General features: G+C 49.5%; 1 protein-coding gene across 1 annotated transcript; it reads right to left on the reverse strand.

Annotated features, from left to right (window-relative positions):
• Positions 1–15845: 15845 nt before the first annotated feature.
• On the reverse strand, positions 15846–29612 carry CCR7 (C-C motif chemokine receptor 7). The gene is made up of 3 exons (XM_037022694.2): positions 29541–29612; positions 23068–23117; positions 15846–20133 (listed from the first exon to the last, which is right to left on the reverse strand). Exons 1-3 carry the CDS (start codon positions 29548–29550, stop codon positions 19054–19056), a joined length of 1140 nt encoding a protein of 379 aa, XP_036878589.1. The 5' UTR covers positions 29551–29612; the 3' UTR covers positions 15846–19053.
• Positions 29613–53810: the final 24198 nt, after the last annotated feature.

Genomic DNA, 53810 nt, shown 5'->3' on the forward strand with positions numbered 1-53810 from the left:
ATATATATTCACATAAGTTGAAATCATGGTGTGCACACTCATTCTAAAGTCTTCTTTTTTTACTATATTACTTACTAATATGGGAGAGGTGTAATACATCAGGGTCCATGGTCTAGGTTTGTGTCCATCAGAATCCAGTCAGAAAACAGAAACCACACCAGTTCTCTTCCCAGGATTTTATATGAAGAATTTTATCAGTACAGTGTGAAAGGTGAAAATTGCCAATAACCAATAATCAAAATCACTCTCAGAAAATCCTGTAGATCACCAGGATCTGGTGCCTTGGAAACTCAAAAGCAAAGAATTATTTAGTTTGATATTGTTGCATTTCAGCCTCTTTTCTATTTCTTTGGTGGCAGTGGAAGCTAAGAATCTATTTTAAACACGAACAGAAGTTTTTCTCTCTCCCTCTGATAAGCATGGTTAGTTGAGTTAGCTAGTTGGGGGAGTATGATGGTGACACATTGTAGAGTAAAAGCTTTTCCCAATTCCCATCACAGTCGTACAGCTGTGGTTTTCCAAGCCTGTTTGCCCATTGTGTTGATGTCACAGTTTACTAACCCACTTCCTTAGTCTGGTTCCCAGTTTTTGACCTTTAAAGAAAGACTTCAGTGTATGCATTTATGCAAATAACTCTTGGCTTCCGTTTGAATTATTTCCTTGGAATAAATTCCCAGGAATGAGATTATTGGGTCAAAGGGAGAGAAACAGCTTTATGGGTGTTGCTAGAATTGCTTTATTGCTTTCAAAGGAGCTCTGCCAACTCAACATCAACAGTTTAGAGCATATGAGGGGGTAGCTTCAGGGCAACCAGTTATGCATTCCTAGGAAATCAGCTTCCAGATCCTTCCAAAACTACCCAAAAGGGGTGGGAGATGAGGCAAGTGCAGTCCAGTGTGGAGTCCTCGGATGAGAAGGAGGAGTCTGAAGGTCTAATGCCAAGGGGCAGAGTGAGCAGTTAACAGCTTCAATTGTGGATAACAAGTCCTGAGTTCAAATTTTGACTTTGTTACTTAATCTCTTTGAGACATTTGTTTTGTTATCTGTAAAATAAGAACTGTAGTCTAACTGAACATCACAGAAGTGAGAAGAGGATTAAATGAGTTACTACGTGTTAAGTGATGAGATCAACACGTGGGAGAGCATGTGGTAAAAGCTGAATCAGTATTGTGAGCCATCATTATCACCATGTCTATTATTTAGTGCCTGAGCCTCGGTTTCCATCTCTTGGTCCTGTTTCTCCAGTGGTTAAGCATCTCTTCCTTTGGGCTTCTGCCGGAGAATCCCACTAAGGCTCGGTGTTTCCTGTGGTTCTTCTTGTCTCTCTGAGGCCAAGTAGTACGTAGACACCGAGTCGGATGGTCTCTGGACGCCCCCTTGCGGACAGCTGGCTTCCTTTTGTTCTCCCCCTCTGCAGTTGTGAGGGACAAGAGAGTGTGTGTGTGTGTGTGTGTGTGTGTGTGTGTCAGGGTTGGGGAGGCCTCCAGTTTCTGCAGAAAAAACAGGAAATAGCACGTTATAGCATCCTCCTCTCTGACTAGGAAGGGGCTGGGTCTCCATGTCTCTACACACTTACACATGCACAGATGGGAGATGCATGTGCTGGTTTGCATGTGTGTACTTGTGCACGTGTGTCCGTGTGTGTATACTTATTATATGGGTCCCATGGGGTTCCACTGAGATTACATGAAATGGAAGTACTTTGCAGACAGGAGACCATTATTATGTATAATAGTATGTGTAACCACACAGTTTATCCATTTACTCATTTGGACATTCAGTTCTATGGATATTTATAAAGTGTCAGGTCGGTCTCCTGAAGTCTGGGGCGGGAACAGTGACAAAGGCAAACTCTTTTCCTGCCTTTTCCCAGTCTAGTGGGTGAGCAGACAAGTGAATAAAACATTGCAGTCCCAAGGAGTGGCACAGATGCAGAGGGAGGCTGCCTGGAGGAGGTGACACTTGAGCTGCACCATCAAACTGTGGGTGCCCTAGTTCCTGCACAGCTTTGGGGCAGGGGGCTTGGTACAAAGAGCATGGGTAGGGTTTTAGAAGTATATTTTTACCAAAACTCACTGCGCAAGTCCCTTTCTTTGGGCCTATTGCCTCCTAGGTTAAGCCAATGGGTTGGCCACGATACCTACAGTTCCTATTGACTTCAATGGTTTCTGATCTTTTATTCCCTTAGCTTGAGGAATTGTCTTTTCTTTTACCCTTCTATCATACCCCACCTCCCTCCCAAAAGAAATGAAAACCAGACCAAGTAATGGAAAGCAGTAAAACACTGATAAACTCATGTAGGCCACGTGTGCACACACACATGCATGTGCCCCTCCATTCTCACCAGCCCTGATGGAAACCCATGTGGCCTCCTGGGTCAGAAGTGACCTGACAAAGGAGGGATGGAATGAAGGTGAGGGTTCAACAGACCCAGTTGCTACCTCTGCCCCTTGGGTCACTTAGCTTTCCAGAGCCGGATTCTGGATCAGCCAAGTAAGTACCCACCTGGCAAGGTTTCTCTGGTGGTCAGACTTGGCATATGTGAAATGTCTCTGACTTTGTGGGGGACCTAGCAGGCTTTTGGAAAATGGGAGCTAAAAAGCAATTACATTAAAAAATATCTAGTGTGGGTCAGACACTTGTCTCTGCAGAAGGGAGGGGCATGACTCGAACACCACTCTGACCTTCCCAGTGACAATTCTCTAGGGGAGGATGCTCAGCAAATTCCCACGAGGTGGCTCTGCACTCTGGCCCCAGTTAGAATGCAGCTTATCAGCTGGGTAATTATGGCCAAGTCACTTCACTTTTCTAAGCCTCAGTTTTTTCATCTATAAAATGAGTATTCCACAGTACCTCCCTCATAGACATGCTGTGAGGATTAACTGAGATAATGAATGTAAAAGCACTTAATATAGTTCCTGGCATATAGTAAGTGCACAATAAAGTGTTAGCTACTTGTATTGGTCAGGATAGACTAACTAGTATAACAAATAGACCCAAGAATGTGTAGTGGATTGGATTAGAGATTATAGAAATTTGTCTTTTGCTCCTATTTGGTCTCAGGAGATACCAGGTTGGCCATGGGGCTCATTCAGACACCGGGTTGCTGACACTTCTGCCATCTTCCACAGGGTTTTCCAAGATCATCAGCCATTAGCATCCAGGCAATGGACAGGGAAGAGCGTGTAGAGAAGGCACATCAACTTCTCAACTGCCTCAGTCCAAGAGGGCCACACCTGCTCATATTCTATAGTTGAGAACATTCTATTGCTGAGAGGTCACAGGGCCCTGTCTTAATGCCATGGGGGCTGGGAAATAGAGTGCTCCTCTGGGCAGTCACTTCCCAATGCCCACTCTATACACTATGGAAGGAGAAGCAGGACTCTTGTAAAAGAAGATCTCTATTACTGTTTTTGTTGCTATTTCCGTCCAGGGCAGAGTGTGGTAAGCACCGGATGGAAGGTGAGAGCACGGTGGGAGTCCAGAAAAGGGCACCATGTATCCTGAGGAAGGTGGTCAGGGACTGCAATCAGAGGGGGCTTTGCGGGAGAGGCAGGATTTCTACAGGTGAGGTGGAGAGGGCAGGATGGGAAGGCCATGTGGGTGGAGGGCATCACATGAACAGTCATGAGGTGGGAAAACTCAGGGAGGGGGAGAGCTGGAGGCGGGAAGGGGTGGAGAGGTGTGTTGGCAGCCCACTAGGAAGGCCTGGAATGTCAAGATAAGGAGGTGGAAATTTGGAGTCACATGTGGTCTTACTGCGTGTAGTCCTGGGGAGTAGGTGGTCATGGAGGTGAAGGAGTGAGATATGGGGGAGAACAAGGGAAGGAAAGAGAAAGAGAAGGGGCCAGGGAGGAGAGTGGGATTCACAGAGGAGCGGCTGGAAGGAGCAGAGCAGAGGGGAAAGGGAAGGGGTCTTTGACTGGCACCAACCCGCTCTTTCTCCTGGGCCCCCTAGGTCCCCCGGGGCCCCAGATGTCACCCGGCAGCCTCCTTTCCAGGAGGTCTGCCCACTTGGGGCCCCGCCCTCCACACCCTCCACACAGGGGGAGGTTTTATCTCCGCTTTCTCCTTTGTTCTCCTTCCAGGAAGGAAATGGCTCCAGATGCCGTGGGTGGGACATTCCTTGGCTCTCCTCACTGTTCCCAGATTTCTCATAATTCCTGGTGAAAGAGCTGGCACCTTTAAGCAGCCTTGGAGACGGGTAGAGCTTTGCTCACGAACACCCTGCACCCCAGGAAATCCAAATCTCGTTCTGAGCCGCCCCAGCCCTCTAGGGGCAAGACCTGCCTCCAGAGAGAAGCTGTGGCAGCTCCATTCCTCCTAGGCAGCCAGGCGCCGCCACATGTGTGGCCCATGCAGGCACCAGGCAAGACACATGGAGAAACGAGACAGACCCCTGCATCAGGAGGTCACAAAAGACTGGAGGGATGAGATATTCTTTAGAGTGAAAACCCCTGTGACCTGGGTGTATGGGAAACTAAGAGGCCACATTAAAACGTGACTCGGAGGAAGTGGCCTCCGTTAGTAGTGGGTCATGAGGGAGACCTGGGACCCTGCAGGTGAAGCCGGCTGGGAGGGGATTTCAGGGGAAGAAAGAGCAGAGGTGGAGAGGAAGGGGAATGCAGGCCTCACTGGTGGAACACAGGCCAGTCCAGTTTAGCTGCAAATAAAGGAATGAGAGGAAGTCATGGGGGCGCCAGGGCTGGAGGTGTGGGGTGCAGCTGGGGTTAGACGGAGACCTTCTACGGGGCTTCTGGTGTGGGAAGTTTGTGTTTCATGGAGCTTCGGGAGGCTTTTGAGCAGAAGGGTAATGAGGTAACTGGTGGCTGATCTGTCTGTGGGACATTCCTCCCCACCTGTCCTCACTCTGTAGTGAGATCCCCGGCCTTCAGGGCCGGGCAGAGTCAGGCCCAGAGGGGCACGGACCACATCAAGAGGCCAGAGGACTTGGGAGTAGGAGATTCTGCCTCTGGTCTCAAGAATCAAGTCAAGCTCACTTTTAGAGGACTGAGGTCCTCGAGGAAGTATCAGGCCAGAGTGGAGAGGCCTGGGCTTCCTCTCAGCTTCAGCAGCCACCAGCTGTGGGTCTTTGGGCACATTGGCAAACCCCTCCGGCCCTGTTTCCTGAAAGTGACATGGGATAACAGCTCATGGTAAAATGAGATAACAACCCTGGCTTACTTCACTAGGTATTAGGTTCTGAAATACTGGGATTGGCATGAGTATAGGAGGGGGAAAGGATCAGATACCTAGTGCTTCTGACTGCTCAGAGGCTGTTCCTGTTCCTTTCCACCCTGTGCTGCCTAGGCTGGGGGAAAAAGCAGGCAGCTGAAATCCCACCCCTTTCCTGGCCTAGCTGGCACTTACAACTGCCCTCTTCCCTACCTGGTAGGATGGTTAGGGCCCTGGTGTATGTGGCATTCTGGCCGTTACTACATCAGGCCAGCAGGAGCTCTGTAGTGCCAGGGCCTGTAGTCTCCTGGGAATAGAAATTCCCAGGGGGCTCTGGGGGTCAGGGTCTTTGGGCCCTATGCCCAAGCTGGCACAGCCTCTGGGTCCAGGAAAGGGACAGGAAACCAGGTCACCAGCAGATGCTACCCAGGCTGGCTCCGCCATCTCCCTTACCTATTGTTAGCTTTCTCCAGGAGGAGAGAGAGTGGGGAAGAACTTTCAGGATGGAGGTTCATTTTGCCTGTTTTTGTCACAAGTCCATGAGGAGAGACATGTTGGAGCTGCCTGCCTCCCTTAGCAGGTTTCAGAGGGAGAGGTGGACTCATGGCCTCACCTCTCTGGGCCTGGCAAGTACTGGGAGACTCGGACAGATCTTGGCCCCAATCCTGGCTATGCCACTCATTAGCTGGGTGACTTTGTGCACATTATTGATCTCTTCCAGTCTCAGTTTCTTTGCCTGTAAAATGGGAATAATGACAATACCAACTCACAGTCTTGTGGGAACATAGCATAGTGGACAACACATATCAGGGGATGTTAAATATCAGTTTTTCCCCTTACTTCTTCCCTTCTCCCCTCCTCTCATTTCTCCTCCCTGCCTCCCTCCCTCCCAATCTTCCATTCTGAGGAATATTATGGCGGCTACGAAGACAGAGCTCTGGAATGGAGACCCGTGAGTAGGTGGAGGTAGCCCCCTCCTCCCAGAACCCCTCAAAATCCCAGACCAGAAGACCAGGGAAAACAGAAAACTGGTGATTCCACCCCCAGGTGCAGACCTCTTGGGTGAAGGCTCCTCCGGCATCCCTTGACATTGACCCTAAGCAGGAGTGGCTAGCTGGAGCAGGATAGGTGGGGTGGACACAGCTGGACCCAAGCGTTCTCCTTTCTGAGACCAATATCTCCCCCCAAACCCAACAGTCCAGACATCCCATCCCACTCTTTGCCAGCCAATTGAAAAACACCCGGTAGCTAATTCACATTACGATGTTAATAGCAATAAATGAATCAATGATAGTCACACCCTAGGGGTGTTGATAGCTGTTCAGGGCTTTTGGGTTCAGCCCAACTGCCTTCTTACCAGCCGGGGTTCAGCTTGGGTGCTGATTGTCTGTATTGAGTGGAGGCTCAAGTTTTGCCTCTAGTCTTCGGTTGGGCAACTGACCAAGGGGGGCCTGACCAGGGCTAACCGGGGGCACAAGCACCTGGAGCACGGGTCACGTTTGTGGCTATCAGCTATTAGAGAGTGGGTGAGCCTGAAGGCCTTAAAAGTTTAGGTCAGACCAGATGAGACCTTGTGTGGGGCTCCTCTCACCACTGCCCCTTGCCTCGAGAAGGGCAGAGTCTGGAAGGTGGAGAGGAGGTGGGGTGAGAGGCATGGAGCTCCTCCACACCCAGGAGGGAGCTGATGGATCCTGCCCGTCGCCAGCACACAGGCAGCTAGAATCCTCTGAGGTCATGACCATGTCAACCTCACCTGACTCTTCGGGGAAAGGAGACAGTTGTGACTGATGTGGGCTGGCTGTGGCCTCTCTTAGGCGTGGCTGAGCAACTCTTTGGGCAGAACATAGTTTCTAGAGGCCTAGGCCTGGGCTGAGAAATTGACCAGAGAGCTTGTCAACATGTAGATTCTGATTCTGAAGGTCTGGGTCCAAGCACCTGCATTTCTTAAAGCTCCCAGGTGCTGCTGGTGCTGGGGGCTCAGGACCATGCTTCAGGAGCGAGGGTGGGTAGCTGGGGGTGGGGGCTGAGGACACGCCAGGCCTCAGGCACGTCCCTAAGGGGCTTGCCTGTGACCTCTGGTGTCCTGCTCTGACCCTCTGCATCTCTAAGATCGCCACCTGTCGGGGTGGCCAGAGTGCTCAGTGCATCCCCCAGCTGCTCCAGTGGGTGCTGCCCAGGTGGGAAGAGGACGGCTGCTGCCCTTTGATGATGGTTAATGATAAGAACACTTACCCACCACTGAGGACTTCCTGGGAAGAGGCCTCGTCACTCATATGTGGCAAAATCTGGCCCCAAGATATTTTTGATGCCTGTGGGACCCTGGGTTTGGAGAAAGTGTGGGAGAGACAGGAGACTCTTACTTGGCAAACATTTCCACCCAGCACCGCTCAGACCCTGTTAGGGTCGAGAGCCTTAGTAATCAGTCCCTTTGTCAGGGCCCAGCACAGGGCCAGAGCTGGGGGGTCTTTGGAGACATGGGACACAACCCCACCCACCTGAGCTTATTGCCCCCATGGGAAAGCAGACACGTCACAGAGATTCAGGTGCCATTAGAGCCGCTGTCCCCCTGCAGGGGAGGCACGTGGGACTGGCCACACCTCTGCAAGAAGGCTCAGGTACTCAGGCCTCACACTGCACATAAACACTGCGTTGTACCCCAGGAAGCTCCTGGCATAGACTGCAGCCTCTCCCTCTTCTCTTAGGGCTGGGTTCCTGTCAAAGAGACAGAGAAAGTTTCCATTGTGCGGGTGCACGCGTCTGTGTGTGAGTGTGTATGTGTGTGCCACCGCCCACATGGAAGTGCCCTATTATCTTTTCCTTTTTTTGCAGAAATCAGGTCATGGTTTGACTGCTGTTGTTAACCGCAAGGTGCTGGTGCTGTGGGGAGGTGGCCTGAACTGCAATTGCCTCCAGGTGCTGATGGCTACGGGCAGGAGGGCGAGGGCTGGGGTCTGGGGCCCTCAGGCCTCCACCGCTTGGCCCTCTGGGCGCCAGGGTCCCCAGAAAGCAGTGGCAGCACTGTCAATCTGGGGAGAGGACCTCGCTGGCCACATCCCTTTTCCTTTCAGCATTCCTCTCCCTTTCCCTAGGGCCTGAGGCCTGCCTGCTGGGCGCTGTTGAGTGATGGGGGATTGGGGTGACTGGCCCCGAGGAAAGGAAGGCAGGGAGTGGCCGACTGGAGATGGAAAGGGCTCTGGGGCTAAACCAGGGTGGAGCGGGACTGTCCCCCAGGTAACAGTAACAACAGCGAGGCTCCAGCTGCCGAGTGCTTTCACACCAGCTCCCTCACCTCGCCCACGGTACCCTTGGAAGGGGCAAGAGTGGGCGTTATTATTATGCCCCAGGCTGCTGACAAGGGTGTTCAGAGAGAAAGTGAGGTCGGGGACCTAGTTCAAAGGCATCCAAACCCCAGCCCTGGCCTCGCACTCCTCGTCTGGGGCCCCTGAGGACCTGGGCCATGCCACTCCAGGGGCCACAGGGAGAACAGCCCTCTTGCCCTTGTGGGCAGAGAGACGCGGAGCCCATGGCTGCCATGGGCCAGGAAGCCACGGGGACTCAGCTGGGTCCTTCGGCTCTGGGTCTCTTGAGGGCTGCTGTCACTTCAGGCCTCGACTGGGGAAGGGCCTGCCTCCGCTGGCCCACGCTTAATGGGCTGCCGGCCAGAGCAGAGCACCTGCCAGGCCAGGCAGCCCCTCGGTCCTCTCCTCCCACCCTTGCAGCTCACCGTCGCCTTGTCCACCAGTCACCCCTTCCCCAGCGCCCCATGGCCTTCACTCAGCTTTTGCTTCCGTGGCTGTTTCTTCAGAGGCTCAGACAACAGAGGCTGAAGATCTGACTGCTGAGGGCACAGTCTCCGCCACAATGCAGCCAGAAATCACCTGTTGCCCATCACTGGGCCCAGGCTACCAGATGAAGGCCTTTTTCCTCCCTCTCACTTCTTGTGGGAAATGAGCCCCCTCCCCCTGCTCCACCACCCAGGCCCCCCTGTGGAGGTCTGAGGACTTGTCTCTGGCTTCACCCCTTTGCCAGGCACCCTGCTGCAGCAGGGAGACAGACAGAGCTGGCGGCCATGGCCCCAGGAGGCCCTTGAAGGACAGGAGGCTTGTCGTGACCCTGGGTCAGCTCAGCTGCCCTGCACAGGGTGCAGACTCCGAGGAGCAGCGTGCTGTGAGGTCACGGTGCTGACGTTGCACTGTGCTGGAAATTACAGAACGCCTTGGAGGGAAAAACAAACTGGGGTTTCAGTTCCCATGGAAACAGCATCTATTTGCAGAGGAGCCTGAGTCAAAGCCTGGACCTGTGCTTGGGGGTGCTGGGGGTGGGCATCAGAGGGCAAGGTCAGCTGTTACTGTCTGGGACTCTCCCAGAACAGTATATCAGAAAGGACACCCTTGCCATTAGCCTAGACTTACAGCCCTTGGCATAGAGGGACCTGTCTGCCTTGGCCTTCTCTCTACAATGCAGGGGTTTTTGGGTAGATTTTAGACTTATGAGTCAAGGGTGTGGGAAGACCCCAAATTCACCATTGACACATTTATTCCATGAACGTTTTGAGCTATTCTGTGCCAGGCACTGGGCCAGGCCAGCCAATCAGGAGTTGGTCTGTACCTGCTAATTTTGGTGGCTGAAGCTTCCCTTCCTGGAAGGAGCTGTGGTCGGGAAGGTACAGGAGAGAATCTGCTGGGGACCACATGACACAGCAGGGCCACTCCCCTCATGCTGCAGCCAGAGCAAGTGACTCCTGTTCTCACACATCAAGGGAGCTAATTCCTACATCTCCTGGGGAGAAATTACCCCTAAACCATCATAGCAGGTACACACATCAGAGGGGATTCTTCCAGTCGTTGTCATAGGAAGGGTGTCTATTGTTACCCTCCCCAAAGATGTTATTTAGGCTGGAGGCCTTTTTGTCTAGTCACCACCAAAATGTTTTTTTCCCAGTTGGATATCATTAAGCAAGCCAATAAAAAAGTTTTTATTTTCAATCACTTTACAAAGAGCTCCTTCATCCACTCCCTCACGTACTATATTCTCCCAGCAGCTCTAAGAAAGTTGTTGGAATAACCTCATGCCCATTTTCAGATGGGGAAATTGAGGCTGGGGAGGATAAGGCACTTGTCAAGGTCATACAGTGGCAAACGGCGAAGCTGGTCCCAGATCCCTTGCTTTGCCCCCTCCTCTCTGTCACAGAGGACTACAGGGGACCAGATCTCCCACCTGGCTGGCCGCCAAGGGGCTGGGGAAATAGGAACCTGCTGTGTGCTGGGGAGATGGGGTGGGTGGGGAAGCACGCTCTGTATCTCATCTCCTAGGGGCTGAATGTCAGGAAGGCCACAGGCTCCAGATCTTGTCTGGGTCGTACCACTCTTCAGTGCCTCAGTTTCCTTCTTAGCACATCAAGGGTGTGTGTGTGTGTGTGTGTGTGTGTGTGTGTGTGAGGGGAGGGATCTGAGTGACCTGTGCCCTTGTAAGAACTCAATAAAACCAAGGTTTAGGTGGCTGTTTCTCAGGTGGCATTTCTTTTTCCATGTGAGGGGCTGTAATGGGGGCAGGGCCTGACGGCATGATAGACACCCCATGGAGCTGATTTGTTTCCTGAGTAACTCCTTAGTGTCCGGTACCCCAAATGGACTATGGGGCCCTCAGGCAAAGGGCAGAGCCTGGAACAGTTTTAAATAGGGAAGGTTTGGGTTGGGGGTAGAAAATAGGAGAGCAAGGAAAGGTTCCAGGCCTTGGGGTCCCGTTTGGCCTGAGGTTGTGTGTGTGATGGGATCAAAAGGGGCCTCAGGGCCCTGAAGGGCCTCAAAGGGGTGGTGGGTGATAGACCGTGTCCACCTCTCAAGTTTACATCTGGCTGGGAAGGGATGGGAGGAGAAGACCAAAAATAAACACATCTGGAGTTAATGAGAGGGTCTGAATTTCTGAACTGAGGATCGGATTGCCAGTCCTGACAAGGAGACATGACAGCGAATGTTAGGGATGATCCAGAAGGTGAGGCCACAGTGCACCCCACAACCCTGCCACGTGGATACTGTTACCCCCATTCCGCAGAGGAGAAAGCTGAGGCTGAGGATTTAAGGGGCTTGCCCAAGGCCACATAGCTAGTAAGAAGCAGACGTGGGGCTGTTCTGACCACCTCTCCAGGGACAGGGTGGGGGGTCCTGTGCATTTGGGGGAGGACGGCCCATTGTTCTTACTTTTTTTTTCTTTGAGTCTAAGACCTAAACTCTATGGGACCACTGCTCAGGCTGACTCACCTGGAAACTTTGTCCCTGTGCTTCTCGTTCTTTCTTGCTGTCTCTCCCTCTCCATCCCATGCCCTGCCCACTTCCCATGGTTCCCTCCAGGTCCCAGCTGCGGGTCCCAGGCTGATGAGAGAAGCCTCTCTAGCTGTTGGGGATTTGGGGGTGGTAGAGTATATGGAGGGATATGGGAGGGGGTGAATCTGTTTCCATGCACCTTCCCCAGTGCTCTGTGCCACTGCCCCCCAATGTTAAGTCCTTCCACTTGTGCCAATGGGCTGCAGGTGAGCTGCAGAGGTCTGGGTATTACTCGTGAGCATCTGGGGTCCTCTGGGTCATGTATGTGCTACAGTGAGTGTGCATGAGGGATGAAGGGTGTGTGTGCATATGTTTGTACTTCTGTGTATGTGTGCAGTGTATGCACTCTTGTGTACACACCTTCATGTGTTTCTTAACATATTGCAAAGATCTGTACTTAGGAATGCATTCCAGCAGAACCAGCGGCAGAACTTGAAGGATTCAGCTCAAAATGAAAATGCTGGGCTTCTTGTTAAAAAATTATACCAAGAATTTCAAGACAGAGCCAAGCATTAAACTAAGTGAGGCCCCCTCTGAGAGCAGGCCCTTGTGACCACACAGGTCTCTGACCCGTGAAGTCAGTTGTGTAGGTGAGTGAGCTACTTTTGTGTATGTGTGTATGGGTTGTGTGACTGGTGTGCGTGTGCGTGCACTCGGGCATGAAATCTGAGCTGTCTTCACAACCCCCAGGCCAGACGCCTCTGTGGCTGCTGGTGCCTATCAAAGGAAAGGTGTGCTTTATTTTTGGCGCCTTTGCTGCCGGCTCCCATGGTGCCCTGGGAGGGTTTTGTTTTATTGCCTTTGTTGGCAGTGTGACAAACACCTCCCTCCACCTGCTGCCACCATGGCCTCACCAGAAACCACAGCTGGGGGTGGGGCAGCTTCCTCAGCCCCTCACCCACTCACCCTGTACCCTTTCAGGCATCAGACATGCCCGGAGCCCTGCCTAGCTGACCCCACCCAGCAAGGTGCCTGCAGCCCAGCAGAGCAGGAAGGATGGCAGCTCACGTGGCCCAGCTCCCTTCGCTCACAGCTAGGGAAGAGAAGGAAAGGGACCCACCCGTGTTGTCCAGTGAGTCTGTGGTGGAGCCTGGACCCCTGCCTCCCAGGGCGTACAGCCCGGCAGGGTTGGCCTATGGGGAAAGCCACAGGGTGAGTGGAAAGAAGGGCCTGTAGGAGAGAAGGGGAGACTAAGCTCTCAGGAAGCAGCAGAGCCTTGGTTGTTGACCAGTGAGGGCACTCCTCCTGGTGGGTGGGGGGCTGTGTCTTTGTTATTCGATTCTCTCTACTCCCAGGTCAGACAGACACTGCATCAGTAAGTTTTGAGAAATGTTGGCCAGCACATTTTGAGAGTGCTGGCACAATGCCTGGCACAAACTAGGGGCCCCATATAGACGTGGCCATTTCGTTGGCCTGTGTAATGGAATAGCAAGAGCATGAGCTTTGGAAGCCAGCAAGAACTGGGCAGAACTCTTAGTAGCTTAATCATGTAGTAGCTGTGTGACTTGGCAAAGTTACCTAACCTCTGTGAATCTCAGTTTCCTCATCTGTAAAATGGGACTCTAGTAGGGTTCCTGTGATGATCCAATGGGGTAAGATGCAATACATAGTGCAGTGTGAAGTATATCATAAAATCCTAATAAGGTGGTAGTTATTCTTGCTAATTGTGTTACATCAGGTAGGTCACACAAACCTGTTTCCTCACCTGTTGTCATAAGAATCCAGTGGGAGGCCGTACGCCTAACACGGTCCCTGGCTCGTCATAGGCACCCAGTGAATGTGGGCCCATCTTTCCTCCTGGGCTCGGCTCCCCTCCACTTCCTCAAGGTCTCTTCCACCCCAAGGCTCTGTGATTCCTGTAGTCTCTTCCAAGGAGCCTCCTGGAGGCTCACCCCCGTGTCCCACCTTCCCAGTGATGAAAGCTCATGATCTCTATGCAGTCCATGGTCTCCCCAAGTTTGAGGGGTGGGGGGTAGAAGGGGTGGGGTAGCTGAGAAAGAGACTGGGGCCAGAGAAGCTGTAGCTCTTGGAAAAAAATCCCAGTTCTGCCTTGACAAAGGATTGAAGGATTCTAGGTGGGGCTAGGCCTGTGTCTTGCTCTGAAGATGAAGATGAAGGCAGAGGGGTATCTCCCTGAACCACCCAGGCTCAGAGCTTGCCTGTGTTCTCCCTGCTCCCCACTCCCCAGACTCCCCCATCCAGGGGTTGCCAGCAGCACCTCTTGGCAGCCGAGCATTCCCTGGCTGGGGGTGTGCAGAGAAGGCATGTGTGGAGGGAGGGACAGGGCAGGCAGCACGGCAGTGTCCAGGGAGTCAGCTATTGGGAAAGACACTCAAGCTTCTGGGCAAGAGAGAGAGCTGGGGCCACCATGGGTGACCCTTGCACCTGGGCTTGACCACAAGCCTCCCTCTTGCCACACCACAGAAAACACCCCGTGGCCTGGGGAGAATGTTTTACTTGGTCTTTGCACATGTGCACGTTCCTGCTTCTGTCGCTTGAGTGCACTTTGCATAAACCATACTAGATAAATGTGCGTGCATTTCCAGGCCTCTCTTCAAACATTGGGAAAGGCTTTGGGACATTGCATCTGCAGTATCTGTTGAATTTCACAGTGTCAGATATTTACTTAGAACAAATATCAACTATACTGTCCTAAGCAAGCTCTGATACAGGCACGCGAGGACTCTGGGGCAAGACGTGTTTCCCCACCTACCCTTTTGCTAGTGGGCACACACAGATGTCTGGCCTCCAAATCTATTGCACCACAAGGGAATGGAGCCCCACAGAGCTGGGCAAGGCCTGACCCCACCCTGCTCGTGCAGGGAGATGTTTATTTACCCAGAGAAGAGAACCTGGAGGCCAAACTGTGGAGTGGTTACTGTGACACATAGAACAACCCAGCAAGTGAATTCCCTGGGGTTAGTGAAAAATAGACAAAAATAAGGTTATATCCATCTTCAAAGTGAATGTGGGAGGGAAAGAACTGACAGCCGCAGAGAAGTCTGAACGGAGACACACACACATGCACACACACACAGAGGGGCCCAGGGGGGTAGTCACATGCCCTCATTTCTGATTTTGGATGAGATCAGTTGAGATTCATTAGTTTAGAGCAGCTCTGGCTAGTGAGCAAGGGGCTGTGTGCCCTTCTCTACAGCAGACCCCTTGTCTGTGTCTCTTTCTGGGGCTCAAGATAAGAAGAAATGATGGGCGTGAGGGATTGTGTATGTGTGTGTGTAGGTGTGTGTGCATGTGTAGTGATGTGTGTGTGAGTGGGTGATAGGCTTCTGCTCCCTGCAGTGCCTCTTGGACATCTGATCCCACGGGGTAGTGGCTGGGAGAGTTGTTCTTTTGAGTTTAGGGAAAGATCGCCACTCTCATTCTCCCCTTGGGGTTTTCCTAGGGGCTCACACCAGGGAAACCAGGCCATTTCTAACCTTCTCCTGGCAAAGAAGGCCATGGGCCCACTTGTCTCTAAGACTAATACAGCCCCTTTCTCCCCACCTGAGACTGAGAGGCCCAGGAAGCTGTGTGTGTGTGTGTGTGTAGGGGTGCGTAGGTGGGGGCATCTTCCCACCCACTGTAAACAGTCTCCAGTCTGGCCAAGGCCGTAGAGTCCCTGGAAGCAGCCCTGTCCCACTTCTCCCTGCCTTCTGCTCCCCATGCAGAATTGTTGCCCTCCTCTCTCTATCTCATTTGCCTTAACTGCCATCCCTACTCCCATAAGCCTGTTTCCTCTCCCTCCAACTGTTCACCCTCAACACAGAAATGCAACTGAGAACCTAAATCCCAGAGAAGATGTTTCTTAAAAGGATCAGCTGTCTGGTTTCCTCTAGGCCCATAGCAATATTTCTTTTGCATTTCATTCTCTGGGACCCAATGGCAAGGATGGGAACTCTTTAAGGAGGAGAGGGGAGGTTCTCCTTAAGGACCTGGCCACCAGACAAGAGGAGTGATGCTTGCCAAAGAGTTAGACAGTCTGGGGTAAGGGTGCACGTGCCAGTGTGGATGTGTGGGGTGTGTGAGCCAGTGCAGGTGGTTTGGGGGAAGAGCTTTGGATGGGCATTTGGGATCCTGGGTTCCAGTTCTAGCATTGCCAGGAGCTCCTGAGATACCTCAGGCAAGACATTCCCCTCTCCCAGCCCCACTGACTCACCCACCTTTGGTGGGAAGGACAGACTTATCTCCAAGTCATCCTCCATCTTGATAAATGAATTGTATGGGGATGGAAGTAGGCTAAGGAACTGAAGTTTATTTTCTTGCAGTTAGCAACATTTTTTGAACTACGATTTATTAAACATCTCTTGATGATTATCAACAACACTTTAAAAGGATTTCTAGACATTTTACATATATGAATTCATTTATTCCTCACTGTCACCCTAAGAGGTAGGTACTAGGATTATCTGCATTATACAGATTAGGAATCTGAGGCACAGAGAGACTTAGGAACCGGCCCACATAGCGTGGCTGAGATGCTAACAGGGCAGTCTGGCTGCAGATTCCGTGTTCCTCACCATCACACTCAACATTCTAGTTACTGTGCTAAACGTTTGCCAGATCCTCTCCATTTTACAGTTGAGAAATCTGAGACTCAGAGCGGTTGAGCAACAGCTGAAGGTCACACAGCTGGGAAGCAGTAGAGATGAGATTCAAAGTTGGTCAGACCCTGGAGCCTTTGCTCTCCACCACCCGCCTCCCGCAACCCTGCCAGATCCTCAGGCCCCTGGAGCAAGTTCATCCAATATCCCTGCATAGCAGTGCCTCTTTAAGCAAGTCAGCTCCTCCCTCTGGGCCTCAGTTTCTCCATCTAGGGAATGACTTGGGGTTGCAGCTGATCTTTGAGGTCCCTTACAGCTCTTTAAGTCCGTGATTCCAGAGGTTTGGTGGTTCTGGCCTTAAGGGCCAATCTGTGGCCTGGGGTTGCATCCAGGGAGGATGGGGGCACAAGGGGCTAACGTGGAAAGAAGAGGAAAGCTGCAGATGTGCAGGGGCCATGGGGGCGTGAACCTGGGGCACTGTGGCACATGTAGGAAGCAGATGAAAAAGAGAGAGAAGCCCTGGGCAGGGGGCAAGGCCTGGGGGCCTCCCCAGTAAGTCTGTTCCTTCTTCCCAGGGGCCCCCCAAAGCTCAGGGTAGGCATGTAATAGCGCTGAGCAGGGGAGCAGGGACACGCCACCAGCAACCCAAGGCCAGAACTTCTGAGATACAGCACTTTGGGGAATTAACATTGCTGGGGGTTTTGTTGTCTTTGTAAATACTTGGAGATGTCCAGTTATTTTAGAAGAATGTATTTGAAGCTGAGGTGGCGTGTTTGTGCGGTTGGCCTGGCTTCCTGTTCATGACCACTCTGTTACATTCTTCTCCTTCAGGAACTATGGGTCGTCTTCCCATCTGTGACCTCATTAGGATGTGCACATTTGCGGGCTCTGTACCCACACGCACTGGGCGTGCTCCCTCAGGGCCCTGCAGGCATGCTGGAATCATCCCGCTCTCCCCACACTCCACCTGGAGTCGCAGCTGCACCTTTAACACTGAGTGCGGCGCTGGGGGTGCTGCTCCATGCCCCTTGCACCCCTGCCAGGCTCATTCTTCTCAGGGCACCTGGTTCTCTCCTCGGAGCCTGGCTGACAAAGGCTGCCCAGTGCATCCCGAGGAGGAGGGTGATGTGGTGTGCTTACAAGATCAGAGAATGGGCTTCATTACCAGGCAGGCTCCATTTTCAGTGAGGCTCTTTCACTTTGGAAATCTGATGGGATCACCTTTTACATGAGTGTGTTTGCTCCTGCTCCCCAAGCCCTGAGCTATCACAGTGTCGGGCCCTTCAGTTGCCTGCTCATATATCTCAGGTGGGACTAACCTTCCCTCTAGCTTGGAGAAGTCAGTTCTGGGAAGGCATCAGGGCACCCAGTGACATGGATACCAGGCCTGTGTCAGGGGTGGGGGCAGGGGCTGCCCCTCACTATCTGCCCCTCCATGATGGGTCTCCGCACCATGGAAGGCCATTACTGCAACAGTGGCCAGGAGGGAGGGTCATGGATAGACCCGGCTCTCAAGCATCCAGCAAAGAATGAGCCGATCCCCTGGGTCCTATCCCAACATCCCCTTAATCCAGTGTGCTGTGGGCTCTGAGCCCAGGGAAAGGCCCTCCCTCTAAACAGCAGTTTGGGGAGCCTGAGGGAACTGACAAAGGATCGAGGGCTCTAGTTCCACCCTGAGCTGGGACAGGTAAACCGACAGTGTGTGAATATTGCTGAGAGTCAGGGAGAGTCTCCAGCTATAGAGGTTACAGGGACAGTTTGGTTCCTTCCAAAGTTCAGCTCAGACTGGTGTCCCTGGGTCACTGCTGATTGCACAGGCTTGAGTCGTATCCCACGAGCTCTGGAAGGGTATTAGTGAAATAGACCTGCACTGCTCCGCTCCTGCCTCTTGGGCCTGTGCCGTTGGATGGGCTCAGAGCATAGCTCAGCAGACCTCCTATCTGAGCATCTCCGAGAAAAGAAGACTGGGGAAGAGAAGGGTGGTGGGGGTGGTCTGGTGGGGAGTGGAGGTTTGCAAAACAAGAACACACTCATTTGCCATTTACCAAAAAAATTTTTTCCTTTCTTTTAAAGCTTTTGTTTTCTCAAGGGAAAACTTTTATTTGTGTATGAGTAACATGTGCTCTCTTAATGAACTGAAAGCAGAACAGGATGAGAGTCTTCTGTCCCTGTGACAAAGCACAGAGAAGCAGCTCATTGGCTTTCCGCAGCCAGCACTGTCACCCACCCACCATCCTCTAACCTTTCTCCTGCCCTCTCCTCCCCTTGTAGCACAACTGAGATGGGAGAAGAGCCGGTCACACGTCATCCCTGTCATCCCTGCCCCAGAACCTTGGCTGGGAACATGGCTCTGGCGGGTGGAGGCGGCTGGCCCGGCCCGCAGGAAACACCACACCCCTCTCTGTGGAGAGCCTGGGAGGGCAACGGCCTGATGAGAGGCGAGGGGCAAGTGTGCCTGTAGGAAGGCTTGGAGGTTGTCATTGCTCGTTGGTTCAGATGACAGTGAAAACGAGAGACAGGAAGGGGTTCCGGGTTAGTTTTCACCCACTGGTGCCCTCCTTCTCCTGCCAAGCCAAGAAGTCTCCCACCTCTGGTCCTGGAGACAGAGTCTTGTTTTCTGGAAGCCCTTGCCTCAGCCTTTGAGTCTTGGGGGACTTCCTTCTGGGTCAGAAGAGGTTCGTTCAGAGGCCCCTAGCTCTCCCCAGTTCCTGTCCCTTCACTCCACGAAAGTGAACTCTTTCTTGACTTCTGCTCCTGGTTTTTAGTTTGGGGGAGAAGAGCCTTAGTTTTGGAGTATTTCAGGAGCTGGTGTAGCTTTCTAGCCATGTCTCTTTGCAACCTTGGTTGAGGTAGCTAGGGTTGGGGTTAATCTGTCTTCTGTGGCACGTGGTTTGCACCATGAGATAAACCTGAGCGGCCAGAACTGCCCTTCCCTCAGCAGCTTTGGGGTCCTCTGCTCCCTGTGCCTATCCCAGGGTACCTGGGAGGGGTCCCTCCAGTCCCAGCAGAGGCACGTCCTATGGAGAGAAGGTGGTGGTGGTCTCGGCCTCCACGCTCATGGAAGAGCGCCGGGTGTGCCGGCAGGAAGACCACTGCCGGAGCTGCTCCTGGCTGAGGCAGCCCAAGTCCTTGAAGAGCTTGAAGAGGTCATTGCGGAACTTGACACCGATGAAAGCATACAGGAATGGGTTGACGCAGCAGCGGACACAGGCCAGGCTGTAGGTGACATCATAGGCGATATTGAGCTGCTTGCTGAGTTCACAGCTGCTGCTGCTGGTGATATTGAAGTTGGCCACTGTCTGGGCCAGGACGACCCCATTGTAGGGCAGCTGGAAGGCTATGAAGACCACGACCACGGCGATGATCACCTTGATGGCCTTGTTGCGTTCAAAGTTGCGTGCCTGGAGCAGAGTGCGGATGATGACGAGGTAGCAGAAGCTCATGGCCACCAGGGGGATCAGAAAGCCTACGACCATCTGGGCCACCTGGATGGTGATCAAGGCCTCCACGTGCTCGGTGATGAGGGAGCACCGCAACGCTTGCTCGCTGCTGCTCTTCTGGATGCCGCTGTACAGCAGCTCCGGGACGGACAGCACTATGGCCAGCATCCAGATGCCCACGCAGGAGAGCTTGCTGATGAAAAGGACACGGGCACGGTGGCGGTGGGCTGAGACAGCCTGGACGATGGCGACATATCGGTCAATGCTGATGCAAAGAAGCAGGAGCATGCCGCTGAAGAAGCTGATCTTGTAGATGCCAAAGATGAGCTTGCAAACATGGACACCAAAGGTCCAGGACTTGGCTGCACTGTATGCCCAGAAAGGAAGGGTCAGGAGGAAGAGGATGTCTGCCATAGCCAGGTTGAGCAGGTAGGTGTCAGTCATGGTCTTGAGCCTCTTGAAATAGATGTAGGTCAGCACAACCAGCCCATTGCCCAGTAGGCCCATGAAGCAGATGATAGAGTACATGATTGGGAGGAACCAGGCCTTAAAGTACCGCACGTCCTTCTTGAAGCACACAGACTCGTACAGTGTGTAGTCCACAGTGGTGTTGTCTCCGATGTAGTCATCCGTGACCTCGTCTTCGCAAAGGCACACCTGTGGACAAGGACACGGGAAGGGTGATCCAGCTTAGCTAAGCGGGCCTGAATCTTGCTGCCCTGGGATTGCCCAGAGCAGTCGTTTCAAAGTGATCATCAGCATCATCAGCGTAACCTGGAAATTCCTGGATCCCATGGGAGACTCAGGGAACCAGAACCCCATGGCATGGGGCCCAAGAATCTGTTTTTCTAGACTTCCCAGGTAGTACTTCAGTTTGATATTAGTGTGCTTCTCAAATTTTACCCTGCAAACAAATTACTTGGGGATCTTGTTAAAATGTACATCCTGATTTAGTAGGCTGGGAAAGAGCCTGGAGTTCTGCATTTCTACAGAGTAGCAAGGGTCTGATTTTGCCAATTCTGAGACACTCCACCATTATGCACTGATGGTGGACTGGAAAGAGCTTGGGCTTTCGTGTCAAATGTGCATTGAGCTGGGTGAACAGACTTGGTTTCTCCGAGCCTCCGCTTTCTCATCTGCAAAATGCAGATGAATGCGATCCCCTCCACATGGTGAGGCACCTGATCCAGGCCCTGGCACCCTTTCTTTTGCCTGAGGCTCCAGTAGAACAGGAGTGGGCATCTTTCTTACTGAGTCTACTTTACAGCCTGGTTAGAAAGAGCTTTCCAAGGGGCCTACAAAATATCTCATCTTTTGAGGGAAAATGTACCTGGAGGGTAATTTAGGTTGGGAGTGAGGAGAGAGGGAGTCAAGAGCTCTGTGAAGAGGCTCTGAAGCCCTGGTGGGGGCAAGCTGCCGCGATAATGGGTGGTGAGGGACGTGAACGTCTGTCTACAGATCCACGGGCCCGAGGCACAGAGCCTGGCATGCAGCAGGAGCTGAGGCCATGTGCGCCCGAGGTGGTGCAGGTGTGGAAGAGGTGTGGGGCGGCCTCCTCAGCTGTGACTGAGCCCTCTCAGCACCCCTGGAAGGAAGTGCAGCTGTCTCCCACTCTCTCTGTGCTCCCCCCTGCTCCCCCACCTCTGCCCAGCCCCCACCCCACCCCTGGTCTCTTCCCGCCCGATCCCAATCAGCAGGGCTCAGCTGCTCAGGGCTTTTCTTAGCCTGTCTTGGATGCGGGGTGAAGGTTCAGACAGCCTGCTGTGATTTTATCAATGAAGGAGGGCACACATGCCCTCACGCCTCTGGCACCCTGACGCAGGGGTGGCCGAGTGACACAGTAATGGCTGAACCTGTGCAGGGCTGGGAGCTGGGCTGGAAGACCACCTCAGGAAGCCCATGGTCCCCTCTCTGGGAGTTGCTCTCTGGGCAGCTCAACACAGTGGACTTTCATACAATTGGGGAGCTGGAGGGACTTAAGAGATGAGGAAAGGGAGGCTGCCAGAGAAGTGATGTGGCTTGCTCCAGTCTCCCAATTTCCCTGCATCTTGCCTCTGTCTTTCTCACTTCCAAATTCAGGATTCATCATTGTCCTGCTAGGGGATAGGATGAGGAAGAAATAATGTCCAGGGGCCTTTTCTCTGGGCGTTGCTGTCTCGAGAAGAAAAGTCAGTGGCAACTCCTTTTTCCTCTTCTGGCATGACTGCAGCCTGGAGCCCTGGAGGAGGTTGGCTGCCCTTGGCTATCCATGGTAAGGCCCGAGGCCTTAGGTCTGGGGTCTCTGGATATAAGGGGGTTCTGGGCCTTCCTGGAGAGCAGTACATGCAGCTTCTATGAGGAGTGCTCCCCACCACCCTGTCCTGCCTTCTAGTTCCCCCTTTACTACCCCCATGCTGGGCCACTAGGCTTGATGCCCCTCAGCCCACAGCCCCACCATGTCTTGCCCATCTGAGCCACCTGATAAAGAGCCATATCCCCCAAGGAAAGAGAAGAACTAGCCCCAGTTGCTCCTCACCCCCTCTCCAGTCTTCCAGTCTTCCCTGCTTGGAGTCCTGGGAAGCGGCGTGAGAAAGGGGAGGGAGTGGTGGGAAAGGGGGCCAGGCTGTGGGCTGCAGCCCAAACTCTGGGGGGCCTAGGGATGGGGTTTTGGGAACAGTGCCCAGCTTGGGGCCTGCCTCTGGCTGGAGCTCCTGGAAAGCTGCCCCTCTGGCCTCCAGATCTGGGGAAGAGCCAAATTTTGAAGTATTGCCTCTCCAGCTTTGGCCTCAGCCACCTCCCCCCACTCTAAGAGATCTCCCACCCCCAGCAAATGGGGGAAGTGAACTCCACGAATTGCAGTTTCTTCTAACTCTGGTGTTTAGTGGAGGCAGATTTCCTGTCTCCGTTTCTGGAAGTGAGAAGCAGAGCCTTGTAAACTGGGGGCCTTCATTCCTGCAGAATGGGGCCCCTATAAAGTATGTGCGCACCGTCCATCCTTCTCTCCCAGTCCTGGGCTCCTTCTCTTTGTCCCTCCCCAGGGTGGGTCTCAGATGGGTCTCTGATTCACAGAAGGGACCTGGGGCTGTGAGGGGAGCCTTTGGTTGGATGCTGGTGGGAGAGACAGCACTGGGGTGACAGGCTAGTGACCAGGCTACCAGACCAAGGGGGCTCTTTTCTCAGCTCACGAATGGAATGTTGTATGTGCACACACATGTGCACACCCCAGTAACCTCACAGCCTTCCCTTTTTGCAGCTCCTTTCTCTCCAAGAATTCAGACAGAGACCTCATTTCTGTATCCTGGATAGGGGTAGTGGAGTAGAGTGGGGAAGGTGGTGGTAACTTATTTTCTCCTGTATTTTTAATTTAAATGGAATAAACGATGTTCAGAGAACATCTGTGGCATTCTAGGATTACTCAGAAGGTGGAGAGGGGCAGCCATCAGCTTAATGAATGGTGAGTGGGTTTGTGTCTGGGTCTATTTCCTTCCAGCAAATGCCCAGCTCCTCCCCCAGAACCCTGGGCTTGGAAAAGTGTGGGTGTGGGGAGGGGTGGGGAGGGGTGAGGAGGGGTGGGGAGGGGGGAGTAGAGCTTTCCTTGGCAGGGGACCTCACCTGGAAAATGACAAGGAGAGCCACCACCAGCGTGCTTTTCTTTGGCTTCCCTGCAGGAGACAAGGTGAGAAAGTTATTGCTTGGCAGGGACAAGCAGAGGGGAGGGGTAGACGGTTGAGAACTTTCATCATGAGCCCCAGGCGCCGTGTTTGCCTGGAACATCAGAATCAGAACATCAGAACCAGATTGTGCCTTGGAGCCCCTGGCTGGCTGCCTGGACAGCTTCCCTCACCTCTTCCTCCTCCCCAACTCTGAGGTCCCAGGAAGGCGCAGGATCGGAATGCAGGACAGAGGCTCCCCCCACCTCTTGGCTCTTCAGGGCCTTTTCTGGCCTGGGGAAGTCCACCCTTCAAGGCTGAGCTTCAACTGACCTTGAATCCTGGGTCCGAGTGGTGCCCTCCCGCTCCAGATTATGCAGGAAGCAAGGCCCCTGATGTGGTGGTGGTAGGTGTGTGTGTGTGTGTGTGTGTGTGTGTGTGTGTCCTGCGCTGCTCTGGTGCCAGTAGCCACTGGGGAGCGCTCTTCCTGTGCCCAGGTGAGTGGGCAGCCACATATGCAGCCCCCTGAGTGTCTTTGGAGAGAGGCCAGGAAATAAAGCGATTCCACAGGGCAGGCTAGAGGAGTGAAGTTACTTAGGAACTCTCAAGGGTGGAAGAGCACTTCAGGGACCCACTGGCTCCCCATGTCCCCTTCCAACTGGCACCCATTCACTTGGCTCACCCACTCAGCCTGCCTTTGGGGTAGGAAGTTCTTCCATTTTACCCAGTGCAGGCCCAGAATTGAGGAGGTGTCCAGGAATTGTGTGCTGATAAATGAATGAATGAATGAAAAAGGAATGAATGAATGCCTGCTTGCCCTTCTTCCAAGGAGGGAGCACCAAGGTGACCCGAGTGGACACTGCCCTATGGCACTGTGGTGGATGGAGACTGTCGCCTGAAGTAGCTTTCTGTTTTATTGTATTTGTTCGACTGAACTGTGTGTATGTTTTCTCTTCTTTAACTTGTTTCTAATCCAGGTCTTTGGGAGATGGGGGAAAGGGGAACATGGTCAATTGCGGGAAGGGACCCTGCTCAGCCTGCCCAGAGCTGGGTCAGAGCCTGGGTACATTCTGGAAGTCAGGAGGCTCTCCTTGGGTCTGCCCAGCAGGTTAAGACCCCAGGTTAGCACAAGGCCTGATGTGCTTCCAGTGGCTGGAAGATGGGCACTTGGTCTTCAGTTGAGAGCTGAGAAGAGAGGACAGCTTGCAGGGTAATTTATGTAGAAGTCTTATGTCACCTGTCTGGGGGCACCCTGAAGGCAGAAGTTGTGTCTTCTTCACCTTCGAAGCCCCCTCCCCTTAACCTGACCCTGAGTTCCCAGCCAGGGCTGGCCCACAGGACAGTGTCAGTAGCTGGAAGGTCACAGATGAATGCCAAGGCAGAACTTGCAGGCAGTGCCCCTCCAGTCTCAGTCGGGACTGGGAAATGCTTGGGGCCCTCTGTCAGGCCCCTTCTGCAGGCTGGGGGCCCTCTCAAGCAAGAGGTTCTGCTTTCCAAGAGAAAGTAGAATATTCCCAGGGATTCTGTGTCCTTGGCCACATCACCACCTGCTGGAAATCTTGCTTCATGACACCCAAATCGCCGCTAAATGTGCTCCAGGGGGAGTGTTTAAGTTGGTGGGCATTCTGGGCTTGGGGGTTGCTGGGGAAATGAAGAAGGGCATCAAGCCACATAAATAGATATTTCTCCCACCTCAAACAAGTTATACTACCTGCTACTGCTAGACACGTCTTCCTAAAGCATAGCTCTGATGCCAGACCCCACTAAATCCTTAGGAGCTCTCTACTCAGCCCTAAGGAGGAAGCCCCAGTGCTTGGCATGGCAGTCAAGCCCTCCACTGTTTACTTAGACCTGCCCTCCTAACCGTGTCTTCTCTTTCTGGGGACAGGCACCCACCATCCCATTGATCCCAGCTCAAACCTAAGTATCTGCAGAGCTGTGTGGGAATGGGTCTTGTGCAACATCATAGCTCCCCTCTCACACCCCCTTCCTTGCTGAACTGCCCTATGAGGCCCAGAGCTCAAGTCCAGGTCTACCTTTAACCACATTCTCTTCAGGATCCAATGCACTGCCCATCCCCCCCACCCCGACTTCATGTGAAGCGCTCGAGGTTTCTTTAAACACGTACAAAATTTTCAGTTACTCTAGCGAAAGCTCACTTTGACTGTCAGTGAGAACTGAGAAACCTCAGAAGGTTTTGATCAGTCACAAAGGGTAAGATGCGAGGAGCAAGAACTGCGTTTCTATTTTACTCCATCAGCCCCTTCTCCTGGGCCCTCCCTGTTCCATATCTTTTGCTAGTGACTGCAGGAGGGGGAAGGGGGCAGGGGCTGGTGTGTGTGTGTGTGTGTGTGTGTGTGTGTGTGTGTGTGTGTGTGCGCGCGCAATTTCTAACTCCAGTTGTATTGGAGCTGGTGGATGAGCAAGGAATCAGGTAGGACCAGATTAGGCCATTTTCAAGAAAGGTAAGCAAATGGGAACTTAGGGGAACTTTGGTTTGTGGCAGGAGGGCTGGTCAGCAGCCATGAGTCAGATCATTTCTGTCTGTTGCAAAGTCATAAAGCAACTGGTGTTGGCCAGCACCCTGGGCGGGACCCCTGCAATTGGGAATCTCAGAGGTTGACTTACGTGTCGGGTATTTTCTGAATTTGTGAATTTCTAATAATGATCATAATGAAAGAAAAATTCCCTCACACTCCAGCCTGACCCTCCACCTCCAGGAGGAGGGTGTTGCTAGCTGGGGGCTCCCAGACCCTCAGCTTTCATTCCTGAATTTTCCAGACCCTCCAGCTGTCCAGGGAATCATGGTTGGCCATCAACTGGTCGCAAAAGCCACTCCAGACTTTTTCCTCTCTGGGATTCCTCACCTACTAACATTTGGTTGGTAGGTGAGGAATTTTTTTTCTTTAGGGCAGGGGCGGGCCGGAAGAAAGAAGCACGGTAGCTGTCTCCCTTAGGATCTGGTGAGAAGGTAAGAGGCTGGAGCCGGCCTTTCAGACAACAGGCGGGGGTGAATAAAAGCTGCTTGGATCTTGCAGTCACTGTATCAACAGCTTTATCCTTTGATACAATGCAAATTTACTGAGCTCTCACTAAACCCCAATCCATTTCCATGTACAGTCATTTCATCCTCACAGAAGCCCTATGAGGTAGGTTCTAGTATTATCCCCACTTAGCAACGAGGAAACTGAAGCACTGAGATTAGTAACTTTCCCAGTTACACAGCTGGCTAGTATTGGAGCGGGGCTCTGAGCCCATCAGCCCCAGAAACCACACTCCTAACTGCTCTTCTGTGCTGCCTCTTAGTCTTTATGTATCTCTCTCTCATAATATCCTGTGGGTGACCCCTTGTGAATCTCATTCTATATTCCAGAAAACAGAGGCCCAGAGAGATTAAGCCATTTGCCTGGGGTCACACAGCTGCTAAGAAATGGATCTGCGATTTGAATGGCACTCTCACTATGGTGTCATGCTACCTTGCTGCTGATCCCACTGTGTGCAGGGACCTCCTTGGAACATGAAAGGAATCCTCTCTCTCCCGCATCTCATCGGTCACCCAGTTCTGTTGCTTCTATCCCCTGACATTGCGGAGCTGGCCCCACCTCTGCACAAAGACATAAGGCTCTGCTGCCACAGAGCTCCTTCTGAAACATAAATCATGTCCTTTAACTCACCTAATTAAAATAGAAAGATCTTCACTTGCTTCCTGTGACTTTCAGGATAAAGGCCAAAGTCCTTAACAATGCCACACAAAATGTTAAAGATGGCCCTGCCTGTCCCTCCCACCTTCCTTCCCACCTTCCTCCTTGGCTTGGCTAGGTTCTTTACATCCACCTCAACTTGCTTCTTTCTTGTCTCTAGTAGCTTCTGCCAAAGCTGACCATCTTGGACTCTGTAGGCCGAGCCCCCGAATATTCTGCTTAGAGTTTTCAAAATTTTGTAGTTGGATGACTGAGGAGGGGCTTGCACCCTCTGCTTCGTTCTGCAACCCTTCACTTACTATCTATGGCCCTTCCTTCATTTACCTTGTTGGCCTCTGATAGCAATTGAGTTTGTACTGTCTGCTACATCCTGGGCCCCTTGCTTCTCCTTGTCTGGTTTGATAACTCCTACACACCCTTCAAAACCCAACTTAAATGCTCCCCTGACTCAAGTTGACTATTCCTTTCTTTGAGCTTCACAAGGGCCTTGCCCTTACCCCATCAACACTGTACCTCACTCTGTCTTAGTGGCTTATTGACATGGGTGTCTCTCTCCCCACAGAACTAGTCATGCCTGAATTCCTCAATCCATGATACTTGACTAAAATAAAGTAACAACAAAGAAGGAAAACTTTCCCAACAGCTTCCCAGGCTGCAGCAGCCTCTGCCTCCCAGCCAAGCTCCTGGGAGGCCAGGTGGGACTGGCCCTGAATTCCTTCAGCAACCCCCTCTGCCACCATGTCTGGCCAAGTCATGAGAGAGAAGTTTCTCACATGTTCATTTTCCCTTCCCCTACTTTGAAGAATTCTAACTGAGGTCTTAGGCTCATCTCTCGAAGGTGGGCAGGGAGCCTCAGGGGTGCTCATTCAAATCGTGAAAAGCACTACCTCAGTCTTGCTTTGCTGTTTTCATTTTGTGTAACAGAAACTTTACCCCCTCACCCATCTTGGCTCCCTCCTGAGCAGACAAAGAGAGAAAAACAGAGCCTGCGTGGCCCACCCACCCTGTCAACGGCCCAGAGCTCGTTCTGAGCAACCTGCTCAGTGGCTTCCCCTCCTAACAGGGCTGGCCGTTGGGGTTCTCTCGAGTTGAGTGAGGCAGCAAAAACACCCCTGTCTCTTGGGTGGTTGCCCACCCCTCACACTGCACCAAAGCCTGTGAGTCCAGCACCCCCAAACCTAGCCTTGGTTGGGGGACCCCCACGGCGTGCTGGAGCTGGCTCTCATGGTCTCGTCAAGCCAGCTGTGAGCGTTTCTCTCTGCTCTGTGGTCAGTCATTTCATGGCTCGACATTGTCTGAAGTCTTGAACTCAGCTACGGTGGGAGAATTTTCACTACAGAAATTGGCAGACGCTACCAGCCAGGGTCCTTCCTCCACCCGGGGAGCCGGTTTTCCATTTCCCAGCACACCACTGGGGTTCTGCGTGGTTTCCTTGGCAAAGGTCAAACAGAGTCAGGAGTGGGGCCCCCTTCTGGGATTGTCAGTGAGGGTGGGTGTCTGGAGAGCGGGAGTAGAGAGCAGGCTGCTGGGCAGAGAGGGAGTTGGAAGAGATTTTTAAAAACTGAAATCAACTGAGTTCTTGATGCCCTTCACTCATTCTGCAAACATTTTCTGCTCCCGCCCCAAAGCCCTTGGGACTGAGAAGCGCGAATTGGACCCTGCCTTCCGGGATTTCACAGTTTGCGGGTGGGGTGGCCACTCTCCTCTTTCATAGCTCTTTGCTGGGCCCACCCAAAATTCTGCGCTGGGGGGAGAGGCAGAGACAGAGGCAAGAGCATGTGGTGTGGTAGGGAGGGTGTGAGGACCGCACGGAGCGCACCCAGGAACCTTCACTTTTTAAAGTCAACCCTTTGTGGCTTTGAGGCCACTGTGGTGCTTTGCTCGCTGGTGACAATAAGCCATCCAGGAACCTGGCCTCCGTAGCCTCAGCTGGGTCTGACTCCACAGCTGAGATGTGTGAATGAGGTGTCCGGAGCTGGACAAACGCCTCAGAATTCCTGCAGGACTCCCACCATATTCCCTCTAGTCAAGACCAAGGCTAGACCAGAGGAAGGGCTCTCTCAGGGGGGAAGGCGAATAGCCGGACTGAGCTGGGGGCCTGGCTTAAGACTTCTTCCAGCTGCATGCCCCTTGCTGTCCCATTTCTGCTGCCCACCCAGCCTTTAATCGCAAGAGGCGCTGGCAGAGCCGGGGGATGCACCGTGGAGGAAACAATCACAGCCTCGCTCCTGCCTGCATGGTACCGCTGGCACCAGGCAGTCGGTCACCTTTGACTAGCTCCTCCTCAAAACCCCAAGCGAGCGGAGATTCTGATCCCCTTTTAGCAGGGGAGGAAGATGGGAATGGGAGGTGGACGGCAGGTCTGGAGCCCTCGGAGGAGAATTTCTCCCAGATTAAACAGGCCCCAGAGAGCCTCACCATCACTGCAAGCCCAGGGAACAGGTGCTGTCCACATCTGCCACCCACCCCAGCCCTGTCCCTTCTTGGGTCCCTACTGCTCTTGTCTCTCTTGGTGCCAATGGTTGTTCCTGCCGCGGGTCTGAAAGGTGCGCCCTTTGTGCCTGGGGGAGCGGGGTGGCATGCCCTGGGAGCAGCCGCCGGTTCCCCCCAAAGCAGAACCCGGTGTCTCCGGGAGGCTCCCCCAGACCTGCCACCCAGGTCCTCCACCCCCACTCCACAGGGCAGGCCGGGCGACCCCAGCACCATTCTTTCTCACAAGGGGAGGCTCACTCACCCAGGTCCATGACACTCTCTGGGGGGCTGAAACCACGCAGGAAGGCTGTGTCCGGGCCTCGCGCTCTCCCTGTCTGGGGAGGAAGTGGCACGAGCTCCCTTTAAGTGGTGAGCGGAACCACCCTCTTCCCTGCTCCTCCCACTTCTCCTCCCTCCAGTCTGGCCTTACCCAGGGCCCCTCATGCCTTTGGGGACCAAGGAGCAAGAGAAGGTGAGAGCGACAGCCCACTCACTGGTCATAGGATCATGAATCATCAGGGCATTTACATTCAAAAAGCCCCTTGTGCGCCGGCAGAGCTAAGACGAGGGGCCCAGCCCAGTGCAGGGAAATCAGGGCCAGTTATTGATTTGACAAATGTTTGTAGTCTGAATACCACATGCCAGGGGACAGATGATGGAGGGCAGAAGGCAAGGGATGTGCCAGCGTGTATTCTTTTCCTTTCCTTTTTTCTCTTCTCTTCTTCCCTCTTCCTTTCCTTTCCTATCTTTTCTTTTCTTTTTCTTATGACAGCTTTACTGAGATATAATTCACATATAAAGTGTTCCCTTTGGAAGTGTACCGATCAATGCGTTTTGTATATTCGCAGAGTTGTCTAACCATCACTACAGTCAGTTCTAGGACATTTTTTATCACCCTCTCCCCACATAACCTCATTAGCATTGACTCCTCATCTTTCTTCTACCCCATCTCCAGCCCCTGGTAACCACAAATCTACCTGCTGTCTCTCTAGAGTTGCCTACTATAGACATTTCACATAAAAAAAATTATACAATGTGTGCCCTTTATGTCGGTTTCTTTCACTAATGTTTTCAAGGTTTGTCCACGTTACAGCACGTACATTTCTTCATTCCTTTTTATCGGCCCAATAATATTCCATTGTATATATATACCACATTGTATTTATCCATCATCAGTTGGACATTTGAGTGGAGACTTTTTGGCTATTCTGAATAATGCTGCTATGAACATACATGTACAAGTTTTTATGAGGATATGTGCCTTTATTTCTCTTGGATATGTGTCTAGGAATGAAATTGCTGGGTCATGGTAACTACACGCTTAACATTTTGAGGAGCTGTCAAAACTGTTTTCCAAAGTAGCCTTACCATTTTACATTCCCATCACCAATATGTGTGCAATATATGAAGGTTCTGCATCCTTGACAAAATTTCCTATTTTATCTGTCCTTTTTATTCTAGCCATCCTAGTGGACATGAAGTAGTGTCTTATTGTGATTTTGATTTGCAATATCATAATGACTAATGATGTTAAGCACCTTTCATGTGCTTATTGACCATTTGTGTATTTTCTTTTGGAGAAATGTCTACTTAAATCCTTTGCCCATTTTCAAATTGGATTATTTCTTTTTTATTGTTGAGTTGTAAGAGTTCTTTAGTAATTCTATAAAGAAGTCCTTTATCAGATACTTGATTTGTAAATGTTTTCTTCCATTCTGTGGATTGTCTTTTCATTTTCTTGATCATGTCCTTTGAAGCACAAAACTTTAAAATTTTGAAGTTCAATTCATTTGTTTTTCTTTTGTCACTTGTGCTTTTGGTGTCGTGTCTAAGAAACCATTCCTAATTCAAGTTCATGAAGGTTTATTCCTATGTTTTCTTCTAAGAGTTCTAGAGTTTTACCTTTGACATTTCATTCTAATCCATTTTGAGTTAATTTTTGGATATCCTGTTCCCTTCTATTCCTTGACTGTTAGATTTTGGTAAATGCCTTATTTGTGTCCATTGAGACAAACTTGGAATTTTTGGGCCTTCATTCTATTAAATATGGTGTATTACATAGATTGAATTTTTTTAATTTTGTTATCATAAATCTACAATTACATGAAGAACATTATGTTTACTAGGCTCTCCCCTAGACCAAGTCCCCCCCACAAACCCCCTTAACAGTCACTGTCCATCATCATAGTAAGATGTTGTAGAATCACTACTTGTCGTCTCTCATAATTGAATTTATATGTTGAAATCGACCTTGAGCTCTTGGGATAAATCACTTGGTCATGGTGTATAATATTTTTATATGTTGCTGGATTTCATGTGTTAATACTTTGCTGAGGATTTTTGCATCTATATTTATAAAGGGTATTTGTATAAAGTTTTGTTTTCTTGCGATATATTTGTGTGGTTTGAGTATCAGGGTAAAGACTTAGTTGAAGGGTATCAGGTAGTTGAAGGTTTGTCAATTTTGTTAATCTTTTTGACAAACCAGCTCTTAGTTTAATTGATTTTCTCTACCTTTTTCCTATCTTTATGTCATGTATTTCCATTCTAGTCTTTATAATTTCCTTCCTTCTGCTTGATTTAGGTTTAGTTTGATCTTCTTTTTCTGATCATAAGATGAAAGGTTAGGTTTCTTATTTGAGATTTTCTTTTCTAATATAAGCATTTATAACAATACATTTCTCTCTAAGCACTGATTTAGCTATATCCCATATGATTTGATATGTTGTTTTCATCTTCATTCATTTCAAAATATTTTCTAGTTTCTTTTGTGAGTACTTTGATCTATTAATTATTAAGAAGTGTGTTGTTTAATTTTCACATATTTCTTCAAATCTCACATAATTCTTCAAAATTTCCTTCTGTTATTGATTGTGGTCAAAGAATGTACTTTGTATGTTCTCAATTCTTTTAAATTATTGAGATTTGTTTTATGTCTTAACATATGATCTATCCTGGAGAATGTTCCATGTACACCTGAGAAGAATGTGTATTCTGCTGTTTTGGGGTCTAATATTCTGTAGATATTTGTTAGATCCTGCTGGGTTCATAAAGCTGTTCTAGTCTTCTATTTCCTTACTGAGCTACTGATGAGTTTTTATATCTGTTATTGAAAGTACAGTATTGAAGTTTCTGACTATGATTGTTGAATTGTGTGTTTTTCCTATTTCTCCTTTAAATTCTGTCGATGCTTTTGCTTCATGTATTTTGGGGGCTGTGATTTAGGTGTATATATGCTTGTTTTGTTTTCTTCGTGGATTGACCCTTTTATTATTATAAATTGTCCTTCTTTGTCTCTGTGAACAACTTTTGTCTTAAAGTCTGTTTTACCTGATACTAGTATAACCTTTCCGACTTCTTCTTGGGTATTGTTTGCCTGGGATATGTTTTTCCATGACTTGAATGTTCCTTTCCTCTCTCTGCTTCTGGGGCATGCCCAGCAGTGGCTCCACGTCTTTGCTCCCAGAGTCCATCAGCTAACCCCTGCCTCTATGGCGACAATACCTGGTGAACAACCATCACCTTGCTCCAGCTGCTGCCATAGTTTTTGGGCTCTGGACCCAGAAGCACCACCTCCTCCCTGTATTCTCCGGCTCTAAGGATGCTGGCAACTTTCTGCTGTAAATAATCTCTGGGTGGTCTCCCCACCCCTTTTAGACTTCTCAGCTCTCTGTCACCTATGTAACTGGGTCCCTCTATTAAATTCCTTTTGCTTGAAATACCTAGAGTGGTTCTTGCTTGCTTCATCCCTGATACAAGGTGATTCCTGTCCCCAGGGAGTTTAAGATATAAAAGTTAAGATTAGACTACACCCCTGTTCCTACAGTTATGACCAAGACCAATCATGATGTGATGCTTTACCTAAAACAAGGGGAGGAAATACAAGATTGCATAAGGCTGGAAGGGAGATGGACAAACTGATAAAAGAGCTCTTCTGCTCCTCAGAGTCATTAAGAACATTCAGTTTAGTGTAACGCAATGAAGAGCCTAGCTCCTCACCAGCTCACTGCATGATCTTGGGTAAGTTGCTTCCCCTCTCTGGGACTCTATTTTCTTAAGGGCAAAGTGAGGGGATAGGACTGCCTAGGAGATCCCTAAGCTTTGGCATCTGAGACTCTGAAAAGCAGAACTTTCTTGTGTCACACTGCTCATTGCTTAACGACTCTGTTATTCCAAATCCAAATGTAGGCATGAGAAGCCCTCAGTGAACTTCCCCTATAGCTCAAAGATTTTGGCTGCTGTCATCATTGGCATTTGGAGACCACTTGTTTTTAGTGATATAGGCAATCTCTTGAGCTAGGTGGAAAGGACTTTCAGGGGTTATATCTGGGCATGGTGTCCATGAGGAAGTGCGGGGCCCCTTCAGTTTGGAACTATTCCAGAAGATTCCTCCTGGAGCCCTTTTCTATGTGCCAGATGCATCTAAGAAAAAAATAAACTTAGAGGCAGAAAACCTGTGCTCTAGCCTTGCCTCTGCTATAACTCACTATGTGACTTATAGCACATAAGTCACTTCCAGTCTGGTTCTTAGATGCACATCCGAAAAGTAATGGGACTGTACTACAATATAGTAACTGCATAAGCTCCAGCCTCCCTTTTCAGAATAATCCTTGTTATTCATAAGGATTTTTTTGGTTCTCCAGCTGGTGTAGGACCCTGTAAAAGGTTCCAAATCAAGAGAGTCTGCAGCACAGTGGGAAGGAATGGAGTGTTTTGTGGCAGATGCCCCGTGCCGTCTCGGCAGATAGGAGGATGCTACTGATGGAGGTCCGAGCCATGCCTGACTGTGTCAATGCTACTGATCCTTATTTTAGCAGCCTCTGCCTGATGCTAAGTCACGGTGCTCACCCCAGATCCTTTTCTTCCTCTACTGTCCTTCCCAGCCTCTCCAACTCTGGCTGTGTGAAAAATACACACTTGGGCCTGGAAGCCTTCAGTTTCAGTTTCTTAGCTGGTCTTTGAGTGAGGTAATGGGATTTTCCTAGTATTTCTGAGCACTGAGTATGAGCTTCCCCTCCACACGTTAGCATGCGATTGTTGACTATTCACTGCAAATCCACCGTCAGTGAGAGGGACATTATGGAATACCATATGAATTTTCAAATCCCGTCCTGTCCTTCAAGGCCCAGGCAGGCCCACCTTCAAGGCCCTCTCTCCTCTGAACTCCTATAGCACTTAACTTTGGAGACACCCAAATTGGCATATACAGCAGTCATGTGAACTATTTTCTATTCTAGAATAGGCTTTGTGCTTCCTGAAAACAAGATTGTGCTGCGTACGTTTTTGGTAGTCTTTGTGTTGCCTCCAACAGTGCTGTGATTTTTAAAGACAGGTTTTTTATGTAGTTTTGTATAGATCAATAATAATTATAATGGGTCCCGGGAGCGATATCCTCTATCACAGAAGGTTCTGTTTCATCCCACTTGTTAGGAGCCTGTGTTTGTTGCATGCCTAGCAAGAGACCTGTAGCCAGCTCCTTGAGACTGCTGCCCCCTTCCCTCTGGAGAATCCTAGAAGTCAAAGCAGGGACTCTAGAAGTGAAACCCCTGAGCACTGATAAGGCTGAGAGTGGGCACTGTCATGTCCAAGGATGTGCCAAGGATGTGGTTTGTCTTATAAGAGAAGGCAAGCTCTCCAAGTTCTTCAAGAAAAACAAGCTCTACAACTTGTTTTTCAGTTGGAGAGCATGGATACTCCATGGAAACTGTACAAAAGACATGCCTGTAAGAGAAGCACAATGCTCTCAGAGTCCATCAGCTAACCCCTGCCTCTGGGGTGTTATCTGGGGCATCTTTGGACTACTCAGTCTTTGGTCTTCTAAAGACTGATTGCCTTACAGGAATGGAAGCTGTTCAACGCCGAATCCCTAATAAGCAGGTACCTAACAAGCATTTAATTGATTGGTGAAGTGACTTCAGTGTTTTCCTAAAATAGCACAACTTCCTCCAACTCTTTCTTGGGAATTCTTTTCTCCTTTTAACTTTACTTTGTTGGTGGTTGACAGCAGATCCCGGTCTCAACAGGAGCTTGAATAGGAGCTATATCATGGGAGAGCAGAGAGGTCTCTCTGCTCCCAGGAAATGGACCCCAGGACACCTGTTTTGCTTTGCAGTGACTTTATTCACTCATTCAACAAATATTTAAAGAGCACTTATGTGTCAGCCATGGCTCTACTAGTGCGAAGATGAACATCCATGGTCCCTGGTCCTGCCAGGCTCACATGAGGCAGGGCGGGTGTGCCAGTCAGTTTGGGCTTCCATAACAAAATAACACAGGCTGGGTGACTTAAAGAGTGGAAATTAATTTTCTCACAGTGCTAGAGCCTGGAAGTCCCTGATCAAGGTCCAGCAGAGACAGCCTCTCTTCCTGGCTTACAGATGGCTATCAGCTCACTATGTTCTCACATGACCTTTTCTCAGTGTGTGTGGTGGGTTGGCGGGAAGGAAAGCAAGCTCTCTGGTATCTATTCTTATAAGGACATTATTCCTATTAGATAAAGGCCTGTCCCCACCCACCCCCTTATGACCTTACTTTACCTCAACTACTTCTTTAGAGGCCCCATCTCCAAATATAGCCACACTGGAGGTTAGGGCTTCAATCTGTGAATTTCGGAGAGACACAAGTATGAACTCCATGACAGTGGGGGAGATGGAAGCATAAAGAGGCAATTATCCAGAAGCAGTAAAGGTATAAAAAAATGCATGAAAAGGTACACAGTAAATTCAAGACGGGAAAGGAAGAGGATGCAAATGGAGAAGGGTATCCAGGAGCATAAACCGTGTTGGTAATGCTTTGTTTGTGGTGGACAAAGGCTCATTGTATTATTTCCTTTATGTATCATTTCATAATATTTAAAAAATAAAGGAAAATACAATTAAAGGACAATGTAGTAAGAGCTAACGGGTTTGGATGGTGAGCTCAACGTGCTATAGGAGCACACAGAAGGTTAACCAGGGAGGCTATGGAAAAAGTGTCATTTATGGGGAGTAGGAGTGACTGAAATGAAGGGAGAAGGGTAGGGGAGAGTGGACAGTAGCAAGTGCCAAGGCCAGAAGTTTTGCACAGCTTGACCTTGAACAGATTGCTTACTTTCTCAGAACTGCTCAGTTTGGGAATTTAGGAGGCAGGGAGAGCTACACTATTTAACTTGGTCTCCTTGTAGCAGAGGTATGACCTGTGGGTCTGGCCTTTGGTACCTGAGCAATGGGTACTGGTTGTGTTTGACACACGAGATATCCTTTGCTTTTGCTCTCTTGAATGATTCTCTTCCTGCTGTTGTGATATGTCAATAGATGGTGTGCAAAGCATTTCCCAGAGTTAACTGTTCCCCATACTCTACCTGTCCATTTGTCCATCATCCATGCACCTAGCATCCATTTACTGAACACCTACTCTGCCAGATATTGGGCCAAGAGTTAGGACTTGAGTGCCCAATGAACCATAGTTGACTAATGACCGAGCATGTCAATTAATTAAAAATGATAAGTCTCTGTTGGTATGGGGCTCGCCTGTTTGTAAGCACATTCTATTCTATTATATCTATGTCATTTACCTGCTGGGTAGCTCTGTGCATTAGGTTTCAGTTTTCTGATTGAGGAAACAGAGACTCCAAAGAGAAGAAATGACTTGACCTTTGACTCCAAGCTAAGGGGCTTTTCCCATCATGCTGTGCTGATGCTAAGCATGACCTAAAGGGTTCAGGCCCTGGTTGTTCCCTCCCTGCCTGGAAAGATGCCCTCAGATGAGGCCTCCTGTACCCTGCTCTGTTCTCTGAGAATGTGTGCACTGCCTTTGGGGAAGTCCTGCCCATGAAAAGAGGTTTCTGAGAAGGAGCAGGGAGTAGGACCTGGAAGAAACCTACAGTCATTCAGTCCAACCACCCATTGACAACTTGGTGACCCTGGCGATAGGGAGTAACTTAGCCTAATTGTTTCTTTCTGTAAAGCCCTGAGCATGGCTTACCATTTATTGCTAATTTTGGAGCCATCTAATATCTTTTGAATGAACTTCTTTTCCTGAATCAACTGGATAGAGTTGGTTTATGTCCTTTCCAACTAAGAGCCCAGGCTGCTACAATTCGTAAAGAGCAACATGTTATTTACTGAGCTTCATCAAGTCTTCTAAAATGAATCTGAGTCCCTGTGCCACCTCTGTCAACAGACTGGAAAAATACTATTTTTTCAAGATAAAGTTCTAAAGGTGTAAGTAAGATTAACTGGTCTAATCATGTATGTTAAGTGAGACATGAAGAGATGATACTGATTGAGTACAAAATCCAGAAAAATGAAAAAATACAAAAGGCATATCCGAAAACAAAATTCAAGGGTCTGGATTTCCCTCCCTCCTATCTGAAATCTCTCAAAAACATCAACAAGAGTGCATTCATCTTTGTCAAGCCTCAGAATAAGTTGAAACATCAAATCAAAAAATAAGGTGGAAACAATGCAGAAGCAGTAAAGGCTGAGCAGCAGTGAGGAGGGAACCCAGGGAGAGTGGGTTCGAAAATTGCTAAGAGAGTAAATCCTGAGAGTTTTCATCACCAGTGAAGAAACCTTGTTTTCTTTTTTTTTTTATGTGGGTCTGTATGAGATGATAGATGTTAACTGATCATTTCGTAATATATGTAAATCAAGTCATCATGCTGGATACCTTATTCTTATGTAGTGCTGGATGTAAATTATACCTCAATAAAACCGGAGAAAAACTAAAAAAAAAAAAAGAATATCTTAGGCTGCCATAAACTCAAACCCCTATTATCATAAGAAAAAACAGGTCAAGTCTTGAGCAAGGCAAGAAAGAACAGAGCCCTTTCCTAGAAGGTCTGCTCCCGGGAAACCCAACAGAAGGAAGTAGACCGGGTCCACGGGAGGGAGCCAGATCTGCAGAAACTCTGTCCTGCCTTGCAGGTGAAGCCCCGGTTAAAGTACCAGTTTACTGGCTCTACCCAGAGTGTTCTATCACAGTCAGGCCCTCTGGGCTTGAATTCCATGGGCCAAGTCCAAGATCACACCTCTTACCCTGGCCTTCATCTCCAATCTGTATTTTATTTCACTTGGGAACAATCTGGAACAGGGAGAGTGGACCTCTGCCTGGGCTCGGGAACCCAATAGGCAGATATGGCGGAGATTTAGGGCTCCAGGCAGACAGGGACACGCCAAATTTGAGAAAGATTCTGCTTTGAGTTTACCTAGAATTTTGTAATCAGAAAATCTAAAAAAGAAGCTCTTTTAATTTCAGTGTAGTTATACGTTTTGTGTTAGTTGGTCAGTGTTAGGAATTACATCTGGAGAGACACTGTCATCCTTTTAGGGCTTAGGGGCTTTTAAGGTCTTTATCAGGCCTTAGGCCACCCAGAGAGAAACCGGCAGCAGGAGTGAGTGAGGGGCTGTCAAGCTGCAGGGAGGAAGGAGGTGGCTCTCCAGGATGAAGAAGAGGGAAAGAGGGCTAGACACAGGCTGGCGGGAGGCCTCAGGTCACCCTGACACCTGTTGCCATGGCCTGGTGGCGGTTTCCTGCCACTTGTCAGGATGCGTGCAGATAGAACACAATGGGTTTGCTTTGACGAGAAGATGCTTCCTGTTTTTCTGCGTGAATTCATTGTTGGGCATCAAAAGGGTTTTTAGGTCTGTGTTTTTATCTTACCAGGCTCCCTGAGGGAAGGGGTGGAGATAGGTGAGGAGGGGGGTGTGAGGGAAGGTGAAAGGGAAAGCAGGGCAACTGTTTATCCTTCTAGAATTGCTTAGGGAAACCTCATGCCATTCTAGTTTCAGCCAACTGAGGGCGGGGCCGGTAACATGGTCACACTGTCCCCTGCAGCTCCTGGCCAGAGATCCTGTGCATGGTTTTGGTTGCCCAGAATCCCTGTGGCTCCTTTCATCCCTCTGGGAGACCTAGCGTTGACATCTGCGGTGACCTTTATCTAGGCAAGGTGGCAAGGGCCACCGGAAACTTAGACTGAAATAGCCTCTGTGGTGAAAGCTGGGGTGGGAAATGCTGAGGCTGGTCTCACGGCAAGTGATGGATGAGAAATCGAGGGCCCACTCCCCAACCCCCAGCCCGAGTCCACCGCTGGACCAATCCTACACATTTCACAACCGAGTTTGGACCTTTTAGTTATTAGAAACCCCAGGTGTCTTTATGCTTGCTTAGCTCGGGGCTGGCTGTTGCGGCAGAGAGAGTGTGGGGTTCCAGTCTCGGCTCGGCAGCCAACTTTCCAGGGGCCCCTCCTCTTTCATTTTCTCCTCTGGGGAATGAGCTGGGTGATCTGGGTGTCCTCTCCGGTCTCACATTTGGGGACTCCATTAGTCATCCCCAGGGGTCTCCCAGGTTCAGAGAACATTCAGCGTATTTAGGAAATCCTAGTGGAGCTTTGGCCAGAAAGCCAAGAGAGAGGGAGTCCTGGAACCAGTTTGTTCCTTCACATGCAGTTTTTAAGGAGACCATGTGTGCTTCATCCTCCTCCTGTGCCTTCTCCACGGCATTCAAAGCCTTTCTTGACCCGTCCCGTTCACCAGCTCTGGCCTCAATCTCTGACTTCCCACCTGTGCCTACCTTGTGCTCTAGCCATTCTGGGACACTGTGGAGTTCCCTCCAAAGCACTGTGCACATTCATTCTTCTGGACTCTTCCACGTGCTCTTCTCTCAGGCTAAAATGCCTCTGGCTCATTCCCCTGTTGGACTCTAACTCATTATTCAAAGCCCAGCTCAAATAGCCCTCCCCTCCTGAAGAGATCCTGATGCCTCAAGCCCACAGCATGTTCTCACCACTGGCGCAACAGCATCTCTCACGCTAATTTGTGTCAGTGTTTGAGGCATGTCTGCATCTTTTGGCCTCCATGAGGTTACAGCGAAGCAGCACCTTATTAATATCATAGATGCTTAACTCAGCACTTGGCATATTCTTGGAGTTCAACCAGTGGGTGTTGAATTAAAATGAAGCATCTCTCTGCTGATTTGAGCCTAAACAGGCTCCACCTAGAGCTCATGACACAGCGGCCACTCTGGTACAGCCAGAGAGGAGCTGGGGCAGAAGAGGGAAGGTCAGTGGGCATATGTGTATGGGTATCTCCCTACCTGCCCCTGCTCCTCCAAGGTCAGTGTCAGCTTTGGCTTCTGAGTAAAGCTCCTGGGGTCCCTGCTCTGGGGAAGCTCCCAGGCTGCTCTGGTCACCAATTTCAAGGATCTTACCTGTTGTTTGACGAAGGACTGTAGCTAACACTTATTCACACCCACTGTCTGGTAGACCCCAAACCGTCTCATTCAGTCTTAGAACAATCCCGAGGAGTTAGCACTGCAGTGCCCATTTTGTAAATGACAAAATAGGCCCAGAGATGTCAAGGACTTTCCCAAAGGACACTCACAGCCAGGAGCAGAGAGTGAGGAATGGACCTCCCCGTCCAGCCTCTTTCCCCTTCACAGCGCTACTTGGTAACCAGGAATTCAGCTTCACAAAGTTGAAAGCCACAAAGTCAAATGTCTCTGCTGCTGTCATGCCAGCGAGAATGGAAGTGCCTCACAGCCTGGTGTCTGTGCAGAACTCATTTTCGGTCTTTCATGGCTGCTTCCCCTAGGAGAGAGTAGGCTGACCCCTGTGTCCTACCTGTGGAGGAGAATGAGGGTTTGAGATTGTAACCTCTACTCAGGGAGGCAGGGCCATAACAAGGTCAATTCCTCCAGAAAGAAAAAGGCTTTTCATACAACGATGGGCAGCTGCAAATGTGAGTGCCCGCTACATCATCCTTAATGTTGCAGCAGAGAAAGTTATTTTAGATGCCTGAACACATTCCTCTTTCAACTCCTGCTCCTCTCTTAAAATGTGGTTTGAAGAAAAAATTTTTATTACATAATCTTTTGAAATAGTATTTACATATAGGAAAATTCACCTATTTTAGTGTGCAGCCTTCGGGTTTTTACCAATACACGCAGATGTGTGACCACTGCCTTAAGCAGGACGGAGTATGTATCAGTTTCATCACCCCCTCGAATTCCCTCACATCCCTTTGTCGTCAACGCCTTCCTCCATCCCCAGTCTCTGGCAACTACAGGTCTGGTTCCTGTCTTTTGGAGCAAAGACTTTTAAAACAAAGAACAAAAATAGAGCTGGAGAGATTCTATGTGTAAATATCAATATACGCACGCCAATGTCTCCCTCTCTGTGGCCCCTGTCCCAGGGGTGGAGAAAGAAAAAAATAATGGTAAATTGCTTGAAATGGGCAAGTGTAATTTCCTTTCAAAGGTCATGTTTCAGGCTTCACATATGAAAGGATGAAGTAACTGTTGTGGCTGCAGCTCACCGCATGAATTCCCAGTTACAGTGACAGGCAAAGTACTGCCCACAGACCCCGGCAGAGGGGGCCCATCTCTGGCCTTCTGACTGCATTCCCCTCTGCAGGCCTACAGTGGGTCTATGTGCCCCCTTCTGTGTCACAATCCAGGTCCAGGATCCAGGAATCCCTAGGCTGAGGAAGCAGCCAAAGCTGGCTTTTTGTGGGGCTAGGGATGAGGATGGAGCTTAGACATCAGGCCAGACAGAAGGAAGAGAAGGGCAGTGAGCTGCAGGCTGGGGCTGGGGCTGGGAGGGATGCTCTGCACGGAGTCTGATAGTTCAAAATTTGAACATGGCCTTTTAGGCCATTATGAAATACATTTTTCATTATGATGCAAACATGTATTTTCAAAATGAGATTGAACCTAAGTTATTTAACAGTTTATCAGCTTGATCTATAACATAAATATCTGGGCATGCAGTGTGTGGGCTTCTATTGGTACCCTTGCCAGGGCCCTACAAATATTTGAGGCAAGCCTATATGAATCCATTGAGCTTCCTCGGAGATGGTTACCAAAGCTCCCCACAGGCCAGCCTCCCTGGCAGCAGCCATGTGCCCTTCTCCCAAGCTGGTGAGAGGAAGAGAGGAGGAGATGTTTATTGAATGTTGACTTTGTGCTTGAATCTGACATGGCCCTCTCGCTCCCATTGTCTCATTTGGGTCTCACCTATACAGGTAGGTCGATCATTGCCAATTTACAGATGAGGAAGTGGAGGCTTGGTGATGGAAGTGCAGTAAGTGTCCAAGCTGGGATTCCAACCCAGATGTGTGTGGCTCTATATCCAGCAGTGTGCCAGGTGGCCATCAGAGAGTCCAACTCACTTCTGCTCTTCTCCCCACCAGGATTGCCGGGGCAAGGAGCCAGCCACTTAAAAGGGCTGGCATGAGGCCTGCTTTGGTGGTGGTGGGGTGGGCTGTGGGGTACCTTAAGTTTCCAGAACCTTCCCTGGTTGACCCTATCTTTTTTCCAAAGCAGAAAAGAGCAGGGTATAGGGAACTAGGGCAGGGAGAGCACAAAGAAGGTGCACGTGCATTTGCTGTGGAAGCAACAGAAAGAAAGGAAGGGGGGAGGGCTAAGCACAAAGATCTTTGGCTTTTGAGTTGGTCCTGGTTTCAAATCCACAGCCTGCTCCTGACTGATTGACTTTGCTCGCATTGCCTAACTACCCAGAACCTCAGTTTCAGTATCTGTGAAACTACCATCGATAGCAGGGTTTCTTCAGAGAGGCTCTAAAGAATGAAACAAAATGAGATGAGTGAGGCACCCAGCCCGGAGCATGTTCTCAGCGGCGCTCAGCCCCCTTCACTCTCCTTCCTCTTGTTGACCGAATCACCAGAGCCCGTTTTGGCATTACAGCTCTACAGCTGAGAAATCTAAAAATAAACTTGAATTACGGTGGGTTTAGCTTTGAGGTCCCTGGCAGGCACTTCTGTGTAAATAGCAGAAGTGAAAAGAAAAGAAAAAAAAAAGGCCATTTCATTTCTAGTATTTGAAAGTCAGGCTAAAGAACTCCCATCGTGTGGGCAACTCATAGCAGAGGAGAGGGGGTGGCAAGGGAAAGGTCTGGTATTTTTTCTTGGTTGTTTTTGTTTTTGTTCTGTGATGATGTGGGGGGACTCTCCAGGGACATGTGTCACAGAGCTATATGGAGAAGAGGAGGTGAAGCAGGGCAGGTGGGAAATTTGGTTCTGTCTGTGACGTTATAGGACAAACTGGGGAAAGGAGGAGTATCGGTCAGTTGGTCGAAGTGGGGACCCTACACTCAAAGGCCCCGTGGTTGTCACCTGCCCTTCTTACCTCCTGCCCCAAGTCACAGATGGGCGAGTTCCTTAATTCATTTTTCAGTGAGGTTCTGAAGACAGGTTGTCTTTGGGGACTTGACTTATTCCTGAAATGCTAGCACGTCAGTGACTAGGTTTAAAGTGGGTGTATGGGTTTGTGGGTCACAAAGATGCATGAAAAGAGAAAGCTGGGGGCTGGCTAACTTTACCATGGCCCACGTTGATGGGAGTCACAGGCTATTCTTACTCTTAGTCTTGCTATTTTTAACAAAATGCTTTGCTGCCCCTCAAATCTAATTTTTCACTATTCCTGCAGTCCCTGTTTCATAAGCTCAGTGAGGTGACATGAATTCCTCCACGGTTCTAAGTGGTAGAACCAGGGCTGAGACTGGCTGCCTCCCTCTCTACACAGGGTTGGCACTGGGCATCCTAAGAATGGTGTGCAAGGTGGGCCTGGGACCTGAGGCCTGGGGATTCCTGACTCTTACCTTACGCATTTGACTTCTGTCTTTTTAAACAATAGATATAATGACATTATATGCCAATGTTATTTTTTTTTAAAGGAAACATAAAATCCAAATAAAAACATACCATGGTTTCATATTTGCATTGATCTAGAAGTCTCTGAAGGTGACTTTATGGAGAATGCAACCAAGTTGTCTCCTGTTCCTACTACAAATAACCAAAAGGGAGGGATTAATCAACAAAGCTAGGGTATGGGATGGATGGAGGGTGGAGGGAGCTCCCTGACTCTGGGGAGTTGATGAAGTAGGAACCACTGGAGGATGGAAGTAACACCTTTCCTGTCCCCTGAGCCTCCTGCTCCTTTTGGTGTTTGCCAAATACCACCACCTCTCACAGCTTGCCAGTGCCAGTATTCATCCATCTCAAATGCCCGCCCTCAGACTTGCCAGCATGGCCATGAAGAGTTACAAGCTCTTCTTCCCACCTCTGCAGTGCGACTTTGGCACCTCCACTGAGCACCCAGTTGTTCCCCTGACTCAAAGCCAAGCCCCTGGCTTCCTCCCTTCTCTGAGTGCTCAGAGGGCAGGGATATGCTCCATTCATCCTGATCACCAATGCCCAAGGCGGCACCTGGCAAATCAGCCCTTTAATACACTCAGCCTCACAATGAGTTAGTTGCCTGTTGGTTTGTTTTTTAACCATGTGAATCTGAAAAGCTCAATCCCCAGCCTGCATAAAAATAGGAACTCTCAGGCCCTGCTGGAACTATAAACAGGTTCAACTCTTCTGGAGAGTAATTGGAATTACTTCAAATCTGGTATGCCTTTTGATACTATTTTCTTTCATTTTCTGTCCCCTCCCCTCTTCTCTCCTCTCTTACTAAGGGGTTAGTGAACGGCTTTTCATAAAGATACTGCTATAGTTATATTCACTAGTGTGAGAAAAATGGAAGTTCCTGTGGCCAGGATCCTCACCTGACCCTAAACTACTTGATCATGTAACTGGCCTATTGCTGGGCTAATGCTTCCACACCAGAATAAGCTATTATTGACTGAGTCACTATATAAAGAGCTCTGCCCAGTGCTCTGATGGAGGCAGAGACAGAGGTGGATCATGGACCGGCAGACTTCTGGATGCAGACGATTCTAGTGCTCAGCCTACCGCCTGGAGAATAAAGCTGATATAAACCCTTTCACCCCAAGAACGTTTCATTTTCATTTCTTGGTCTCATTGAATCCATAGTGAACTTGCTTGGGGCTGAAACCCTCAAGCAAGACAATAAGCAATGTTCTGGTTTTTTTTTAAACAATAGCAAAAATGAGACCAATATTCATATGGATTTGGATACATAAATTGTGGCTTATATATATTATAGAAACCCATGTAGTTGTGACAATCAATAATATAGGAATATTTCTTCACCAAGTAAGCAAAGTGACAAAAGACAATCACAAAATAGAAGGCATAGTATGAGCTCAATTTTGAAAAAAACATAAGGACATATCCATGGGAAAATGGGAGGCTTTCCACCTAAATGTTTTAACCCCTATGTGAGTGTTGGGACTTTAGTGGATTTAAACTTTCTTCTTTTTATTTGTCCAAATTTTCTCAACTTTCTGCAATGAATCTATATCATGTTTAGAACATGGAGAAAGATTTTTAAGCATCTTGGATTGTTTCTAACCAACTGGGTCCTCAAATTCTGAAAACTGCAGAAACTTAATCATCGTGTAGGAGGCCAGAGCTGGAAGAGCTGTTGGAAGTCTTTTGGGCCACACGTTCTCAGATGTGGCTGCACGTGAAAGTCACACGTGGAGTTCCAGGACTCTGGTACTTGGTCCACGCTCTGTGTCAATCAACCAGAACCTCCAGGGATGGATCTGGGCACCAGAGTGTGTTACGGTTCCCCAGGGCTTCCAATGTGCAGCCAACTTTGAGAATTGCTGCTGGTGAGCTGCTCTGTCTAACAGTAGCCACATGTAGCTATTTAAATTTAATGAAAATTAATTAAAACTAAACATAGTTAAAATTTCAGTGTCTTAGTCATTCTAGCCACAGTTTAAGTGTTAAGTAGCCACATGTGGTTACTGTATTGGCCAGCACTGGTCTAGACCCACCCGTCAATTTTCAGGAGAGGAGATCAGAGAGGCTCCCGGCAGGTGTGTGCTCCCCTTCCAGCAGGCCCTGGTGCTCACGGAAGGGGAAGATCCCTGTCCTTGCCTGCTCCAGGGCTGCAGAACAGACCGACCTGGGTCATCAATAACTGTGTGCCTAGAAAGTTCCTTCTGCTTTCTGATATCTACCCTGCCTTTTCCTTGAGCATGGGGAGGCTTTATGCCATATGTTTATTTTTACTTTATTCATTTTGGAGGGCTCAACAGTCTCAGGTCCTCCCAACCTGTTCAGCTTGGTCAGGACAATAGGTGAGGTGTTTACATGGAATCCAAGTGCTTGGCAGAGAGCAGAACAGGGGTGAGTGTTTTCCACGGCTGCTGAGAAAGGAGAGTGAGCCGCGACAGAATAACAAAAAGCCACTTCAAAAACATAGCAGAAAAAGTCAGAAAGCAGAGACAATCGGAGGTTTGAGACATACTCCCCCCGCCCCCTATAAAACCCTGACAAGAGAGCAAAACAAGTCACGGGGGAGCCTCTAGCCCTGATGGTTTCGAGACCGTCGCGGTTGCTGACTTGAGCACGGGCCTGTCCCAGTAGTTCTGAGAGGAGCTGGGAGCAGAGGCTGTCGGGGCTCAGAAACCTCACCTGGGTTCTGAGAAGTGTGTAGCCTGGGTGGTGGGACAGTCCCTGAGCCCTCCGTGTCTCTGGGAAGACAGAGGTGTGTGGGAATGGCAAGGCCAGGCCGGCTGGGTGAGAGTGTGGGGACCCAAAGGCTGGCCCTGGGTCAGGAAGCAGCATCCCACCTGGGGTCTACAGCCTCAGAGGGAGAGGGGCCCGTGCACACAGCCTGATCAGGAATTCAGAGGCATAAGGCCACCCTTGTCCAGGAAGCTCCTCCTTTAGGACCTAAATGGCAACCCAATCAAGAAGACGCCAAGCCAGAGAGGGAAGCCTGGTGCTCCCTCCCCTCAGCCCATTTCCCGGACTGCTATAAGGGCAGCAAAATATAGTGAGGAGAGCCCTGGTGTTCAAGGGCTGGGGCTCAAGACCCAAACACTGTCACTTACTTGCCATGTGACCTTAGGTGTGTCAGTTTACTCCTCTGACCTTAATTTCTTGGCCTCTGAATTGTAGGGTTAGTATAGATCAAAAGTTCTCAACCTGAGCTGCATATTGGACTAATCAGGTAAGCTGCAAAGAGAAGTGAGGTTCTAATTGTTGTGGGGTCCAGCCGGGTTACCGGGAATTTTAAAAGCTCCTTAGATAATTCCAACGTGTAGCAAAGATTGAGAACCACTGGTCTAGCCAGCGCTTCTCAAGTTTAGCGTGCTTAGGAGGCACCTGCATATATCTCTGCTGTCTGTGCCTTTTTCTATTTGTGTCATTTTTTTTTCCCCAGGGAGCAGGCAGTGTGTCCAGCTTTATGGCTGTTTTGTTTTCCCTTTGTAGGCTTGTCCCTTACTAACTGCTTAGAGTATCCTCTACCCCTACCCCACCCCAAATGGTCTGCATTCCTAGAAGATTGTTTGAGGCTACCAAGATTGCTGCAAATTCTATACTTCTCAGATTCCACTGGGTTCTTAGCCAAAGTGATAGTTAACTGCCCTACCCAATAGCGTTTCCAACTTGACTCAACCTAGCTTGCCTTGCTTTCTGATATCAGGGTTATGGGCTGGGGTGGGGGTGGGGGTGAGAAAGAAGGAATGGAGACTTTCTTATCCCCCTATTAGGTCTTGAAGTCCTGGAAACAGGGACTTGGTCTTCAGTTTTGTGTTGCCAGCATAGAATATGGTGCTGGGAAGGTAGATATAGACTGTTAGTCAGAGGAGCGAATGAAGGTGGCTTGGGTACTTTTCTTAGTGCACCGAACAAATGGCAGCACTGATAACTGGTCCTGCCTGGCTCTCAGGCAGGAGAGTCACCCTGCGCAGGCTTCAGCTTGCAAAGACCCCGGAACCCTGTGGGCACAGTTACTGGGAAATCTTTCTCTTTTACCACATCTTCTCGGGTTCTGCAGCAGCTCAGGAAGGCGAGGTTTGCTTACAGAGCCCGGGCCCCTTGATATGCTGGGTGAGTGGTAGAATGCCAATTTTGAGAGCAACCAGGAGAGGCAGGCCCAGGACTGCAGAACAGGGGACCCACTAAATGAGGAGACCCCTCTCTTCTTTACCTTGCAGAGAAGGGATCATCTTATTGTAGTGGATATTTCTAAAAATTGGGTTTGGAGACCTAAACTTGGAGGCTGGGATGAAAAAGGTGAAGGGTTCAATCCCCATGGAAGAATTTTCCTCTATAGATAGCTTCTGCCCTGTCATTGAAAAAGAGAGAAAATATAAAATAAATCAAACACATGCCAAGGTGCTAAATGTGCTCAGGAATCTAAAATGACTTTGTGTTGGGCAACTGGCCCCAGCCAGGCAAATGCTCCCGTTTGTTCAGTTTGTGTACTTGAGTTAGAAAATATTCTTGAGCCAGTTCCGTAAGCCTCTTTGTCACTTGAATCTTACAAGACATAAGCCAGAGAGGTGTGCCCCCTGGGACATGTCCAACAAGGGGGGCAGAAGTTAGTAGAGGCCCCCACAAGACCCTATGGGTTCAGATGGATGCTGGTGCTGGTGTCATATTATTGCTATAGACCCAGACCCCTTCCCCCAGCTTTCCTGGGGGGCCTGCGTGGTTAATCCACTCACACCATCTCCTCTGAAAGTATCATCCCATCCTAGGGAGATGTAAACTGGTGATTGGGGCTGTTTTAATCCCCTCCTTCAGTAAGTATTGCTTTTCTTTATTTTAATTGCCAGGGTTAGTTTTTGGCTGTCGGGGGTCACAAGGTGGGCCTGGGAGAATGAATTAATCTTTTATTTAAAGAGTATCTCTCCTTGAGTGTCCATTTGCTCCCATGACTTTTATCCACATATTGTTGACTTTTAAACCTATTCTTTGCTTTGGCCTCGCTCTTTAACATTAAACTCATGTTTCTAACTAAAGAAAAAAAAAAGAGAGAGAGAGAGGGAGAGAGATGGAGAGAGAGAATGGATATTGGTTGTAAATTCTTGAACTTGGACCAAGGAAGTCATTCTGCAATACATATTCAGTGAGTCCATTTTCAGGTGCAGAAGTTGGGGCCTCGAGAGAAGTTATGATTTGTCTAAAGTCTCACAGGAAATTAGTAGCTGAATTGGGATCAGGGCTTTCCTCTCAGAGCCTTCCATGGTGCCTTAAAGCCTGCAATTCCGTTGCAGATGGCAATGGAACAGATCCGTGCACTCTCGTGTCACTATTACGAGGCACAGTCTGCCTTCCCCAAGAGCCTGGGTGCCTCCATTTCATCCTCTCTGTATCCCAGCACCCCCAGCCCAGTAACTGGCATGTATTGGGAGCTCAGAGGGGGAAAGGCAGTTAAACTGGGAGTTAACTCTGACTTGTGAAGCCCTTAGCTGTAAACATCCCTCACCAAGGCAGGCATGCTCCACCCCAACCTCTCCACTCAACTGTGCCAGAAAAGCCTTAGATCAAATTCTCCTATTTAAGAAGACTTTCCAGGCCAACTGAATTTTGGAGCCATTCCTGTCTGTCCCGCTCACTTGGCACCTACTGTACACTAATTTATGTGGCACTGTGGCACATGGACTGTGTTCTAAGTGTGGGCTGTGGATAGAAAACCTGTGTTTAGGTCCCAGCTCCACCATTTTCGAGCTGTGTGATCTCACATACCTCCTCTGAGCCTCAATGTTCTTATCTGTAAAACAGATCCAGTGGTAATTCCCCCCTCACCAGCTCATGGTGAGGACCAACTGGGACAAGCCATGGGAAGTGTTTAGTGTGGTGCTAGGCACAGCACCTTCTAGCTATTATTGTTAAAAGTTCTCACAACCAAATGTTTTGTTTCTCCACCTTCTCTGAGGATGGTTACCTCACCTGTGAACCAGAGGAAATAATATGTAATCTTGGTGGACTGTTATGACAACCGAATGAGAGAATACATGCGAAAATGCTTTGCAAACTCTTAAGGTTTGGGTGTGAAGTGTGACAGCCCCCAAGATGACACAGCTGGTAAGAAGTGGCGCCCTCCTGGAACAGTCACGCCCTCCCGCCTCAAACACACAGATGCACAGAACACCGCCCCTGCCACCACCTCCAGGAAGCATCTAGGTGGTCTGACTCTTACTGGCACCCTTGGAAAGTTGTCCTTTTGTTTTTTTCAATAGCCACTCATGGAACTCTCCAGGCCTCCCAGCAAACAGTGGTGGTGAATTGGAAAAGATGAAGGAGACAAGGACCCCATCCTCAAGAAGCTTACATACGTCCTAGCAGGGAAGAGGTGTGAGCAAATGCTAGTCTAAACAAGGCCAGGGACCCAGAAGGGGTGGTAGCAGAGAGAAGGGAGGCGGGTTAGTTTGGGAGTGAGGGGAGGTTTCCCGGCAGGGCTGGCATTTGAGCTGGACATTGAAAGATAGTAGTGGATTAGTTTGCTGGGGCTGCCATAACAAAATACCACAGATAGGGTGACATACACACCAGAAGTGTGTTTTCTCACAGCTCGGGAGGCTGGAGCCTGAGGTTGAGGTGTTGGCAGGGCTGCTTTCTCCTGGGACCTCTGTCCTTGGCTGCCTTCTCGCCGTGTCCTCTCTGTGTTGTCCATGTCCTGCTCTGTCTTTCTCTTAAGGATGCCAATCATACGGGATTAGGGCCTATCCGTATGGCATAATTTGATCTTAATTACCTCTTTAAAGGTCTTATCCTCAAATGCATCTTGAGATGGAGGGTTAGGACTTTAACATGTTAATTTGGGTGGTAGGGGGGACACATTTCATCCTGTAACAAATAAGGTGCTTTCTTTTTACATTTGTTCAATTACAAAAGTACTCTGAACATGTTATGAAATGTTGAAAAGCACAAAAAGAGAACCAAACCACAGAGATGACTGTATCTGTCCAATCTTTATTTTTTAAAATGAATATACACCTTTCACATGGGTTTGTAGCATCCGTTGTTTTGTAACCTGCTATTTTCACTTTATAAATATATCATGAATTTTCCTCCTTGTCATTAAATCCTGTTCTTCCATAACACCACTTTTGATGGCTGCATAGCAGTCCATTATATGGATGAATTCAGTGTATTCAGTGCATGGATGGTGGGATTTTGATTAGCCAAGGTTAGAGTAGAGAAGTAACCCGATGGGGCGGGGGATTGGAAGAGCCCCTGCAGCGTGGTGGCTGGTCACACTTCAGCCAACTGGAACCTGCCAGAAGAGTTCTCAGAGTAAGTGTATAGGAATTATACTTGTAAGGATATGTAACTTTTCTTTCCTTTCCTCCCTCCCTCCCTACATCCCTCCTTCCTTCCTTCCATCCTTCCATCCTTCCTTTTAGCTGGGGATAGACTGGGATGTTGGGGCATCACATTTTCTGAGAAGTCCTGAGGGGCCCCAAGAATCGAGCCAGCTGCACCATGTACGTCTGACTCATTAGAATCTCGGTCAGACCCACAGGGCCACTGAAATTCAGTATTTGACTCCGCAGGGTGAGACTGAACGTGATGAACCCTTAGTTTTAATCGAGATGCTGTTTTCTTACGAGTGACTTTTAGTAACTGGCGCTGATTGTCTCTCCTTTCCCTCACTCCCCTCGCTCAGTGTTCATCCCTGATGAGGAGAAATCCTTGGTAAGACAAAGCAAAGAGACAAGGACTTAGTGATGAAGATCTGTTTGCCTTGCTTCACCCTGAAGACTTCAAAGGTTTCAAAAGAGAAGTTCAAGCTGGACCAGGAGGGCTTCTAGAGCAGAGAGAAGGAAGGGGGCGTGAGGGGGGCACAACTCCTGGATGCCCCCTGGGGGGATTTCAAATGACCCAAAGGGAGATTCAGTAGGGAAGAAATGCTTACCCTTGTTAATTGCAGTAACGGAATCTTTCCCATTGTGTTCATAAAGCCCATGGAGTCTTAGGCTTTGTCTGCTCCATCACGCAAGGGGGGAAGAGGAAATTGGGAATGGCTTTCTTGGGATCTGATGGAGACAAATCGCAGAACAATTCAGGAATGTAGAGACGTCAGTATAGTGTTATTTCTAAGACAACCCATTCTCAAGTGAGAAAACCAGTCAGATTTACAGGCCCTTTTTATAGGACATGAAACCATTCCTAAGCCTTAGGAAGTTTACCAGACCATTTCACTGAACAGACACATCCAGGGACAGATTTACCCTAACCAAGTCCAGATGGGAATAGTGATGGATGCTCCCAATGAGTCCACGTGTTGTCCAGGAGAGCAAGAGTTATATTCTTGTGAAAATCTTCAACCTAACACCCAATCCAATCTGATTCTTTGACCTGGTGTTGATGCTGATTGGCGCCTCTCCCTCCCCAGCTGCAGGGTAAAGTGGACACTTCCGTGGTTTCTGCTTAGAATTATTGTTTATGGCTTGCATTTTGGAGGTGATTTCATCAGTTGGCATTGAAGAGAAGAAAGCAGGCCTGCTGTTCTCAATTTCACTGGCAGAAATGAGAAGAGAATGAAGAGGATTATTGCTTATTCACTATGAAATCTGGAGCACATATCATTTTCATTTGCCAACACCATCCTCTGGATTCCCTGTGATTGGGGAAATTGTGAGGCTTTCTTCCGGTAAGTACTTACACCCTAGTGCTGTGGGTACGGACAGGGTTATGTAAATTATTGCTTCTTGTAGGAGCTGTCTGCCCCTCAACTTCAGGGAGGACCTAGGAAAAGTGAATCTGCGAAGGATGCAATTTGCTTCAAACCTTTAACAAATCCACATCATAAAAACCCAAGATCATTTGCCATAAAAGAGGTGCTATCTGTCATTTTGCAGCAATTCATCACATGATTACTTTAAATAGATAGTTCTTTCCGTGCAGCTTATATCTTTTTTTTCCAAAAAATGAATCTTTGTTGAGACTGCATATGCACCTAGCTTTGTAGGCAAACCACACAGGCCAGGTCTCTAAGGCAGGTGCACGCCCCCGCATTCTGCGTTAGTGAGTTTCTTGGTGTCTTTTGGCACCCACCTTCAGTGCCTCGTGAGGTACTCATGCCACCCAGGAAAGTGGGAAACGCTGCCTAAGAACAGCACCCACAGTCCAGCAGGCAGTCATCCTGGAGGCTGGCGCCCCTCTCCAAATGCCTGTAAAACTGCATGTGCCAGGGAACCGGGCAGCTAGAGAAGGGGATGATGTGCCGGAGGAGTCAATCCAGGACGAAGCACCGAAGGCCCCAGGTAGCGAGGTGCCCGGGGCGAGGGTGGCCATCAGGATTTCTGTGCCATCTAGTGAGGAAAGCTGATTCTACTTAATTCACTTTAATCACAATGGGACAGCCAGTTCCACCCCACTGTCAGTGGCTGCAGAGTGAGACTGAGGGCCAGCAAGCAAGTGACACCTCCCCTGCCCCTGTCACTGGGGCCCAAACGGCACCACTTCGCTCCTCTGGTTGCCTCATGAGTCACTCATCTGCTATCCTTTCCCAAGGACGCAGCTTCTCCTGCAAGGACACGGGACATCACTAGCCCCCTAAATGCTGAAGTCCAGGGTCCTGGGTGGTCAAAAAAGGGTGTGAAGGTGAAAGATAAATGTGTATATGACACAAAAAGCAGGGTGTCTCATTCCCTATCAAATGTAAACTCCTTGAGGGCAGAGAACTGAGCCTGGCACATTGTTGGAGCTCAGTAAATATTTGTTCACTAAGTGATTCTCAAAGGTTGAGTGAGCTAGTAGTTTCAGTAAAGTGGTGGCTTCACTGTGAAGCCCTATGGGGACAAGAGTGATGTAAGGTAGGGTGCCTGTCCTAAGGTCTAGCCACATGCGAGCCTGATAACCACTTGATA

This window comes from Manis javanica, chromosome 4, assembly GCF_040802235.1.
Source record: "Manis javanica isolate MJ-LG chromosome 4, MJ_LKY, whole genome shotgun sequence".
In the NCBI taxonomy this organism is placed as follows: domain Eukaryota; kingdom Metazoa; phylum Chordata; class Mammalia; order Pholidota; family Manidae; genus Manis; species Manis javanica.

What these genes read in the sequence shown, in the direction of transcription:
- CCR7 (XM_037022694.2), bottom strand. An exon ending in CTCTCCTTGTCATTTTCCAG is followed by an intron (nt 20,134 to 23,067) that starts GTGAGGTCCCCT and finishes CCTTGTCCACAG; the next exon opens with GTGTGCCTTTGCGAAGACGA.